A 72,089-nucleotide genomic window follows, 5' to 3' on the forward strand; every position below is an offset into this window, starting at 1 on the left:
TTATTATATTACATATATAATATAGAATACATTGTTTATTATATTATAATATATAGTAATATATAAATGACTAGCATTTATATAGTATTTACTCTATGCCAGGAAATACAAAATGCTTTACAATTATGATTTCATTTGATCCTCATAGCAATCCTGCAATGTAGGTGCTACTATTTCCCCCATTTTATAGATGAGAAGTCTGAGATTAAATGACTGCCCAGGGTCACACAGCTACTAAATATCTGAGGTCAAATTTGAACTTGGGTCCTCTTTACTCCAGCGTACTATCTGTGTCTGTCTCTTGCTGAACCTCCTTCTGTAGGGCCGCTGCTTCTTCCATTTGCTCACACTGCCTCCCTACTCAGAAGTAATGGGAGTTTGGGGCAGGCAAACAAGGCATTGATGCATCCCTGGGGATCAAGGTGGTATGGGGAGAGCATTCCTCTAGGATTTGGAGGAGACATTTTTGTGTTTTGAATCTTGCTCTGTCTGATTAGTAAATATCCCTTTGTAAAAGATTGATGTGGATTTGGTAAATGGCACTGAGGCATTCATCTCTGGTGATCGATATTGGGGGCAATGAAGGCTTGAGCTAATGGCACTAGAGAAGACCCCCTCCTCAGGGGTACCCCTAGAATCCTGTGAAGATGTGGTCTTGCTCTTATCTCCTTCCTCCTCAGTGAGATCTCAAGGGTCCTCAGAACTTTAACGTGGACATTTATTTTCTGAGAATCATCAGATTTGAGCCTCACCAGGAGGCAGATGAAGAAATCTGCAGCTGCTACAAATCAGGGTTACATTTGCCATTTTGTTGATTGTCTAAACCTGTGAATATTAAAACTACTCCACCCTACTCAGACCGTACTTTAGAAGATCTGATTTAGTTATTTCCTGATTAGTAACAATGGAGATACTTGGTCTAACAGAATCAGGTCTTGGGAACTCTACATTTCTCCACCCTACTTAGTTTAACAAGGTCAGGAATGTCTGCACCATACTCAAGGATTAAGTATCTGAGAAGATGGCCTTCGACAGACATGTGCAGAAACAGTGGACAGATCCCTGGGCTGTCCTAAGCCAAGCTAAGCTAACATTGGTACAGATGAGACACAGGAAAGTGATGTAAAACCGTCCTCTCTTTGGCCTTTCTCCCCGGAGAGGTGTCTCTGGCTGGCAGCATGCTAAGTGTTCTGACATCTTGGCGTGGTGGCAGCTATGTGTCTGGGTTTTGGCGGTGAGTTTGCCCTTGAGCTAATTCAGGTTCAGGCATCTTGGCTGAGCCCTCTTGGAGTTCAGGCTGATTCCTTTCTCTTTTACTCTCCCAAACCTTACCTTCTAGAGCCTCTAATCTTCCCACCCAGCACAAGCCAGGTTGGAGAAATCCTACACCCTTTCCTTCTCCATATCCATGGCAACCAACAATTAATATAGTTTAGGTCACAACGCTAAAATTATCCTTTACAAACCTAAAGTGATGTGGAAAATGTTAATACTGCAGATTAGTCTTAAAAGTGTGACATTTGTTTTTGGAGAGCCGGTTGTTAAACATTTACTAGCATATCCCCGGTAGGTATAAAACTCATATCTCTTCAGGATCCTATTGATACCACTTTTATACTCATACCTAAAAGTGATTAAAGAAAGAGGACAATGTCCTATAGGTATGAAAATATTTATAGCAGTGACAAAGAATTGGAAATTAAGGAAGTGTTTATCATTTGGGGAATGATTAAAACAAATTATGGTGTATGAATATAATGGGATATTTTATACTTTAAGAATAATGAAAGGGATTGTTTCAAAGAAAACAGGAAATGTGTATGGTCTGATGCAGAGTAAAATGAGCAGAACTAGAACACTTTACAAAGGACCAAAAATGTACAATTTTGAAAGATTTAAGAACTTTGATCCAGAAGACTCATGATGGAAAAGACTCTCTAGGGAGCATCTGGGTAGCTCAGTGGATTGAGAGCCAGGCCTAGAAAAGGGAGGTCCTAGGTTCCAATCTGGCCTCAGACACTTCCCAGCTGTGTGACCCTGGGCAAGTCACTTAACCCCCATTGTCTAGTCCTTACCACTTTTCTGCCTTGGAACCAATACACAGTATTGATTCCAAGACAGAAGGTAAGGGTTAAAAAAAAAAAAGACTCTCTAGGGGCAGCTAAGTAGCACAGTGGATAGAGTGCCAGGCCTGGAGACAAGAGGGCCTGAGTCCATATCTGGACTCAGACAATTCCTAGATGTGTGACCCTGGGCAAGTCACTTAACCCTCATTTCTTAGCTCTTATTGCTCTTCTGTTTTAGAATCGATACTTAGTATCACAGAAGGTAAGGGGTTAAAAAAAGGAGGTGGGGGGAGGCTCTTCACCTCCTCATAGAGGTAAGGGACCCAAAGACGTACATTTTTGGATATGGTCAGGATGCCAATTTGTTTTGCTTGATTATGCATATTTCTTTTTTTAAAAACCATTACCTTCTGTCTTGGAGTCAATACTGTGTATTGGTTCCAAGGCAGAAGAGTGGTCAGGGCTAGGCAATGGGGGTTAAGTGACTTTCCCAGGGTCACACAGCTGGAAGTATCTGAGGCTAGATTTGAACCCAGGACCTCCCAACTCTAGGCCTGGCTCTCAATTCACTGAGCTACCCAGCTGCCCCCATTTATGCATATTTCTTACTAAAGTTTTGGGTTTTTTTCCAGCAGGAATTGGGGAAGGTTGGGGGGGGGGAGAGAAAATGATGTCTGTTGATTGAACAAAATTAATTAAAACAAAAGAAACAAGTGAGGAGAAGCTAACTGGCAAGAATCTGAGCCTGGTTAGTTTGTTGGCAGCCCTTGATGGTTGGCTACACCATGGATTTATTTCAGAAATTTCTCATTGGCTGCATTGCGGGTGTCGATTTCCCAAGAGTCTGTCTGCTCAATCCACTCAATCGCCTCTCCATAAAAGCTAAGGATAACAATACTGTCCTCCACCCAAATAGGGTCGGTACTTCTCTACCAACAAGACCGATTGGTTCTTTTATCAGGTTTCCAAGTCAACAAACGTTGATTCTTTCTTGCTCTTCTTGGGTTTTTCTGGTCTGATGCTCTGGTTTCATTGGTATAAGATGCTCTGCAGCAAGGGAAATGCCTTCCATCATGCAAATCTGCCCTTAAGTGCTTCTTGAAAGTTGCTTGGGGAAGTAAAAGTTAATCCAGGATCTCTGCGAAGAAAACCCCAATAGGAGCTCACGTGGAGTTGGACGTGGCCGAAATGACTGAACAACCGAATTTTGGTTTGGGGGAGGCAGTTGGGCATCACGATACACGTCAGAAGCAGAACTTAAGCTCAGTGTTCTTGACTCCAAGGCCAAGTGTCTGTCCATTATTCTACGTTGCTTCTTCCTAGAGCCGGAGAAACAAAGCCAAAACAAATGGCACAGTCAGTGGCCTCCAGGAACTTGCTGTTATTCTTTTATCCATAGTCTAGTTCCAGAGGAAGCATATCCTAATGGGAATTATGCTGACTTCGAAGTCAGAAGGTCTGAGTTCAAATCCTGCATCTGAGCCTTCATTGTCCACAGTTTGAGCCGATTGTCCACAGTTTGAAACGTGTTGCCTCTTGAATCTCAGGTTCTTTGTCTGTAAGATGTGTCTGAAAGAACCACTAGAATCTATTTCTTAGAGAGTTTGGGATGCTCAAATGACATGATATACTCAAGGGACTTTGAAAACCCTAAAATAATTGCATCATTTGTTCAGTCATTTTGATCATGAAGAACTCTCCATGACCCTATTTGGGTTTTTTTGGTAAATATATTAGAGTGGTTTGCCATTTCCTTCTCTAGCTCATTTTACAGATAAGGAAACTGAGGCAACTGGGGTTAAGTGACTTGTCCAGGATCACACAGCTAATATATGAGGTCAGATTTTAACTCAGGACCTCCCAACTCCAGGTCCAGCATTCTATTCATGGTGCCACCTAGCTATCTAGAATTTTATTACTATTTATTATGGTCATCAGTTTTGAAAACACCATCTTGGTACTGTCTCACATTGGACCCCAGATTTAGATTTGGAAGTGACTTTGGAGGCTATTGAGTCCAATCCTCTTATTCTGTTGATGAGGAAACTCAAATCCACAGAGATTAAGTGACTTATTCAGGGTGATAAAGACAGTAAATGTCTGGTGCTAAATTTGAACTCAGGTCTTCTGGATTTCAAACCCAGTATTCTACCCACTGTGCAACCAGTTGCTTTAACTGTAATCACTTAACTCTCTGTGGGTTGGGGGCCCCCAAGGTGCCTCTCAGCTCCAAATTTATGACTCTAAATGGCTTCACCTCCCAGAATTCCCGTTTCTTCCTTTATAAAGTGAGAAGGTCGTTCCCTTCTAGTTTGATGGCGCATGGGAGGCATCTCCTGCAGGGGCTGCCAGAAGGCACATAAAGCCCAAGTGTGCTTCTGTCTCAGACCCTCCCCCTGCTTCACACACTCACGCACACTCACAGTAGTATGACTTTTTTCAGAAGGGCCCTAGAAGATGTTCGACAGCCGCCTCTATTCCCAGATTCTCAGACAACAGTCCCTTCAGTGTTGCCTGCAGAATAAACATGGTGGTTAACTGGGTTTACTTAGCCTCAGCAAGGCTGGAGAGGGGTTTCTGTTTGTTTCTCTTAAAGCCGGCTGGCAAACTGTAAAATAAACATAAAGGGTCCAATGTTCTGTCCCCATAAATCAAACGTGCTCCTAGATTTTCCCCCAGAATCACTTTATCAACAAGCTACAGACACAGCTCCCACTTTATTTTCTCAGCTGTAACATAAAACCAGTTGGCTCCAGAGGAGAAGGAAGCCAGCAGACTGGCCTTCATGGAAGAAACCAGCCTTCGTACCTAGGTCTTGGCAGAGAGGGTCAGTTTTTTTTAGTACTGAAATACTTAAGCGAAACGAGTTTCCTTGGCCTTGGCGTCGTCGTATCTCTGACCTCCATGTCTTTGCAGGGAACGTCCCTCATCCTTAGATTACCTTCCCTTCTCCGTTCTGCCTTTTTACAATTCAGAGATATTTTATTTTCTCAATTACATACAATAACAATTTTCAACATACGTTTTCCAGAATTAGAAGATCCAAATTGTCTTCCTTCCTTCCTTCTTTCCCTCCACTTTTCTCAGAGATGGCAAACATTTTGATCTGTGTTATACATCTATTATTGTATAAAAGATACTGCCATATGGGTCGTTGCAAGAGAATACTTGGGTAACACCAAAATGTCAAATCAATAAAAAGTGAAAAATCACATGCTTTGATCTGCATCTATCTCCAACAGTTCTTTCTCTGGAGGTAGATAGCATTCTTTGTCTTAAGTCCTTCAGGATTGTTCTTGATTATTGTATTGCTAAGCGTAGCTAAGTCTTTCATAGTTGGTCATTCCACTATACTGCTGTTACTGTGTACAATGTTCTCCTGGTTCTGCTTATTTCACTCTGCATTTGTTCATGCAGGTCTTTCCAGATGTTTCTGAAATCATCCTGCTCATAGTTTCTTATAGCACAATAGTATTCCATCACCATCATAAATCACAACTTCTTCAACCATTCCCCAATTGATGGACTTCCCCTCAACTTCCAATCTTTTGCCATCACAAAAAGAGCTTATAAATATTTTTGCACTAGTAGATTCTTTCCCCTTTTTTATGATCCCTTTGGGATATAGACCTAATAGTGGTATTATAAGAGCAAAGGATGTGCATAGTTTCATAGTCCTTTGGGAACCATTCCAAATTACCCTCCAGAATGATTGAATTAATTCACAACTCCACCAACAATGCATCAGTGTCCCAGTTTTGTCATATCCTCTCCAACATTTCGTCACTTTACTGCCATATTGGCTAATCTGATAGGTGTGAGGTGGTACCTCAGAGTTGTTTTAATTTGCATTTCCCTAATCAAGAGGGATTTAGAATATGTTTTCAGATGATTATTGAGAGCTTTGATTTCTTCATATGAAAATTGCTTATTCACAGCTGGTGACCATTTGTCATTTAGGGAATGACTTCATTTTCTTTAAATTTGAGAAATTAACCCTTTATCAGAGAAATTTCCTATAAAATGTTTTCCTTGTTTGTTCTTTCCCTTCTAATCTTGTTTACATTGCTTTTGTTGTTATAAACCCTTTTTAATTTAATATGATCAAAATTATTCATCTATAATGTTCTCTTTCTTGTTTGGTCAAAAATTCTTCCCTTTTCCATAGATCTACCAGGTAAAACTATTCTATGTTTCCCTAATTTACTTATGGTATCACTCTCTATATCTAATTTATATATCCATTTGGACCTTATCTTGGTAGAGGATCAGCTCTGTCTTTTTTAAATATCCAAGAATCAGAATCGCAGAATCATCAGATCACCAAATTTGACGATCGTGATGAACCTTGATGGCCAGTGTGTCCATCTCATACCCAAACTGAATCTCCAAAGTAACATACCCAACAAGGTGATGAAGTGACTTGCCCAGGGTCACACAGCTAGGAAGTATCTGAGGCCAGCTCCTCCCAACCCCAGTTCTGGTGTTCTACCCACTGAGCCATCTAGTAGCTCCATGGGCAAGATATCTTGACTGTACATGTTGCCTGACTGGGTTCGCTGGATCTGCTCTTGATGGGGAGTATTTTTTCCCCTTCATTGGTTGCATTCTTCACTGTCTTCAGCATCTGGCTCAGTGAAATCCTTGGCTAGGGCCCAGCTTGGCTCCTTCTGAAAGAACCAAAGTCCTTACCCCAAGATCAATGGGAATTCTCATCATTTCCATCCTCTTCCATCTCAGCGTCCTATCTCCGGGATCCAAATTCTCTCTTCCCGGCTAGAATTCATCCAGGAAGCTATGTCCTTGGCTTCCTTCTTTGGGTGGCATGCAAGCACATGCCGCCCATAGCCATGCAATTCTACCACAGGGCACCATTACTGTTTCCATTAATTTTTATTTATTATTAAACCCTCACCCTCTGTCTTGGACTCAATACTGTGTATTGGTTCCAAGGCAGAAGAGTGGTCAGGGCTAGGCAGTGGGGTTAAGTGACTTGCCCAGGATCACACAGCTAGGAAGTGTCTGAGGCCAGATTTGAACCCAGGACTGAGCCATCCAACTGCTCCATCATTACTGTTTCTAGATTGTACATGTGGATTAGAGGGGCAAAGAGTCCTTCCTGCACACTTGAGAAGACATAAAGAGAAAGGCAAAGAGAGTCCTAAAGAACTGAGAATGTCTTCAAGGTCTTGGACCCAAGAGGAATGGCTAATTAATACAAGTTCCCGGCACCCACTATTGCCTTCATCCAACGGGCAAGGTTTTCTAATCCCATTAAGCTTATTAAAGATATTCTTTCCTTTGAGCTGCAACTAGCAATGATTAATGATCATCTTTTAGGTTATCAGAGCATTTAGGAAATCCTCATTTCCTCCACATTCCCAAACTATGCTTCCTCTACTCCAGCCATCCTTTTTATGCTCTTTGCAAGGGAATTTGAACTCAGCTCCTGGAGCCCCAGGCTCAGATGAGTCAGTCTTTGTGTATTCTTAGAACTGTGACCATTTCAAAACTAGGGTGGTAGAGCAGCTAAGTGGCTGTGTGGATAGAGCACCAGGCCTGGAGTCAAGAGAATCTAGGTAAACATTTGGCCTCTGACACTTCCTAGCTGTGTGACCCTGGGCAAGTCACTTAATTCCATTTGCTAGCCCTTATTGCTCTTCTCACCTTGAAACCAACACAGTATTGATCTAAGATAAGGTTTAAAACAAACAGCCTCCTCCACAAAAATAAGAGGGCGCCATGTTGTTGGCCAGTTTATTTTAGTCTCTCTATGACTCCATTTGGGGTGTGCTTGGCAGAGATACTGGAGTGGTTTGCCATTTGCTTTTCCAGCTCATTTTACAAATGAGGAAACCATAGCAGACAGGGTTAAGAGACTTGCCCAGGGTCTCACGTCTACTAAGTGTCTGAGGCTGGATTTGAACTCATGAAGGTGAACCTTCCTTCCTCTAGACCCTAGCTGTCTAGTTGCCACATTCCTCCCCATTTCTTACGCTCTGTGTATTCTCTCCCCTGATCAGAGTGTACGTTGCTTGCTTATATTTGTACCTAGTGCTTAGCACAGTGCCTGGTCCTTAGGGCACGCTTAAGAAACGCTTTTGCATTCGTTTGTGGATGCCGGGATGTCCTCTGCTCCACATGCTGTCTAATTGGCAGCAAATTTGTTCAGCCATCCCTTCCCCCAAGGGGGCACTCATGGAAAAGTATGTGGACACACGTATGTCTTCTCTCTTTGAACTCCTTGGAGGGGGGATGGTTTGAGCTCTTCCCTTAGATCATCTCATGGTACAATGGGAAGAGCATGGGTTCTCGAGTCAGGGGATGTAACTTCAAGTTCTACCATTGATTGCAAATGGAAGAGACTGGGCTAGATGGCACGTGCCCACCTCTAGACCTACAGTTCTTTGTCCTCATTCAATCTTGGCAATAATCTTTGGAGGTAGGAGCTGTCGATACTGTCATCCCCATTTTACAGATGGGGGAAACCAAGGTGCCAAGAGGAGTGGGTCACACAAACTGCCAGAGGCAGGACTGGAACCCAGGTCCCTCCTGACTCCAGGACTCACACATCACCTTTTCCTCCTTTGATTGGCTCTGGTTTATTCTTCTAGATCTTTTTTGTACATAGTTGTTTTTTCCTCCTTTAGATGGTGGGCTCCTTGAGGGCAGGCCCCTTTTTTAAAATTGTAAGCCTTCCTTTGAACCCTGTTTTTAGCATAGTACCAGGTACATGGTTGGTGCTTAATAAATGCCTATTGCCTGAGTGATCGACTATTCACTTCACCCGCTGCCTCCTCCTGGAGAGAAGGTGTTCACTTGTATTTATCGAAGCCACAGAGGGATGGATAAATGAACGATTCAGACAGAGGCAGGGGGCTGGACGAGATGACCTCCGGGCTCTTGCACTTGTATGACTCCTTTGGATCAAGTGGATTCTAAGGCCGAGGCTGTGACCGGTACACTCCCTCCATCCCAGCCCTCCCCATTCCATGCTGCCTACAATGGCACCTTTCATGGACTTCTGGTCACTGGATGCCAACCATAAAAATAACAGCTTTAAGAGAAGCTGGGCTGGGGCTGGTTGGGGAGGTAGCCACAGAGCAGCCTTGTTTTCCTTTAATCCCCAGCGTGAACCTGTTGGCTTGTTAAAGCCCTCCCTGTGGCAGGGCCCCAGTTCCACTGGGGAGCCTTCTAGCCTTGGGCCGCCATGTTCTGACTGCATCTGCTGTGCAGGGGGCCCTTCCCTAATGGGCCAGGGCTTGGAAGGGGCAGAGGTGTGCCCTTGGGTGTCAGGGAAGGCTGGGGGAGATGAGTGGAGCAGGGGCCAGTCCCTGCCAGCTCTCCTTCTCACCTCTCCGGGTACCTGCTTCAAGAGCGCTCCATCCATGCCTCAGTTTCCAAGTTGATGGAACTGGGCCCTGACCCCTACTTTATTTGTGCCTCTGAAGTTTCTGGCTGTCTGCAAATCAGAAGAGGGACTGGGATGGATGCAGAGCATACCTCAGAGCGAGAGACGCCCACTGAGCTGGGGGAGTCCAGAGAGAGGGCTAAAAGAATGATTTCTCTTTTCAATCCAGAGCTTGTTCTGGCCTCTGCTGACATGCCCAAATAAATGACCTGCGGGCTGTGGTTCCCTCCCCTTCCTCTCAGGGAGGCTTTCTGCAGTCTGCAGCCCAGCCCTCCCGTCCTGGCTTCTGAACTGAGGAGCCCAAGAAAGACATTCTTGTGTCCTTGCTTTCTTACCTACCCAAACTGTCTGGAAAGATAAGGAGCCAGTGAGAGAGAGGGCAGAACCACAGATAGAGCTAGAAGTCGTCCCAAGGTCCACCGGGCCTTTCCAGAAATCCCACCCACCCCCGGTTTTATGGAAGACAATTGAATGAGATTGTGTGTGTGTGAGAGAGACAGAGGCAGGGACAGAGAGAGACAGAGGCAGAGACAGACAGAGACAGAGACAGAGACACAGAAAGAGAGAGACACAGAGAGAGACAGACAGACAGACAGAGAGAGGAAGGGTGAGGGGGAGAGAGAGAGACAGAGAGACAGAGAGAGAGACAGAGACACAGAAAGAGAGAGACACAGAGAGAGACAGACAGGCAGACAGAGAGAGGAAGGGTGAGGGAGAGAGAGAGACAGAGAGACAGAGAGAGACAGAGACAGAGAGAGATAGAGAGGGAGAGGAAGGGGGAGGGAGAGAGAGGGAGAGAGAGACAGAGAGAGAGACAGAGACACAGAAAGAGAGAGACACAGAGAGAGACAGACAGGCAGATAGAGAGAGGAAGGGTGAGGGAGAGAGAGAGACAGAGAGACAGAGAGAGACAGAGACAGAGAGAGATAGAGAGGGAGAGGAAAGGGGAGGGAGAGAGAGGGAGAGAGAGACAGAGAGACAGAGACACAGAAAGAGAGAGACACAGAGAGAGACAGACAGGCAGACAGAGAGAGGAAGGGGGAGGGAGAGAGAGAGACAGAGAGACAGAGAGAGACAGAGACAGAGAGAGATAGAGAGGGAGAGGAAGGGGGAGGGAGAGAGAGGGAGAGAGAGACAGAGAGAGAGACAGAGACACAGAAAGAGAGAGACACAGAGAGAGACAGACAGGCAGATAGAGAGAGGAAGGGTGAGGGAGAGAGAGAGACAGAGAGACAGAGAGAGACAGAGACAGAGAGAGATAGAGAGGGAGAGGAAAGGGGAGGGAGAGAGAGGGAGAGAGAGACAGAGAGACAGAGACACAGAAAGAGAGAGACACAGAGAGAGACAGACAGGCAGACAGAGAGAGGAAGGGGGAGGGAGAGAGAGAGACAGAGAGACAGAGAGAGACAGAGACAGAGAGAGATAGAGAGGGAGAGGAAGGGGGAGGGAGAGAGAGGGAGAGAGAGACAGAGAGAGAGACAGAGACACAGAAAGAGAGAGACACAGAGAGAGACAGACAGGCAGACAGAGAGAGGAAGGGGGAGGGAGAGAGAGAGAGACAGAGAGACAGAGAGAGAGACAGAGACACAGAAAGAGAGAGACACAGAGAGAGACAGACAGGCAGATAGAGAGAGGAAGGGTGAGGGAGAGAGAGAGACAGAGAGACAGAGAGAGACAGAGACAGAGAGAGATAGAGAGGGAGAGGAAAGGGGAGGGAGAGAGAGGGAGAGAGAGACAGAGAGACAGAGACACAGAAAGAGAGAGACACAGAGAGAGACAGACAGGCAGACAGAGAGAGGAAGGGGGAGGGAGAGAGAGAGACAGAGAGACAGAGAGAGACAGAGACAGAGAGAGATAGAGAGGGAGAGGAAGGGGGAGGGAGAGAGAGGGAGAGAGAGACAGAGAGAGAGACAGAGACACAGAAAGAGAGAGACACAGAGAGAGACAGACAGGCAGACAGAGAGAGGAAGGGGGAGGGAGAGAGAGAGAGACAGAGAGACAGAGAGAGAGACAGAGACACAGAAAGAGAGAGACACAGAGAGAGACAGACAGGCAGATAGAGAGAGGAAGGGTGAGGGAGAGAGAGAGACAGAGAGACAGAGAGAGACAGAGACAGAGAGAGATAGAGAGGGAGAGGAAAGGGGAGGGAGAGAGAGGGAGAGAGAGACAGAGAGACAGAGACACAGAAAGAGAGAGACACAGAGAGAGACAGACAGGCAGACAGAGAGAGGAAGGGGGAGGGAGAGAGAGGGACAGAGAGACAGAGAGACAGAGAGAGACAGAGACAGAGAGAGAGAGACAGAGATAGAGAGGGAGAGGAAGGGGGAGGGAGAGAGGGAGAGAGAGACAGAGACACAGAGAGAGGCAGAGACAGAGAGATAGAGATAGAGATAGAGAGAGAGACAAAGACAGAGACAGAGAGGGGGTGGGAGAGAGAGAGAGGCAGAGAGAGACCTTGAAGGCTCATGGTGATCATTTGGGGGATAACTATTTATCTCATGATCTGAGCCCCCATTGAATATAGTATTTTTTTTTTTGTGAGACCGTACCTGGAACAGATAAATCCAAGGACAAAGCCATTTCTCTACAGAAATAACAAGGAAGAGAATTAGAGGGTAAAATATTCTTTGCCCTGTACACAAAGTAATTCCTTTTCCTACACTATGAAAGAAGTTATACTCTAATTCCTTTTCAGCACTTGTGAATCTTTAATACAGTGTAAAAGCAGATTATTCCAGAATTCAAGACTTCTTAGAGTTTTTCTGTCACTTAGAACGTGGCACCATTTGATTCTTAGAGTATCTTTCTTCATTGCTGGTGGAGTTGTGAACTGATCCAGCCATTCTGGAGGGCAATTTGGAACCATGCACAAAGGGCGATAAAAGACTGTCTGCCCTTTGATCCAGCCATAGCACTGCTGGGTCTGTACCCCAAAGAGATAATGGACACAAAGACTTGTACAAAAATATTCATAGCTGCGCTCTTTGTGGTGGCCCAAAACTGGAAAACGAGGGGATGCCCATCAATTGGGGAATGGCTGAACAAACTGTGGTATATGTTGGTGATGGAATACTATTGTGCTCAAAGGAATAATAAAGTGGAGGAATTCCATGGAGACTGGAATGACCTCCAGGAAGTGATGCAGAGAGAGAGGAGCAGAACCAGGAGAACATTGTACACAGAGACTGATACACTGTGGTATAATCGAACGTAATGGACTTCTCCATTAGTGGCGGTGTAATGTCCCTGCACAATCTGCAGGGATCAAGGAGAAAAAAAACACTATCCAAAAGCAGAGGACAAACTGAGGGAATAGAAACACCGAGGAAAAGCAACTGCCTGACTACAATGGCTGAGGGGACATGACAGAGGAAAGACTCGGAGCGAACACTCTGATGCAAATACTAACAACATGGCAATGGGTTCAAGTCAAGAACACATATGATACCAGTGGAATCACATGTCGGCCACGGGGGGTGGGAGGGAGGAAAAGAAAATGATCTTTGTCTTTAATGAAAAATGCATGGAAATGATCAAATAAAATACTATAAAATTAACCAAAAAAAAAAAAAAAAGAGTATCTTTCCTAGGACTCCTTTGCCATACCCTTAGAAATCACAATCTCTACTCCCAGTGGCCCAGAAATGATACCAAGGTTGGAGGGCACCATCCCCACTCTTGCCTCTCATTTCTTTTTTTTAAACCCTTACTTTCTGTCTTAGAATCAATACTGGGTATTGGCCCTAAGGCAGAAGAACAGTAAGGGTTAGGTAGTAGGGGATAAGTGACTTGCCCAGGGTCATACAGCTGGGAAGTGTCTGAGGTCAGATTTGAATCCAGAACCTCCCATCTCTGGGTCTGACTCTCTATCCACTGAGCCACCCAGCTGCCCCCTGCCTCTCATTTCTGCTTGGTCTCTCCTCCACAGCATGGCAATTTTAAGACTTCGCACATTTGATGTCTCCTCACCCATCAGAATCCTTCTCTGGTGATGTCATCACACTTCAATCTTACACATGGTTCTCTGAGAGATACTGCCTTATAGGAAATTGAATCCTGAGAAGCTGCCGCTTACCAAGATGAAACATTTTGTAAGCCTTAAGATGCTGTATAAATGTGAATTTATCATAGGATCATAGACTGAGACCTTCGAGGACATCTAGCCCAAGTCTCTTGTTTTACAGATGAGGAACTCAGCAAGGGAGGGTTAGTAAAGGCCGTAAGCCCATGAGTGGGTTCTGGGGTGCTCAGGGAGGAGTAATATCTTTGGTATGGAGGGCTTGTTGTGCCCTCCTAGGGCAGCTCTCCAGCCTCTGACCCTCACCTGACACCCAGCTCTCACTGGTGGCTCCTAGTAGCTGCTAGCATGCAGCGGTGGCCACACCCCGGGCAACGGCTTCGACAGGCCGGCCAAACCTTGTGAGGGTAGCCATCAGGTCATTGACCCCTGGTGAACTAAGGCTTTGCTCACCTAGCATGTGAAGACTGCTTCGGCGGAACAGGAGGAAGAAACCAATAAGAGGGTTCAACGGCTGAGATGGCGATGCAGCAAGGCACTGTGGAGTGCTTAGGGCGTGTTGGAGCACAAAGGACAACACGGCCATCCAATGCAGCTGAGGAAGTCTCCAGGTGTAACGACTTTTTCGTGCCAATGGACCCAGGCTTCCAACGCCGAGAGAGTGGGACTGTCTCTGTGCATCGACTTTTCCACTTAAATCTTCATGCACAGGTGTCTTTGTGCACAAAAACGCACAAAGACAATAGTCATCCTCAGTTACCGAGACTACTACTATGACTATGACTATGGGTTCTGAAAGCAGATCTTCCTGGCACTCCCATCCTTGAGGATGGTGGAAGCAGTGAATACTACAGATGTGGAAAGCAATCCAAAGAGCAGAGCTTGGTGCCTCGCAGGCCTGTCTCCACAATGCCCTGTTGATGGCCAATAGCCTCTAGTTTAGATTCACCAGCTCATTTTAATCCCACCAAATTACAGATACACAAAAGATCATCACAAAAAGGAAGTAAATGCATTTATCCAAGTAAACAGGAAACCAATCAGGGAAGTTAGATCAGAACAAACCAGAAAGTCCAGAAGAGCAAGTGAGCTCTTTCCTGGGAATGAGATGACATCTCACCCATGGGGAAAGTCTCCAGAGAAGCACCCTGGTAATCAGAGACGTGCCAAGTCATCAGCTTTCCTTACAATGCCTCTGGCTTTCAGAGTCACTCTCTTCTTTTCCCCTCTAGTCTGTCTCGAACCACATTTGTCTTTCTCTCACTATCTTCTTCCAACTCAGCCCATCAGGTAGGTCATCAGTGTCATCATTATTCTCTCCATCAATTAGCAATCAGCCAGGTATCTTCTACAAAAACAGTAGCAAGAAAAACAGCTTGACCTTCATTGGAAGTTGAGGTATGGAATTTCCATTGTTCAGTGGATAGAGGACCAAGTCTAGAGTCTAGAGGTCTTGGGTTCAAATGTGACCTCAGACATTTCCTAATTGTGTGACCCTGGGAAAGTCGCTTAACTAGCTAGCCCTTACTGCTCTTTTGCCTTGGAACATATCCTCAGTATTGATGCTAAGACAGAAGGCAATGTTTTTAAAAAAAAGAATACCACTGGGAGGCCTAGGAGGAGGTGGGGAGAAGGGAGAAGGGAAAGGAGGGAGTGAAACAAGAGGCAGAAGAAGGGAAGGCAAGACAGAGCAGACTGGGAAAGAGTTAGCCAATGAGCAATTATTAAGTGTTTACTTTGCCAGGTACTATCCACTAAGGATCCAAAGAAAGTAAGAGTGATGCCTTGATTTCCCTCTGTTAATCTGTTAATATCTCCAATTTATGTTACAGGATCCTGCTTGTATATAGTTGTTGACATGTTGTCTCATCTGTTAGACTATGAGCTCTTCTGAGAGGACTTGTGAAGAAGATGCTCTATTATCCCCATTTTACAGATGAGGAAACTGGAGCACATAGGTTAAGTGACTTGTCCAAGGTCACTAGCTAGCAAGTATCCTAGGTAAGATTTGATCACAGGCACCTTATGCCAAAGAGAACATTTTATTTTTGATCTTTAGTAATAGTGAGTCACTGAAGTTTTTCAAGTGGGAGGGAGATGGCAATAAGGTAGGAAGACTTTGGCATCTGAATGGAGGATAGATTGGAGTGGGGTGAGAATCGGGGCAGAAAGACCCATCAGCAGATATTGCTAAAGTCCAGGTGTGAAGTGATGAGGACTTGGTCTAGGGAGAGGGCAATGTCAGAGGAGGGGAAGGTGCATATTTGAGAGATGGTATAGAGGTGGAACTGATGAGAGATGCTGTAGAAGTGAAATGGAGGGAGATGTTACAAAGGTGAAACTGATGAGAGATACTGCAGAAGTGAAATGGAGGGAGATGTTACAAAGGTGAAACTGATGAGAGATACTGCAGAAGTGAAATGGAGGGAGATGTTACAAAGGTGAAACTGATGAGAGATACTGCAGAAGTGAAATGGAGGGAGATGCTACAAAGGTGAAACTGATGAGAGATGCTGCAGAATTACAGGTCTTGTCAATATTTGGAAATGGGGAGTGAGAGATAGTGAGGAATCCACGAGGACTCTAGATTGGGAGCCTGAGGGACTTAGGAGAATGCTGTTACTCTCTAAAGTTAAAGGGATGCTAGCAGGGGAAACAAGGTAGCTCAGTGGATAGAGAGCCAGACCTAGAGTCAGGAAGCTCATAGTTCAAATACAGCCTCAGACAATTACTAGCTGTGTGACCATGGGCAAGTCACTTCACCCTGTTTACCTCAGTTTCCTCATTTGTAAAATGAGCTGGAGAAGGAAATGGCAAACCACTCCAATATCTTTGTCCCCAATTGGAGTCAGAGAGAATTGGACACAACTGAAATGACTGAACAAACAAAGTCACCTCTACCATGGTGACCAGAGCCATGGGTACACATTGAAGATGGATGCAGGCCAACCTCCCCTTCCAATGACATGCTTACAAATACTGAACACTAATGGTAACAGGGGATGGGATACAGCATGAGAAATAGCCATATCTCTTTTCTCTCAATAAGCACAAACTTCCTAAGCAGGAAGGAGCCTGGCTGGGGAGGAGGCCAGATTCATTGAAAACAGAAGACTATGTCTTGCTTGGATAACCAAATGAGAACTCATTTCAATCTTTCAAAGACACTGGAGCCAAATTTGAAGAGGACATTTTTATACCACTGCAGCAACCTTGAAAGAGGAGGAATTTCTCTTCCTTCTCCTGACTACCATAGAGGAACAATTTCTGAATCTGTTATCAGAGACACTGGGGTACAGTTGAAAAAGTGCAGTCATATATTGAAGGACTTAAGTTGGAGTCCTGACTCTACCACTCTCTGGGCAAGTCACCTAACCTGTACGGGCTTTAACTGACTCATATGGAAAATGATGAGGTTGAATTAGAGAGCCTCCGGCATCCAGTGACTTTTTGCTATTCTTGTTTCTTTTTCCAGGTGCTTTTATAGCTAGAGCTCTCTCATTTATGTTTTCTAGGTCTTATACTAGTATATGGTGTCTTTTATATATGTCTCAAGGTCTAGGTCTGTGGAGGATGGGTATAACAAGGGATTCTGGCCTTACAAGGCCTTTGAGAGGCAGATGCTGATATTTTGCAGGATCTTTTTTTTTTTTGTAGGGAGGTCAGACTCTCTCTCTGGCTCTGCCCCTTTGAGTAATCTCTAAAATATAATTTAAGTATGGCTCATGCCTATTATGCCCTCAAATGTGGGTTAAAGGGTCCCTAAGCACAAAAGTATGCAATGAATGTCAAATATAGGATTGCCTTTAGTTTCCTCCATTAGAGAAAATGCATAAGCTATAAAAGGCACAACAACATGTGTGAACAAATATTGGAAACAGAATCCATCTAACATTTCCCATTGCACTCATTATCCTCCCCCAGGAAAGTAAAGACCATTTGTGGTGATGATGAATGGATTTTTTTTTTTTGCATTCATTTGGGACCTTCACTGTCTGAGAAGCTCCCAGCAATTATCATACTAGGGGCAAAAAAGATCTGCATCTCCTGGACAGCCAGAGCAAAATATTCTTTAGTCTCCCAGCTTTAGAATAATCATGGTAATCCTATTTTCCTCCAAGACACAGGCTAATATTAAAATCTCCTTCCTCTAACTGACAAAAGAATTCAAGAACTCAGTGGCTGGAGGGCAGCTGGCTGGCTCAATGGACTGAGAGCCAGGCCTAGAGACAGAAGGTCCTAGCTTCAAATCTGGCCTCAGACCCTTCCTAGCTGTGTGACCCTAGACAAGTCACTTAACTCCCATTGCCTAGCCCTTACTGTTCTGCCTTGGAACCAATATACAATATTGATTCTAAGAAGGAAGGAAAGGGTTAAAAACAGTGCAGGAAGTAACTGTCAGAAGTGGAAAGATCCATTTCTCAAAGCCACTGACTCATGGGAGCTAGTAAGGTCATTAAGAGAGAACAGGGAGGAAGAGGGAAGAAAGAAAAGAAGAAGAGAGGAGAGGGAGAGAGAGAAAAAGAAGGGAGAAAGAGAAAAAGAGAAAGAGATGGGGGAGGAGAGAAGAGAGGGGAGGGAGAGAAAGAAAAAGAAGGGAGAAAGAGAAAGAGTTGGGAGAGGGGAGAATAGAAGGAAGGGAGGGAGAGAAAGAAGAGAGAAAGAGAAAAGGAGAAAGCCAGCCAGAGCAAGAGAGGATGCGAGGAGAGAGGAGAGGAGAGAAGAAGAAAGGGGAGGGGAAGGGGGGGGTGAGAAGAGGGGAAAGAATAACCCAATAGATTCATGGGATACTTTACTGATGGTTTCTTTCTGAGCTCAAATTCAATAACTAATGATTACTCCTTGAGTCTGTTCATTGAACCAGTTCTGACTCCAATGAATTAACCATCCTGCCAGTTGGCTCACGTGTTTCTCCATTTTCTTTGATACTTGGAGAGATTAGGAAGGGCTTTGCTAAAATCTCAGCAAATGCTTTCTAAAGCATTCTCCGGTTCTACCAGTTTATTAAAAAAAAGAAGAAGAAAAAATAAGACGTTAAGCTCTAGACAAAGAATTCCTGAAATCAATTGTCTTTCTTCTTAAGGAGCACCTGGTTGCAGGCAAAAATACCTTCTGCCTAGAGATATTTGCTCCTGTCATTCCAGAAGCTTTTACTAATACCAAGTTCATTACAGAGGGGCTGCTATGGGAAATATTATGGCACACAAGACTTGGAGTCGGAAGACCTGAGTATGGATTGGTCTAGACAACCTCTGAGGACCCTTCCAGTTCAAGGATTCCACCAGTCTATGACTCCATCGTTGACCTTTGCTTCTTCTGTCTTTCCAAGTTAGTCCTTGGGGATGATTTTCCCTCCCAATGGGTTGGTTCGTCTCTTTGTTTGTTTCTAGTCATATCTCTGATGTCTTTATTACATTTCTCCTGCATAATTCTTCCTTCAGAGAGTACGGCAACCTCTTTGGGCCAGCTTCGTGTCTCTCCACTGCCCTTTGGGTGACCTTCCATCTTAATTGCTTAGAAATGTTATGAGTAAAAGTGAGGTAATATTTGTAAAAGCCCTTTCAGTTCTCCAGGTGGAAAGAAAAGAGTTATAGAAATGCAGAGTAGTTAAATGCCCTTCTCTCAGCATGGAAAAAGGACAATTTGACCAGCTCTGACTCTCTCTGTCTCTTTCTGGCTCTGTCTCTCTTTGTCTCTGTCTCTTTCTGTCTCTGTCTCTGTCTCTCTGTTTCTGTCTCTGTCTCTCTCCCTCTGTCTCTCTGTCTCTCTGTCTCTGTCTCTCTCTGTTTCTGTCTCTTTGTCTTTGTCTCTGACTCTCTCTGTCTCTGTCTGTCTGTCTCTGTCTCTCTGTTTCTGTCTGTCTATCTCTGTATCTGTCTCTCTGTGTCTCTGTCTCTGTCTCTCTGTGTCTCTCTTTGTCTCTGCCTCTGTCTCTGTCTCACTTTGTCTCGGTCTCTCTGTCTCTGTCTCTCTGTCTCTCTCTGTATCTGTCTCTGTCTCTCTGTCTCTCTTTGTCTCTGTCTCTCTCTGATTCTGTCTCTCTGTCTCTCTTTGTTTTTGTCTCTGTCTCTGTCTGTGTCTCTCTTTCTGTAACTGTCTCTCTGTATCTCTTTCTCTTTCTCTTTGTCTCTCTTTGTTTTTGTCTCTGTCTCTCTGTTTCTGTAACTGTCTCTGTATCTATCTCTCTGTCTCTCTTTGTCTCTGTTTCTCTCTGTCTCTGTCTCTCTTTGTCTTTGTCTCTGTCTCTCTCTGTCTATGTCTCTCTGTCTGACTCTGTCTCTCTTTGTCTCTGTCTCTCTGTTTCTGTCTCTGTCTGTCTCTCTCTCTGTATCTGTCTCTCTGGTCTCTGTCTCTCTGTCTATCTCTCGGTATTTGTCTCTCTGGTCTGTCTCTGTCTGTCTGTCTCTCTGTGTCTGTCTCTCTATCTCTGTGTCTGTCTCTCTCTGTCTATGTCTCTCTGTCTGACTCTGTCTCTTTGTCTCTGTCTCTCTGTTTCTGTCTCTGTCTGTCTCTCTCTCTGTATCTGTCTCTCTGGTCTCTGTCTCTCTGTCTATCTCTCGGTATTTGTCTCTCTGGTCTGTCTCTGTCTCTCTGTCTGTCTCTCTGTGTCTGTCTCTCTATCTCTGTGTCTGTCTCTCTCTGTCTATGTCTCTCTGTCTGACTCTGTCTCTCTTTGTCTCTGTCTTTCTGTTTCTGTCTCTGTCTGTCTCTCTGTATCTGTCTCTCTGGTCTCTGTCTCTCTGTCTGTCTCTGTCTGTCTCTCTGTGTCTGTCTCTCTATCTCTGTCTCTCTCTCCTTCCATCTCTCTCTCTCTCTTCCTCCCCACATGTATGTATGTGCATATACATGCCACATAATGAATGAATGAAAAAGGATTTAAGTGCTTATTATGTGCCACAGACTTTGCTAAGTACTATAAATACAAATAGTAATGTCATGAAAATCTAGATAAAGTTTTGTCCCTCCTAGGAGACAGTAAGCTACTTGAGAACAGAGCAGATGCCTTTCTTTTTTTTTTTAAACCCTCATCTTCTGTCTTAGAATCAGTAGTGTGTATTGGTTCCAAGGCAGAAGAGAGGTAAGGGCTAGGCAATGGGGGTCAAGTGACTTGCCCAGGGTCACACAGCTGGGAAGTGTCTGAGGCCAGATTTGAACCCGGGACCTCCTGACTGAATAGAGATTCACTGAACCACCTACCTGTCCCAAGCATATGTTAGTTTTTTTTTTTTTAATCTTCATTTCCCAAGGGGCCACATAACTTTGCAACTAGCTGGTATTAAGCTCTATTTAATAAATAATTGTTAAATGAATTTTAAAGGTGTCTATTTCTAAGCCTTGGCCTTTGGCTTTTGGGTTTTTTGTTTTTCATTCTGGGCGTGTGGGGGAGTGACTGTGATATGCATATTTGTCTTAACTAGAGTAGGTAAATTCATTCATTCGACAAATATTTAGTAGACATTTCATTAATGGTGTCGTTGTCTGTCCCAGACCACTGTGGCCACCTGGGCCACACCATTAGCACATAGATCATGCAGGATTCTGCCAGAGTGAGAGGGCCTCTTCTAAGCAAACTGGGCACAGTCCAATGATGCCAGGCCACAGGGCAAGAATTCCAGGGAATTCCACCACAGCTGCTCCTTCTTCTTCCTTGAAAATTCAAGAAAGCTTAAAATGCCTTTACAGGTGATAGAACAAGTACCTTATTGTCTCCTGGTTGAGACCCTCTTATCTGACAGGGGAAAGAAGGGAAGAAGAAAGAAGGAAGAAGAAGATGATGATGATGAAGAAGGAAAAGAAGAATGAGAAGGAAGAAGGAGGAAAAGAAGGAGGGAGGGAGGAAGAAAGAAAGAAAGAAAGAAAGAAAGAAAGAAAGAAAGAAAGAAAGAAAGAAAAGAAAGAAAGAAAGAAAGAAAGAAAGAAAGAAAGAAAGAAAGAAAGAAAGAAAGAAAGAAAGAAAGAAAGAAAGAAAGAAAGAAAGGAAGGAAGGAAGGAAGGAAGGAAGGAAGGAAGGAAGGAAGGAAGGAAGGAAGGAAGGAAGGGAGAAGGAGAGAAAGAAAGAAAGAAGAAAGATAAAGAAAGGAAGGAAGGAAGAAAAGAAAGAAAGGAAGGAAGGAAGAAAAAGGAAGGAAGAAGAAGAAGAAGGAGAGGGGGGGGCTCTTATCCTGAGAAGTAAATTATTAGTACATGTTTGCACAAGCCACCTTTTTCCAAACTGCTTTCATTTGCTAAATTTCTCTCTCTCTCTTTTTCTTTCTCTCTCTCTCTCTCTCTCTCTCTCTCTCTCTCTCTCTCTCTCTCTCTCTCTCTCTTTCTTTCTTTCTTTCTTTCTTTTAGAAACTCTTAGCTTCCATCTTAGAATCAATCCTATGTATTGGTTACAAGGCAAAAGATTGGTAAGGACTAGGCAATGGGGGTTAATTGACTTGCCCAAGGTCACAGAACTCGAACTTGTCTGAGATTTGAACCCAGGACTTCTTGTCTGTAGACCTGATTATCCACTGGGTCACCTAGCTATCCCCTTAATACAGCAAGGGCTAGGCAATGGTGGTGAAGTGACTTGCCCAGGGTCACACAGCTAAGAAGTGTCTGAGGCTAGATTTGAACCCAGGACTGCCCATCTCTAGGTCTGGCTCTCAATCCACTGAGCCACCTCGTTGCCCCCATTTTCAATGGCAAACTTTTCCTCAAGAGTGATATTTGGATAGGAATCTGTAGCCAGCTCTGTCAATGGACTCCAGAAAGCCTGTGGTCTAGTACCTCAAGCACTGACTGATCTATATCTTTGGAGTGACCTTCTCCCACCCTTTGAATCACTGTGTCCCAAAGCAGAGTTGCCTCTGGGCAATTTCATAATACAGTTCAATTCATCAAATGCTTATTAAATATTTACTGGGCACCAAACCCATTCCCGTTACTGGAATTACAAATATGAGAATCGAGTTAAATAGGGCTCCAGTCAATTTCAGGGTTAGGTCTCTACAGATGTCAGTAAAAGGTCATGTACAAATACTCATGGTAGCAATGTACGGATCTGCTATAGGGCAGTTTTTATTCTATCCCAGAGAAAAAAATTAAAATATAAAAAGAACACATAGTGGCAGGGGCAGCTGGGTTGCTCAGTGGATTGAGAGCCAGGCCTAGAGGTGGGAGGTCCTGGGTTCAAATCTGCCCTCAGATACTTCCCAGCTATGTGACCCTGGGCAAGTCACTTAACCCCCATTGCAAGCCCTTACCACTCTTCTGCCTTAGAACCAATACACAGTATTGATTCTAAGATGGAAGGTGAGGGCTTAAAAAATAAATAGTTCAAATCTGGCCTCAGACACTTCCTCGCTGGGTGCCCCTGGGCAAGTCACTTGACCTCCATTGCCTATCCCTTACTGCTCTTCTGCCTTAGAACCAATACAGAGTATTGATTCCAAGATGGAAGGTGAGGGTTTTAAAAAATAAATAAACAAATAGTTCAAATCTGGCTCAGACACTTCCTAGCTGTGTGACCCTGGGCAAGTCCCTTAACCCACCTTGCCTAGCCCTTACCACTCTACTTATTCTTTTTTTTTAAATATATTTTATTTGATCATTTCCAAGCATTATTCATTAAAGACTTAGATCATTTTCTTTTCCTCCCCCCCACCCCCCATAGCCGACGCGTAAGTCCACTGGGCATTAGATGTTTTCTTGATTTGAACCCATTGCTATGTTGATAATATTTGCATTAGAGTGTTCATGTAGAGTCTCTCCTCGGTCATGTCCCTTCAACCTCTGTATTCAGGCAGTTGCTTTTTCTCGGTGTTTCCACTCCCATAGTTTATCCTTTGCTTATGAATGGTGTTTTTTTCTCCTAGATCCCTGCAAGTTGTTCAGGGACATTACACCGCCACTAATGGAGAAGTCCATTACGTTCGATTATACCACAGTGTATTAGTCTCTGTGTACAATGTTCTCCTGGTTCTGCTCCTCTCGCTCTGCATCACTTCCTGGAGGTTGTTCCAGTCTCCATGGAACTTCTCCACTTTATTATTCCTTTTAGCACAATAGTATTCCATCACCAACATATACCACAGTTTGTTCAGCCATTCCCCAATTGATGGGCATCCCCTCGTTTTCCAGTTTTGGGCCACCACAAAGAGCGCAGCTATGAATATTCTTGTACAAGTCTTTTTGTCCATTATCTCTTTGGGGTACAGACCCAGCAGTGCTCACTCTACTTATTCTAAGACAAAAAGTGAGGGCTTGAAAACAACAACAAAAAAAGAATCCAGAAGACTTGGAGAAGGGAGAGTAAAGGGTTGAGGATGACACTGACCTTGTTAACCTAGGTAACTGGAGGGATGGATGGTGGTTCTCTTGTCAGAAAAAGGGAAGTAAGGAAGAGGGGTTTGCTGTTGTTCACTTATGTCCAATGCTTTATGACTCCACTTGGAGTTTTCTTGTCAAAATTACTGCAATGGCTTGTCTCTCCAGCCCATTCGCCAGATGATAAAACTGAGGCAAACAGAGTGAAGTGACTTGCCCAGGGTGACACAGCTCATAAGTATCTGAGACCATATTCGAACTCATGAAGATGAATCTTCATCACTCCAGGCCTGGAACTGAATCCACTCTGCTATCTCCCTGCCCTGAGGCTGATTTAGGAGGAAAGATAACTGGTTTTTTAGTTTGCCATTGCCCTTACATAGGCTGGTGGAACTATCCAGCTGGTACTCGGTGTAGGATTGGATCTCAGGAGAGTGAAGAAGGCAAATGTGCAGCTTTGGGAGCCATAGTCATGATTTTAATATTTGAACCCAAGAGAGCCGGATCACTAAGAAAGAGTGGAAGGAAATTACAAGAAGAATAGCATTTCTCTAGAGCTTTAAGGCTTACAAAGTTCTTTTGTAAATCGCACTTGATTCCCATAATAATCCTAGAAGATAGGAGTTATGATTCCCATTTAATAGATGAGGAAAGTTAAGCTTAGTTCAATGATTTGCCCAGTCACCCAGCTGGGAAGTGTCTGAGACAGGATTTGAATTCATTTCTTCCCGGCTCCTTCCTAGTCCAGCTTCCTGGGCAAGAAGAGAAGAGTACCACAGAGTCATGAGCTGTGCTCCTGCATAAGCGGGTAGGGGATTAAGGGTCTTCTAGACAAGAAATCACATCACTTCCATCACTTGCCTTTGTAAAACCAGAGGGTTGGACTAAATGTCCTATGAGTTATCCTCCAACTCTAAACCCAGGACTCTATGAAAAAGTCTCCTCGTCTCCCAACTAAACGTCCCCTATTCCTACCGCCAATCCATTTCGTGTTGGAGATGCTGAGATGAGCCAAAGCCCCCAGGTGTGGGGAACGATCTCTGGTGCTGGACGATGGCTCCTGGGATGCTCTCCCATGAGTACGGCACATATTTCTCTCCATCCTCCTTTACAGCCTCTTCTATCTTGCTTTTGGAAAACAGGACATTCGGTAGGAAAATACCCAAATTTCTAAGTCTGGGGAAGCATTTTTAGCCTCATAAGACCATCGATCGGGATCTAGAGAGGCCAGATTAGAAAACAAGCCCGTAGAGACGTAGCAACATGCCCTGCGGTCACCCAGTGAGTGAAGAGCAGAGCTGGGATTTGAACCTAGATTTCCTAACTGATTCCAGCTCTAGGCTCTTTCTATAAGCAGAACGGGGCAAAGTAATGTACTCTACCCAGGCTCGGGTCAATATTCTTTTGGGGGATCTTCTACCGAGTCCAACACTATTTCTCTCCAAGAACGTTCAGAAGCATTCTGAGTGGCGCCAGTGGGATGGAGATTGCTGAAGAAGCATCAACACCTAGAGGCAGTGTGAGGCATCATGTTGACTCTGTGGCCCCCAAGCCAGGTCTGAGGGTTGAAGGATGTGGATTTTTTTTCCGTCCTTCCTGACAAGCATCAATCTGTTTGGAGAGGCTGGCCGTCAGAAGACAATAGGCGTTAAGATGTGCGAGCTCACCGTCCCTCCGTGCCAAACCCAAGCCATCCTGTTGGTCAGGTCCATGTGTTTACAGAATCTTGAAACCAAATGGCCACAAGGTGAGGTGTCAGGCCAGGGAATCCCATTGAGGTATTTTCTTTTTATTTTCTTTCCCATCTCCATACCTGGGGGCTTTGGCTCATCTCAGCATCTCCAACACGAAATGGATTGGTGGTAGGAACCGGGGACTTGAGGAGACTTTTTCGTAGGCTTTATCATGGCTTTAGGGTTGGAGGATAACTCGTAGGACATTTAGTCCAACCCTCTGGGGCTCAGAGACTTATTTAAATGACTTATTTAAGGTCACACAAGTATTAAGTGGAAGATACATGATTCAAACTGAAGTCCTCTGTTTCCTAATCCAGGACATATCCTACAGAAGATGCAGAAACGATGTCAATGGGCTCTTCCACCTCCTGTATGGTATGCTGAAATTAGCACGAGAATTGTTTGGATGTTTGAAGGATCGTCATGGGGAAGAGGAGATGAGATTTGTCCTCTTTCTGGTCCCACAGGGTAGAAATGGGAATCATGAGTCTTGAGTTTGTCTCCATCTACCTTGTATCAAAGGAGTTCCTCGATCAGCTCAATGAGCTCTCTAATGTTACCATATGTTACTTCTTTTCCCTTGCTTTAGGATTCAGCCAAAGAAGCCTAGAGCTATTCCTCACACACAATATTCTCTAGCCCATCTCCTCCCCTTTGCATTGGCTGTTCCCCATCCTGGTTATGCACTCCAACCTTACCTCCACCTTGTGGAAGCCTTTGTCTCCTTCAAAATTCTGTTCCAGTGACATTTCCTATGTCAAGCCTTTGCTGATTCCACCCACTGCTAATAACTTGAATTCATTTTGTATCTATTTTGAAGATCCTTATTTATATATTTATATTATATATATATAATATATATATTATATATAGGTGTTGCCACTTCAAATAGAATGTAAGCTCCTTGAGGACAGGGGATTGTCTCATCTTTGTTTCTGTGTCTCTAACTGCAGGGCAGCTAGGTGGCTCAGTGCATAGAGTCAGAAAGTCCTGAGTCCATCGGACACTAGCTGTGTGACCCTGGGCAAGTCACTTAACCTTTTTTTTTGTCCTCAGTTTGCTCATCTGCAACATGAGCTGAAGTAGCCCGGTTACCTAGTCCTTACCATTCTTCAGCTTTGGACTCAATACACAGTATTGATTCTGAGATGGAAGGTGAGGGTTTTAAATATATAATAATATGTAATATAATATATAATTTTATATATTAATTTATAAACATATAAAATAAATATAATCTATTATATATAAAATATATAATATAATATATAATAAAAATATATTTTATATATATAATCTCCTTTAATCCTGATTATTATTTTCATTGACAGTTGAGAAGACTGAGGCAGACAGAGGCTTGAATCTGGCAGACTCCTATTTGAAGTCTGGCTTTGAATCTAGTCTTCTTCCAGCCTCACCAAGTAGAGGAAAACCGTCCCAAAGACTCATCCCTGATGGCAGTCCCAGTTTCTGAAATTAAGAGTATTCCAAACTACTTCTGGCCCAAAGGCATTAGCCGATGGGATGGTAGGAGCATGGTTTATCCTGAAGGAAGGGACCACGAAGGGAGAGCAGCCATGGCCCACCGGGCTTGAGGCGCTGCAGCTGTGCCCATCACTTAGCACTCGGCTCCCCCCGGCGCGAAGCCTCAAGCCGCAATCTGCAGCCGAGGCTCCCTGGTAACCCAGCCCTTGTTAGAACTGGAAAGGAGCCAGTGGCAGAACCCTTTCAAGCTCACTTGGCAGGGGTAGAGAAGCAGCCTCAAAGCTCGGCGGCTGCCTAACCATCTCATAAATCAGTCTACGGGAATACTGGGACGCAGGCTTGCGTGGAGCCAGAAGCCATTAACTCCAGCCTTTCAATCTCCCTTCCTCACCCACCCAATTCCTCAGAGAGAGGAAGATGGAAGATGGACCCAGGGGCAAGCTATCTCACCAATGAGGCCACCACATTAGGCCCAGCGCCCAGGAAATGATAGCTATTATTTTATTTCTGTGACAATCAATCACCCTTATCGGGTGCCCAAGCGGTCCCTCCTGCCGGCAATTCTCTCCCTTCTCACCTCTGCTTCGTAGAATCCCCCCCTTCCTTGTAAGCCCAGCTCAGATGCTTCCCTGAATCTCCCCAGGGAGGACAGCCTTCTTCTTCTTGAACTGACTTGGCACACAGTGGGATGTTTGTACACTCTTCACTTATTTCCTTGCGTTTATTCTCTAGCCTCACCCCACTGTACCCCACAATGCAAGATTCTTCAGAGCTGGCGATGTTTTATTTTTGTCTCTCTTCCCTCTCTAACCCCTGCAGCACAGTGTCTTGCCAATAGTAGGCCCTCAATCAATCGATCAGTCAATAATCATTTATTAAGTGCCTACTATGTGCTAAGCTCCTTGAATTAAATCAATAGACTCGTGCTTTCAGGCCCATTAATCATTCTCCCCCAGCAGCCTTGACAAGTAGAGTCAAACGTGAGCCCACAGAAACTCCCAAATGTGGCGGAACCAGTTGAAAATTGTAACAAGAGAAAAAAGTAAAGCAACATAGAAAATGGTCATTTGTGGTTTTCTAGGTCAGTATGTAGCCCCACAGGGATCTTTTATTTTATTTTTATTTGTTTATTTATCAAAACCCTGACCTTCTGTCTTGGAGTCAATACTGTGTATTGGTTCCAAGGCAGAAGAGGGGTAAGGGCTAGGCAATGGGGGTCAAGTGACTTGTGCAGGGTCACACAGCTAGGAAGTGTCTGAGGTCATATTTGAAAAAGTAATATTTTTTGTTTTATTTTGTTTTTAATTTTTACCTTCCATCTTAGAATCAATTCTGTGTATTGGTTCCAAGGCAGAAGAGTGGTAAGGGCTAGGCAATGGGGGTCAAGTGACTTGCCCAGGGTCACACAGTGGGGACGTGTCTGAGGTTAGATTTGAACCCAGGACCTCTCGTCTTTGTAACTGACTCTCAACCCATTGAGCTCCCCAGCTGCCCCTCCTCCTGTGTAGTTAGAATTTTGTACCCCAGGACTACGTTTCCCAGCATCCCACTTTCGTCCTCACATTAAGTCCTTATGTTAGGGAGATCACTTTTGGGTGGCTTCACCCTCCTCTCTGTCTTCTCCCGCTAATCACAGTATGGTAAACTTGTTTTTACTCAGGCTTTATCTATTTCCTCTGCTTTAAGTGGTGATGAATAAATCTTATAAAATAGAATACTTGGAGTTATTGGATATCACTTTTAATCTTACACTCCCCCAAGATAATATTGAAGACAAACACTGCCAGGCATAGAGGAGGTACAAATAGCTACCTCTTCCCTTCTCGTCCTGGCTGCCCTCTCTCTCTGCCACCCTGGGCACATAACTTAGCCCGCGTGGTCCTCAGTCTTCTCCATGAAATCAGAGGATCGGCGTCCGTGACCTCACTGGTCTTTCCCAGCTCTGCCCCTCTTCTCGGTCGCTCGGTCAAAGAGGGCCCAGTTGTTCTGTCCACAGTTGTCCCTACTAGATGAACTATTTGAGTGGAGATGGACTTGGAGCCCTTTGCCCCTCCCCAGCCTTTAAGCTTTTCTCTCAGAACCTTCAGCTTCTTCCAATGCCCAGCTTGGGCGCCACGTGGCTTCTCCTGATCCCACCAGTCCTTTTCCCTCCTGAAGTGACTTTGCATTTATTTTGTATCCGCTTCAGCCCTGTCTGGGCTCCTATTGGACGTTCCCAGTAAAATGGAAGCTTCTCGAGGGCAGGGAGGGATTCATTTGGTCTTCACATCCCCAGAAGCTGGCACAGACCCGGCATGTAGTGGTTGCTGGTTACATTGAAAATAAAGACCAGAATCTCTTCGTTTGGGAAAATTCACTGGCTAGCATTTCCTCTTGGCTTTCATCCTTCATGGCAGACTCTAGCCTCCTCTGCCTTCTTTCCTAAAGATCGTGGGCTGGGGAGTGACTCAGAGGAGTCCTCTCTCCAGATCCCTGCTCATGAGGAGGAATCCTATAATGCACCCAGATGAAAGGGGGGGGGGGGCAGTCTTTCTTTTTTCCTTATTTCAAAGCATCAGGAATAAAGTTCCCAAAGCATCTTCTGGAAACTAGTTCCAAGAGTCTTTCCATCGGCCAACTCCATCCCTCTGGTACCCAACAGGGACTGCCCCAGGGATGTTCCATCTTCCTTCCTTTTTTTGTGGAATGGAAAGGATTCTTTGGCATCGGCCTTGTGTCTGGTCTTCCCGGGACTTTTCTGAGGAAATCCTGACTTCTCTCGGAGCCCCTGTGGCAAAGGAGGGTGAGCGAGGCCAGCTCCATGGAAATCACGCCCTTCCCTTTGCTCCTGGGTCCAGGGCTTTGAGCTGAAGTCACCCACCCGCTCCTGACACAGACGACTTCCTCTCATCAAAGAGAAACCACTATTCTGCCCCCCCCAATCTGGCCCCCACCCAAAGGAAAGAAAAAGGGCTCCAGAGTCTTGGGCGACGTGTGGGGGACATAAGTGAGGCATGATCAGAAGCTGACAGAAAACATTTCTCTGAAAATAAACACAGCTTTCCGCATCTTTAAGTGGGAAGATGCATAGTGACACGTACCCATTTGGGCTCAGACTTGAGATAGCCAGGGACCTGGGGATCCCGAGATGTGTGTGTATACACACACACACACACACACACACACACACACACACACACACACACACACACACACATGTATATGCACACATGTGCACATACATGTGTACATACACATATGCATGTGCACACATACATGTGAACCTACAAATGAACACACACATACACACGGATGTCTATAGACACGGGCCTGTCTCTGTATGTACATAGCATGTGTATATAATATACACACAAAACACATATACATGTAATATACATGTATGTGAAACAGTTCCTAAATACCTATTCATATAGACATGTTGAGACATAGTAAAATAGGCACATACAAATATACACACATGTATGTAAACCTTATTATAGACATGGTTGTGCATGGACATGTGTATGCATGTGCACATATGTAATGCAACATAAGTTCCCATGCATGTAACACTGTGGGTATCCCATATAAACACAGTCTCTCATGCACAGACATACATGTGTGTACATACACATGCATGCTAGTATAGAATACTCATTCCTATATGTACACATACACACAAACATAGACACATGCATATAATACAATGTATTCATATGCATACATAGTAATATACATATGCATGTATGGGAATGTGTGTATAAATGTATAATATATGCCAGGGATACAGACATCAATGTGCATATATACATATATGTACACACATTCACATATATAGGCACACACATATATATCCTGTGCAGGTTCACCAATGCAAAACCACATGCATGTATATGCACAACACACAATGACATGCATGCGCATGTGCATATATATGCCAGCATGGGGTACAAATAACACACAGACACATGCACATCATATAATGCACACACATACATAGTCAAACACGTGTGCATATGTACATATATAGACATGAATATACATATGTACACACAACATAGCATGATCCACATATAAATGTGTATATGCCAAACAGATATGCACACAGGCATACATGTACAACATATACAATACATAAACTGTCAATGTATATCCCCATATATGCACACATGTAAATGTAATACATGCATGCACATAAACACATGCATAACACAATACATACATATACATATCTATACACAATCTATGACTATATAAATCATAGACATTCACATACAGACGGACACAAACATACAATGCACATGTATACAACACATGTATACACACGGTGGTGCAGTGCTCAGGTGTGTGCATGTATGCATGTGTGTGCATAGACATAGGAATAGCAAACATGTGCATGCACATATACATAGATACCTAATAATGTTGCATGTATATTAGACACACATGGACATGCGCATAGATACATTATGTAGAAACACATGCACATGGATGGATCCCTAAACCTTTTGTTTTCATTGACCTCTCTGTGTCCTAGAGAATGGGCACTACTGCAGAGTGTCCACTTGATCCAGGGCCAGGCTGTTCCTTGAGGACAGAGACACTCTTGGTGGCCCAATGGGGAGTGAGGTGGTCTGGGCAGGGCTCTGAGAGCCTGATGTCAAGGGCGAGTGCTGGGGTGGGCAGGGGTCACCCCTCTGGGGATGTGGTAGCAGTCTGGTGGACATCTGGAAGCAGCAGAGTCCTCCCCAAATGTCCACCCCAATGGCAGAATGCCAGTGAGCCTGCCTCCCTCCCTCCCTCCCTTCCTTCCTTCCTTCCTTCCTTCCTTCCTTCCTTCCTTCCTTCCTTCCTTCCTTCCTTCCTTCCTTCCTTTCTCCCTCCCTCCCTTCCTTCCTTCCTTCCTCCCTCCCTCCCTGCCTCCCTCCCTCCCTTCCTTCCTTCCTCCCTCCCTCCCTCCCTTCCTTCCTCCCGCCCTCCCTCCCTCCCTCCTTTCCTTCCTTCCTTCCTTCCTTCCTTCCTTCCTTCCTTCCTTCCTTCCTTCCTTCCTTCCTTCCTTCCTTCCTTCCTTCCTTCCTTCCTTCCTTCCTTCCCCTAAAGCAGGTCCTGACAGAATCACCACAGGCAGGCATCAAGTTCCCATTTTATATATGAAACTCAGAGAAAGAAGTGATCATAACTGATGTGTGTGTGTGTGTGTGTGTGTGAGAGAGAGAGAGAGAGAGACATAGAGAGAAGGAGAGAGAGAGAGAGGCAGACAGACAGACAGACAGAGAAAGAGAGACAGAGACAGACAGACAGACATAGACAGAGAGAGACAGACAGACAGACAGACAGACATAGGCAGAGAGAAAGAGAGGCTGGTGAAGGTTGGAGAAGCATTTTAAGCCCTTGAATTGGAGTCTCCCAACAGCCTTTTGAGGTTCTCCTGGGAGTCTTCATGGGAAGCCAAGTGATGATGAGGATGAATGTAGATAACAAACACCCAGTTTTCCATTCCAGCTGGGACAATTTAAGATCCATGTGACCCAGAGCAAGTCCCTTAACCCATCTGGATTTCGATGACTTCAACTGTAAAATGAAGGAGCTGGATTTGATGACTTTGGAGAAGATCTAAATCAACGATCTTCTTGTCCTCATTTTACAGAACCTCCAAGAGGGAAGGGGCTGGTGCGGTGTCACACAACAGTGCATGATTTTCACAAGCAAGATTGGAATCTGGATCATAGAGGTCATCTCATCCAACCACCTCATTTTACAGAAGAAGAAACAAAAAGTTAAATAACTTGCTCAATGTAACACAGCTGATAAGGATTTGAAGTAGGATTTGAACTCAAGTCTGCCTGTCTCTGAGTTCAATATTCCAACCGTTACAATTCATTTCAATCCAATATAATCCAATTCAATTTGATAAACATTTGTATCAAGTACCTATTGTACGTCAGGGGCTGGGCTAGGCCCTGGGGATACTAAGGCAAAAATGAAAATAAAGTTCCATTCTGTTGGATACAAATAGGATGAAGTATGAAATACATACACAAGAATTTTGAGAAAAGGGAATTAACAACCAATGGGAGAATTAATCAAGGCCTCTGATAGATGGTGGTATTTGAACTGAGCCTTATGGGGGAAACTGAGGGTTCCAAAAGGGAGAGGCAAAGAGGGAGAACCTTCTGGGCATGGGTGGATAGGAACAGAGACACCAGCCTGGCTTATCTAAAATGATTCCTATAGTTATTAAAAGCAGGGCTTGGACTGGCACTTGGGGCCTCAAACTCCAAATCTTGCTGTCCCCTCATACCACATGGCCTCCCAGCCAATACCTCCCTGTATTCATACACAATTCTGTATGCTTTTTTTTTAAGCCACTCAGCAAAATAAAATTCTGATTTATTGTTGGACAACAGGTTTCACACATACATCAAATGGGTTAAAAAAAAAAAAAACCTGTTTAAACAAAACAAAACAAAAACACACCAAAAAAACCAAAACCAAAACAAAACTCCACAAAGAGCAACTTCATAGACAAAGAAAAAAAGGGAAAAAAGAAATATCTTTTGTCTTTGGCCTTTTAACTATCTCGTATGTACCAACTATTTATTGTACTGTTAAGCACAGACCCCAAAAAAGTTAATGCTGGGAATCAGATTGTATTTTTGTCATCATTTTTGCTTTTTTTCCAAGGCCTTTTTTTTTCTCCTTTAAGATCATGAGGAACATGATCACATGACAAGCGAATACCAGTCATGTGTCAGCAGGTACTTTTTGACTCCAACGTTCAGAGCTTTTTTGTCATGTTTCAGGAAGAGAATTGAATGGAAACTCCAGCCCACTGTAAATGTGGCTGGTTGTGGGACTCCGGGCAGGAGCTCTCCTCCACCGGCAGCCAGGTGTCCATTTCATGGCGCCCAATGAAGGGCTCACCAATCTTCCAGATACTGAAGATGACAAATGAGGGCAGGTGATTGGGATTCATCCCTAATCTGCTAGAGAGACTAGACCACTGGCTCTAATCTCTCCCCCGTCCCCCTATGTCTGTTGAAATTCAGTGATACCTATAAGAAATGGTGAGTTGCACAGTGGATAGAACACCAAGCCTAGAGTCTGGAGAACCTGGGTTCAAATCTTACTTCATATGTTTCCTAACTGTGTGACCCTGGACAAGTCACTTAACCTTTTTCTGCTCTTTTGCCTTGGAACTCATACTTCCTATCGATTCTAAGACAGAAGGTAAGGGTTTGTTTTTGCTTTTTTAAGGTTATAAATTGTATTTTATTTGTTAAGTTCAGGAATGGGCTAGTAAGTGAGGGTATGGAAAACACTAGTAACAAGAGTCAAAGGTGAATCCCTCAGGCAAGGAGAGGAGGGAAGAAAGGAACCTTGACAGGGAGACCAGCTCTCTCTTCTGGGTCCACACTAGGGAGGATTGATCCTGATTTCTGAGTCTTGTCCAGGAGCCAGAGGATGCACGGGATAGGAGGACAGCAGGGAACATGGATGGAGTTCCAGGGGGGACGGTTGCCTAGCCCCTTGCCCTTCTCTCTTAGAGTTGTTACTAGAACAGAAATTAAGGGTTAAATAAACAACAACACAAGAAATGGCGAGGCCAATGGTTTCAGGAAAACATGGCAAGCCCCATGTGAACTGATGCAAAGAGAAGTGCGAAGACCCAGGAGTAGCCATTGTATACAGAAATGGCAATATTGTTTGGATGGTCAACGTGAAAGATGGCTACTCTGATTGAGGACGATTCCAAAGGACCCTTGATGAAAAATGCTATCCACCTCCAGAAAGAGAACCGAGGAACACTCAGAGCAGATCGAAGGAGAATGTTCTCCCTTTCTTTCTTTTCCTTTTTTTTATTGAGTCATGGTTAATAGATAAACACAGTATACATGATTTCACATGTATACGTGATATAATATTGCTGCCTTCTTGGTGGTTTGGGAGGGGGTAGCAGAAAGGGAAAGGAGAGAATTTGGAACTGGAAATTGAAAAGGAATGCTAAACTAAATAAAAAAGAAAATGCTCATAAAAAAAGAAATTCAGTGGCACCAGCTCCCAGCTTTTCACTCCCACCTTGGGTTATAAAAGGAGCCCTGGTACTCCCTCTCCATGTTATATTTAGGCTACAGGACGAGTGTGCAGCATCAATGAGGTGTCTGACAGTTTTTGCTTTTCTCTGCCAACTTGTTAAAGAAAAGAGAGAGCTCTGCTGCACTGAAACCAGATCAGTAGGTACATGTGCACTGGCTTCAGAGGCAAAACGCCTGAGTTCTCCTTGGCCACGTGTTACCTGTGTGACCTTGGACAAGTCACCACACTTCTGATACTTGTATTTCATTCAGTGAAGAGAACCTTGAGGAACTGGGGAGGTTTAGCTCTGTTTTTATCCATGTCTTCATTTTTCCCCCTCCCCAATGAGCCGAAGTCTGGAAACAAAGGATGCAAGATTTGTAATGCCCCCCCATCTGACAAGAAAGGTGGGGGACTCTTGGTATGAGTACCGCGTCTAGGGTCAGACACATTTGTGTTGGCTGTTTAAGAAGGGCACTGATACACTGGAAAGTGTCCAAGAGGGAGTCACCTATCTGGACAGGACGAGCCCTATCACATACCCATAATGCTCCACCTCTGCCAAGAAAAGATGGAGGTGGATTATTCTCAATTCTTCTCGCAAGCCAAGGTTCATCCTTATAATTAGCTAGGAGCCGTCTTTTACCCAGTGCCCAGTTTATAGCAGGCATTTAGAAAATGCTTACTGACTTGGATTGGACAGTGCAAACATCATTATCCCATTTTATTACTGAGGCAACCAAGAGTCCGCCTGGGGAAGGGGCCTGAATACAGCTCTCGAGGCTGCATTTCTCAGTGCATGTAGCCAAATGACTGCATGCCCGAGTGATGCTGCCAGATGACATTATGTGGAGGCCAGCAAGCCCCTGGTAATGAGTCCACAAACCTGAGACAGGGCATATCCACACAGGCAGAGATGGTTTATAGCAGCTGGGCTGGGACAATAGAGCATCATGGATCCACTGGAGCTGTGAAGGACTAACACCATAATCAGCCCATTAAAGGGCCCCAAAGCACTCACTGACACGGCTGGAATCCGACAAATGGGAAGATACCACAGAACAGCTGCAGGCTACCCTGGGAGCAGGACAATCCTGCTATTGGGGCATCTCCCAAGGCCAGACAAATATGATAAACTCTAATAGACTCCAGGATAATAAAGAGCTGATTTACAAAATTATTGAATTAAAAAAATTACAAACAACTTAAAAAATAACAACCTCTTACCTTTTGTCTTAGAATCAGTAGGTATTGGCTCTCGGGCAGAAGAGCAGTACGGGATAGGCAATGGGAGTTAAGTGACTTGCCCAGGGTTCCACAGCTAGGAAGTGCCTGAGGCCAGATTTGAACCCAGGACCTTCTGTCTCTAGGCCTGGTTCTAAATCCACTGAGCCACCCAGCTGTCCTCCAAATCAGTGATTTTTAAAAATCCCGTGTTATTGTTCAATCAGAGGAATCTGGTCACTGTCTGCAAGCACAACTAGATGAAATTATCTGAAATATGGCCATTGGTTCCAGCCCTATGGGGATATGCGGTTTGAATGTGAACAATGGGGCCTCTTGAAGGGATTCATAGCTCAATGAATCAGAACTGGCTGCAGTATTTGAAAGGCTCCCAAGGAAAACCTTGTTCTGCTTGGCTCCAATGGGAGATCAGGAACAACAGGAGACCAATGTACTTGTGATGGCAGGAAAGGTATCCTAGTGATGAGAACTGGCCAAAAGAAGAATGAAATGCCTTTGAGGTGTGCTGGATTCTCCCTCCTTGGGGAACTTCAAGCAGAAACTGATTGACCTTATCAGATATATTGTAGTGGGGATTTCTTTTATATGTGGGTTGGACTAGCTGGCCAAAGAGTCTCCTCTCCCCTCTCCTCTCCTCATCTCCTGTCTTCTCCTGCTCTCCCCTCTTCTCCTTTCTCCTTCTCTCCTCCCCTCCATTTCCCTCTTCTCCTCTCCTCTCCCCTCCTCTCCACTCTTCCCCTCTCTTCCCCTCTCCTCCCCTCTTCTCTCCTCTCTTCCCCACTCCACCATTCCCACTGACTCCAAGTCCAGCAATCCTACCCATTATACCTCCCAGTTGCTTCAAGCCACTGGGTGAGCTAGAGCCAACACTGAATTCTGTGAAGGACATTGAACAGCCGGAGGACCCCCAGAGGACAGTGGTCAAGAGGAAAAGAGTCTTGAGCCCATGCCATCTGAAGACCAATCAACAGAAAGAATGGGAGATGTTTTGCCTAGAGAAGAGAAGAGAAGAGAAGAGAAGAGAAGAGAAGAGAAGAGGAAGGGGTTGCTCTCCTCCCCTTCTTCACATGTGTCTGAGGACATTTCTCACTTCACCTGCCTCTCTGCACAGAACCCAATGGGAGCACTTTCTTCCTCCACTGTCTGGAGTAAGGGTGGGCAGGTGGGGGCTCACATGCAGTGTGATGGTGCTATTTGGGCACTCAGTCTCTAAAAGGTTTGCCAGCACTGTTATATATGGTAGACAATCACTCAATGAATTCTTGTTGGTTGTTTGATTAACGGGCAGAATTATAAACCACTGGTAAAAAGAGGCAAATCTAAACTTGGTGGATGGGAGAAACTTTCCACCAATCGGAACTGTCCAAAGTGGACAGTGCTGCTTTGGGGAGATGAGAGTTTGCCCATCACAGGTCTTTGGGTTGGGGCTCATTCTTGGGAATGTTGTTGAGCAGATTCTTGTCACAGGATTGGACTGGACTAGCTGCCCTCTTGAAGTCCCTCCAAGAGTACCTCTAATTCTGTGAAGGGCATTAATGAGTTAGAGAATGCCCCAAAGAGGGCAAGCAGAATGATGAAGGGCTCCAGAAAGAGCTGGAGGGGAGGACAGGAAAACCTTCTTCAGACTTTGGAGGGTTATTATGTGGAGAAGGGTTGACACTCAGAACTAGGAGCCAAGGAAAAGTTTCCCGATGATGAGAGCAGACCCAAAGGGGAATGAGCTACTTTGGGACAGAATAGAGACCTCTCACTGGAGACCTCAGATAGGGGTGGCATGATCACACATTGGAGATGTCATAGAAGGGATATCTGGGATGAATGAAATGATCTCTGAGGTCAGGCAGGCAGGCAAGAAGCATTGATTGAGTTCCTACTATGTGCCAGGAACTGTGCTAAATGCCAGTCCCTTCTAGCTCTTTGATTATGAAATTCTCTCTCTCCCAGGAGAGTTAAGTGACTTGTCCAGGGTCACACAGTTAGGAAGTATCTGAGGTCACATTTGAACTCATGAAGATGAGTCTTCCTGACTCTAGGATAGTGCTCTATCCACTTTGCCACCTAGCTGCGAAGGCTTACTGCTTACTTTCTTAAATAAGACTTTGTCTCTTAGCACATAGTAGGTGCTAAAATTTTTTGAAAAAAATGAAACTCCCATACTCACCTCCCCTTTTCCCCCTTGATGAATTTTTAAGCTAATGGGGAAATGCCCCAAATCTATGGGATCATTTATATTCATTTTGGGTAGGAGTGAACCTAAAGATGATATGAATGACTCACCAAGAAACCGAATGTGCCTGTCACAGGATATGCCCCCCTCTTGCCCATGGAAACACCAGCGAGCAGCTGCCCCTTGGTGGTGAGTGATGACCCCCAGACATCAGAGAAGAAACAGCTTAACTTTTCTTTTCAACATGTACCAGCTAAAAAGTGGCAGTGACAGGTACGGCCCGGGTCCAGGCCCTGGCAAACAGCACAGAGAAATCTAAACAAATTCGGGGACCTTTAATCAGCACGGTTAATTACTCCGACATCTGAGTGAGCATCATTGTGCTGGCAGAGAGGCAACGATGGAGAAAGAATGAAATAATGGGCTACCTACCAAGATGACAGAGGTGGTTATTGGGGGAGGGCAGTGGAGCTGAGGCGGATTGAATCCTTGTGGGGAGTGAGTTTTTAATTTTAAAAGGGGGTTTTGTTCTCCTCTAATTCCCGCTCTGTTCCCAGGGGTAGGGTTGCATCACTTTACTAAGACCCACAGAGGCAGCTTTGGAAATAGAAAGGACTTGTCCCAGCTAACAGCCACCTGGCTAATGTCCATAGCAGGGAGAAATAATTAGCAATTTAAGGAAATGTATATCTCTCTCTGTTTCCATTCCAAAAACTAATTAGAGGAATTTCTCCCATGATTAGGGGTCTTTGAACAAAGGCTGTGTGACCAGTTTGGGGGCTAGGTGGTAGACTGGGAGGCCTGGGAATAGATGGTCATTGGCAGGTCCCTTTCAAGTCTTGGGTTCAGAAAAATACGGTAGAATTTCCAGAGAGATATTTAAATTTCACCAATCTTTGACATTAGAGAGCCAATACTTTTCTTTATAAAACCACTCATTAGTCAGTCAATTAGAATTTTTTAGCACCTACTATGTGCCAAGAAACAAAGTCTTATTTAAATAAGTAAGTAGTGAGCCTTGGCAGCTAGGTGGCAAAGTGGATGGAGCACTGGACCTCGAGTCAGGAAGACTCATCTTCATGAGTTCAAATGTGATCTCAGGCACTTCCTAGCTGTGTGACCCTGGACAAGTTGCTTGCCTCCATTTCCTCATCTGTAAAATGAGTGGGAGAAGGAAATGGCAAACCATTCCAGTATGGGGTCATGAACAGGAGTAGATGATGATAAAGTCTTGAGGACAGAACTCTGAATAGAAGTAGCATTGGGGGGCAATAGGGAGCAATGTCAGAGTGGATCCCCTGGAAAAAGGTAACCTAGGGACAAGATACTCTGTGGTTCTGCATTCACTCAAACCATATTGCATAAAGCTTCCCCCATAGATGGGAAGAAAATGTACAAACAACTATACACAAACAAGCATCTTGACGAAATCATATATGCCCTAAGAGGACAAGGGAGTGAGCAGTCAATCAAAAAGCAGCTCTTATGTGCCAGGTACTAGCTAAGCATTAAGGAGATATTGTTCAGTTGTGGTAATTTGGCTTTTCATAATCCCATTTGACCATTTCCTTCTCAGGCTCATTTGACTGATGAGGAAACTGAGGTCAATAGGGTTAAATGACTTGCCCAGGGTGACACAGCTAGGAAATGTCTGAGACCAGACTTGAACTCAAGTTCTCCCAATCCAGGCCTGGAGCTCAAGATGCTGTGCTACCTAGCACTCCTAGTCTCTTTTATTTTCAAATTTCATTTCATTTTTAAAATTATCAAGGCGGCAGCTAGATGGCTAAGTGGATTGAAATCTAAGCCTAAAAATGGGAGGTCCTGGGTTCAAATTTGGTCTCAGATACTTCGTAGCTGTGTGACCCTGGACAAGTCACTTAACCCTGTAAACCTCAAAATTTCTTAGACTTATAAATGTTGGAAATTTCACCATTGGGAAATTTCATACTTGAAAAATTCCCTATTGATAGTGGGTCTTGGCTATTGGAATGTGAACCCCATTGGCATTAGAGTTTCCCCCTCCTACCTTCTTAAGATTACTTTAGGACAGAAACCTTTTGCTGAACAATGGAAAGGACTTTGACCTATGCTTAAGCATAGAACAGGAATTTCTTTGAGTCATGACTGATTTTAGAATTGATACAATGGAGATACTTGGAATCAATCTCCACCCTATTCAGTCCTAACAGGATTGAGTAAGGGCTGCAGCCTAGATCAAAATTTAATTATTCCAATCTCTACCCTACTCAGGTTAACAGGATTTAGAAAGGGCTGTAGCAAAGGATCAAAGATTTAATTATTTGAAAATATGACCTTCAACAGACATGTGCAAAGCCAGAGACCTCTGGGCGGTCCTGGGTTAAGCTAGAGCCTCCATTGGCACAGGGAAATTGATGGACCGTGATTGGTAGATATGAGAACTGAGGGGAGGCAACTTGGATGGTTTCCTTAAAGAGAGAGGGGTCTGAAGACTCAGGGGGGTTTGGTAGTGTTTTTAGGAGTTTGTCGGAGTGGTTGGTGTGTGCTCTGAGAAGCTTGCTCTGGAGGAAGCTGAAGGTGGGGGCCTCTGAGACTGTTTCTCCATTTTGGTCACGTGAGTAATAGGGACTGATCTCTTTTCATTGCCCCAGCTATCTAAGGGCTTGGGCCTTTTGGCCCAGCCTAAACAGAAGGGGTATTTAAGCCCTATTCCCTTCTCTCCCCTTTCTCTCTCCCTCTATCTCTCTATCTCTAATTCCTTTCTTCCTCCTATTGTAATTAAACTCCATAAAAGATTGACTGCTGACTTGAGTTTTCATTTAGGAATTACATAGCTGAATTCCTTGGCGACCTTAAATTAATATATATCAGTCTTTTAAAGTGATTTCCTTGTCATAAGCCCCATTGAATAGCCCTTACTGCTCTTCTGCCCTGGAATCAATATATACTATTCATTCTAAGATAGAAGGTGAAGGTTAAAAAAAAAAAAATATATATATATATATATACATATAACATTTTTTCCTCCTTTCACCCCTTTCTCTCACTGGAAATAAAAGGAAACAAAATCTTCTTTTTTATTAATTAAATATAGTCAAGCAAAACAAATTCCTGCATTGACTCTATCCAGAAATGTTTGTCTCATTGGGCATATCAGCCTATCCCCTCTCTGTCTGGGAAAATGTTGCATTTTTCATTATCAGTCTTTTGGAATCAATGGCGATTTCTTAGTATCTTTCTTAATGTGTTTCTTAAGTCTTTCAAAATTGTTTGTTTTTACAACGTGTGAATTTTTCTTCTGGTTCTGCTCACTTTACTCTGCATCACGCCATACAAGTCTTCTCAGGTTTCCCTGAAATTCTCTCTTCATTTCTTACATCACTATTAACAGTATTTCACTAAGTTCACGTTCTGTAATTTTCGCAGCCATTCTTCATTTCATGCGCTAGCCCTTAGCTTCTAGATCTCTGCCACCACAAAAAGAGCTGCTATAAAGATTTTTGTACAGATGGATCCTTTTCCTTTTCCTTTGATCTCTTTGAGATAAAGACCTAGTAGTGGTTTTACTAGATCAAAGGGTAGACACAGTTTAATAGCTTTTTTGGTCTAGTTCAAATTGTTTTCCAGAATGGCTGGACCAATTCACAGATGGGCTGAAATGCATCCATTTGACAGTTTCCCACAGAGCCCCTCCAACATTTGTCATTTTCCCTTTTCTGTCAACCTTGCTTATCAGCTGGCGTCATCCTTGGCTCCTCCTTCTCACTCTCGCCCCAATCCATCCAGTTGTCACAGCTTTCTTTCTCCTCTCACAACATCTCTCCTATTCAGCCCTTTTCTCAATTCCTATCGCCATTGCCCCAGTTCAGGCCCTCATCATTTCTCACCTGAATTATTATTATTTTCAAATTTTTTAAATTTAATTCTTTTATTCCACATTTTATAAAACAAGCATTTGCACATACAAAGAAAAAGATCGCATGTAAACAAAATACAAATCTCTTATATGTTTCACTTGCTTTTCTTCAGATCTACATAATAAATCCCTTCCGCAGGTATCCCTGTCCCTCCACACTCACCCTGCACCACAGAAGATGCCATCTTGCTTATATTATTGTAGCAGACTCCTTTTTTTTTAAGCCTTTGCCTTATTTCTTAGTATCAATTCTAAAAGGGAAGAGCATTAAAGGACTAAGTGATTGGGGTCAAGTGACTTGCCCAGGGTCACACAGCTAGGAAATATCTGAGGTCACATTTGAACCCAGGTCCTCCCAACTCCAGGCCTGGTGATCTATTCACTGTGCTACCAAGCTGCCCCTGTAGTAGACTCCTAAGGCAACTCTGCTTCATGTCTATCCTTACTCAACTTGCCAAAGTGACTTACCTGAAGTATCTGTCTGTTCATGTCACTGCCCTATTCAATAAGCCCATGTGATTATTGATCACCTTCTAGGATCAAACATAAAATCCACTGTTGGTTTTTAAAGCCATTTGTAGCTTTGTTCCTTCCTACCTTTCCAGTCTTTTTTTTTTTTAAACCCGTACCTTAGAATCAGGCAAAAGAGGGTAAGGGCTAGGCACTTAGGGTTAAGTGACTTGCCCAGGGTCATACAGCTAAGAAATGTCTGAGTTCAGATTTGAACCCAGATCCTTCCAACTCCAGGCCTGGCACTCTATCCACTGAGCCTCCTAGATGCCCCCCTTTCCAATCTTCTTATACTTTAATCCTCTGTATTTTCTCTGTGATCCACTGGCCTTGCTGGCCTACTTGTTGCTCCTCCAATAGGACCCTTCTCTCCCCCCAGTTGTTGTCCTTTCTTCCTGTTGCCCATTAGGCAGGAGAAAAGAGGGGAGAAAGAGAGAGGAAGTGGGGGAGGGCAGGAGCCATGGATTTATCACTCGATTCCTCACCCAATCTCCAAGGTGGACTTTCAGCCTTTAACAATAGCACAAGACACAGAGGTGGCCTCCACTCTGGGAGGCTGAGGCTCAGGTGAGCAGAGCGTGAGGGCTCCCAGAACTCAAAGCCGGCTTTCCTGGCATCATCATCCCCAGGTTCATGGGCTGTCGTGTCTAGTACAGACTATGAGATCATAGCTCTTTCATTTTCGCCACTCACCCCCAAATGAAGCTTTAAAGAAATGGAATAAAGTCATGGCAAGTGGCACAGGCCATAAATAAACCAGCAAAATAGGGAACTTTGTAAGTAGCAGAGAAGTCCTCCTTTGAAAGATCAAAGGTTGCCTGTAAATGCCAAGGGAGAAAGTTTACGAGCTGAGAATGATCCTGTCCTCTCTCTGGCCTCCATCCCCACCCATCTCACGGAGAATGTGGCAAAAGCACTTTGCCAGACCCGCTACCAGGGTGGGTCTGACTAACACCAGAGCTTGTGTGCCTGGGAGTCCAAGAGGAAATTGTCCTGTCGGCTCAAGAGAGAGAAGAGAGCAACAGGCATGAAAATGTACCTCACCTACTATAAGTGAGAGACAATTACCTGGGAACACAACTCTACCATCTATTTTTTTAAGTAACTTGTATCATGAGGCTCCCTTGGAATCATGGGGAATCTGGTCCTTACGCTTGTTGGCAAAGGAACCCATCATAGGCAGGCTTGATGGAAAACTCCCCAACCATTCCAGCTAGCCCAGGGTGGAAAGGGCCATCTCTGGAGTTGGGCTGTTTCCCCACTGGAGGTTTCCAAGCAGAGATGAGATAACTAATCACTAACTGGATATTCTAGAAGGAATTCTTGTTCAGGGTAAGTTGGGCTCTAAGGTCCCTTCTAATCCTGAGATCCTGTAATTCTCTGATTCTCTGAAGCCAAAAATCTATCCCCTCTGAGACAAATGTCTCACTTTCCAGTCTGGAAATCAGAGAAGGGAGACTGAACACCATGGTTGGCCCACCAAGGAGGACCAGCTTAGAATTTGTTTATTCTATCAAGTCATCTCTTAGCATTAGAGCTCTTGAGGTAACCATGCTTGTGTATGTATGTGTGTGTGTGTACACACACGTGTGTGTGTTTGTATATGTGCAAAGTATGTGGGAAGAGAACAACCAGACCTGACTTTAAAAAGGGCAGTTAGATTTAGTCTGCTTGATCCAAAGTGCTTTAACAATAGCACAAGACACAAACACAAGCACAAGCAATGAAAGGAAGTTATGGAGGCAGCCAAAGGAGATAACACATGGAAAGCACTTTTTTGAACTTTAAAGCACTATGCAAATATTAGTTATCATCATAATCATCATTATTGTTATTACTACTACTTTATTTTTCTTGTCTTTATATTTTGCTACTGGAATTATCCTAGAGATGATTTAATCAGAATAGGAATGGTTCTGGAGCAAGTCACTAGTTGTTTTTTTTTTTAATACTTTCTATCAGGTTCAGTGCCTAGCCCATAATAAGTTATTAATAAATGCCTGTTAACTTGCTGCTGACTTTGGCAAGTTATCATGTAGGCTGGATAAGATAATTTTTATTTTGAAATTAAAGTGTTGAGATGCAAACTCATCTTTTGTAGACTGATCGAAATCATCTCTGGGACAATTCCAGTAGCAAATTGGATGATGGGGATGGTATATGTTTCATTATATTCCTACCCAGTTTCTATTTCTTCCTCTAGATCTCTATGTCTTGAAAGCTTTTCATTCCATCCAGCTCTAGTTCATGAGACTTCCATATGGCAACATCTATTAAAGCCTTCTTAAATTTTTATGGATCAATGTTATATTCAGGCAAGTGCAGGCAATGGTCTTATTTGTTGGAATCTCACTCCAGACCTGTTTAACATTGAAGTCAAAAAGATATTTCAGTATCTTGATTTTAGTGAGGGGATGTGTTGCCTATTTGAATATGAAAGATAGAGATCTTCTGATGTATAATTCTATCCACCAGGTCATTTTTTTCTACATATGCAGAAGGTATTAACGTTTTCGACAGCCTATAATGATGTATGGTATATTTTTATCCTTTCTTTGATCTTTGATCGGTAAATTCAGGCTCTTTCTTGTGGCAATTGCCTAGTTTTAAGTTGTCATAAAAACTACTACTGTTTCCAAAAAAAATTTGAATGATTCAGTCATTCTCTGGACACTTCTTTGATGACTTAAAAAAAAAAGAACATCTTACCTCCTATCTTCATATCAATTCTAAGACAGAAAGGTGGCAAGGCATAGGCAATCAGAATTAAATAATTTTGCCCAAGGTGACACAGCTAGGAAGTGTCTGAGGCCACATTTGAACCCAGGTCCTCCCAACTCCTGGCCTGGTGTTTTAGCCACAATACTACCTAGTTGCCTGCTTTGATGACTTACTATTGTTGGTTGAGTTCATGCAGGTATCAGGGACTTTTCAATTCCACTCCTAGATCTTAGCCATTTAACTCAAAGATTCCATCCAAGGCTAACTCTACTCATTCAACCTATAGGTGCATATCTATTGTTGGGCTTTTTATTGCTCTTGAAAGTGATGCCTGAAAAGTATTTCTCTAAGTTTTTAACCCACGTCATGTGTTTCTCAGACTAGCAATCCGCTTCCTCCTTTTAAAAAGTGTAATATTATATGGTTTTTGTTGGGGTGCTCTATAAACCTGTTACAGTTCATCTTCCAATTCCAAAGGTATACAGTAATAAGGCTGATATTGAGAAGGTGCTAAATACTTTGAAAATGTTCTTCTCTTTGACCATTTACTTCAGGATTCCAGAAAGTCTCCTAACATACAAAGTCATAGCTTTCTCTTCAGTGCAACTTGCCTAGAAGAAGCCATGACATTGGTAAGCATGTAAAGACATTGGTTTCCATTGTTCTTCCATTGGTTCTCTGATTTCTGAATTTAAGTTTGAAGGCTTCTCTCCCTCCCTCTCTGCCTCCCTCCCTCTCTCTCTCTCTCTCTCTCTCTCTCTCTCTCTCTCTCTCTCTCTCTCTCTCTCTCTCTCTCTCTCTCTCTCTTCCCCCTCCCTCCCTCTCTCTCTCTCTCTCTCTCTCTCTCTCTCTCTCTCTCTCTCTCTCTCTCTCTCTCTTCCCCCTCTCTCCCTCTCTCCCTCTCTCTGTCTGTCTCTCTGTTGTCTGTCTATCTCTCTTCCCTCTCTCCCCCCACCTCCTCCCTCTCTTCCTCTTTCTCCTTCTCCTCCCTCTCTCTCCTTCTCTCTCTCTTCCCCCTCTCTACCTCCCTCTTTCTTCTGTCTGTCTGTCTCTCCCTCTCCCTCCCTCTCTCTCTCTCTCTCTCTCTCTCTCTCTCTCTCTCCCTCTCCTTCCTCTCTCCCTTTCTCTCTCTCTCTCTCTCTCTCTCTCTCTCTCTCTCTCTCTCTCTCTCTCTCTCACTAAAGCATTTTATTTACCAAGTCCAATGATTATTTTTATATAAATGGAGAAAGATTCCCCCAAGATGAAGGAACAGTATATTTAATCTGTGTGTGATGGAGCCATATAGTCTGATGTCATCCATATACATCAAATGATTAATTAGATGTTTTGACTCAATTCCCTCTTTAATCTGTAAGCTATTCTTTGTTCTATTTAGGAGAGATGATAATGGATTTCAGGACTGGCAAAGACATAATGGGCTTAAACAGTCTCTAAAAATATTCCATCTTATATTAATTTTTCTTGACATTATTGTGTTGGTGGCATGCTTTAATATAGAACAGTTTTCCATGTGGACATTAAATACTCTAGTGTTCTCACTGTACATGGATCTATTTTACATATTTGTAGAATATGAACACATTGTGAATGTGAAACTGGTTCAAAAGTATTGTAATCAATAAAAGGCCACTTGGAGAATATTTGCTAATAACTTGTTCAATAATTATCAAATCAAGAAATAAGTTGCCTTAGGGGCAGTTAAGTGGTTCAGTGGATAGAGAGCCAGATCTGGAGACAGAAGGCCCTGGATTCAAATTTGACCTCATATTTCCTAGCTGTGTGATCCTGGGTAAGCCACTTAGCTTTTGCTTGCCCATTCTGTCTTAGAGTGGTTACTAAAATAGAAAAGTAAGGGTTTAAAAAAAATGTGTGGAGTCAGATACTTCCTAGCCATTGTAGTCACTTGATTCCAATTGCCTAACCCTTACCACCACTCTGTCTTAGAATTGATATCTAGTAGTGATTTTAAAAGAGAAGATAAGGATATTTTTTTAAAGTTGCTTTTTAATGCTCCTTGCTCCTTTAATGCTCCCATCTGATTTGGTCCTCTAAGTAACCCTACAAAGTATGTTATTAACCCCATTTTACAAATGAAGAGACTGACATAGTCAGAGGTTAAGTGACTTGCCCAGGGTCACACAGCTAGGAAGTGCTGGATTGGAATTCAGGTCTTCTGGACTTCAGGTTCAGCATTCTATGTATTATACCATCTAATTGTTGTCTATAGATGACTAGAAATTTTCCAAATCTTTTTCTCACAGATCCTATCTTCTTTATTCCCTTGTTTCTCAAGCCTCAACAGCAACCAAGTTTTTTGCTTGGTGCTTAATCTTTTATTTCATTCTTTGGACTACATTGACTCCTTATATCACCTTTGTCTTTTACTTTCAGCTGCTGATTGAGACAGTCTAGAACAGAGATGTTCTAGAACATCTAGAACAACCTTTTGGAGATGAAGTATCAAGTCCTGCCTCCCCCCCCCCCATTCTGTGCCCCTCCTCCCACTGAGAGCCCAGTGTATCCTGCTTCCCTCCCCCTTACTCCACCCAGGGGAGAGAGGAAGAACTCCCATTGGACTTCTTGGCAGAGGGACAGGTAATGTAGTCAGGCTTGGAGAGAGGGAAAGGTGAAGGGTGCTCCCCTCTAATTATGTGACCTATGATCTCCTCAAACCTAGAAAAAAAAGCAACCTTCCCCAATTATAGGAAAACCCCTTATTTATAGGAAAAGATAAACCTCAGGTTAAATAACATCATCCTGACACATTCATTCCAGCCTTCCTGAAGGGGGTATCCTCCAAATAAACCTTTTTAGTAAATGGTCAGGGGTTGAAGTCAGGTTTTAATCTGTATGCAGGGCTGATTGGGAGATGTCACTATTCTGTTTTCCAGAGCTTCTATCCCACCTTTCTCCCTCAGGCAGGCACCCCTTTGAACAGGCTGGTAAAAGGTGAGAAGACTAATAATGTTAATAAAGCAGCCCAAGTTTGCTTATGAAAGAAACTGGGGAAGGGAGCTGAAGAGGCTATTAGCCTAGCCTCAGATTCATAGAACTTATTCCTAAATCATTAGACTACAGTTTTGAACATTTTTAAAGTACAAACTCGAAAGACACATCCCCAAATCCCCCAAATACTTGGTATGATAAAGACACTGGTTGCTTCTGATAGTAAAGATATGTTGTATCTGTCCCACTTGGGTCAAAGGTAATTAAGAAGTCATTGTATTCTGAATGGGGTGGGACATTCTCAGGTTCTCCGGCAGAAGGATGCTAAGGGTTAAGGTAATAGGAGTAAGTGACTTGCCCAGGGTCACACATCTAAGAAGAGTATCTGAGGCCAAATTTAAACATAGGACCTCCTGTCTCTAGACCTGGCCCTCAATCCATTTAGCCATGCAGCTGCCCCCAAAGTCAGAATTTTCACTGCATCCCTGGTTCCTCGGTTTTCAGTTCCACCTCTTTCTTCATCTAATCTAGGTATGTTGATGAAGGAATCCCTTAGGATTGCCCTACACTGGCTGGCAAATGATTTTATGACTTGGAGCGGAGGGTACCATTGACAAAAGGCTAAAAAAAGCCCTTGGCCACAGCTGCTAAGATCTCTTACTGATTTTGTTATGGAATATGCTTGATGGTTATGAGTGTGATTCTGTTCATTTCATGGAGTCTGCCCATTTCAGTGGGCAGTGCCAGCAGCCCTCAGCATGATACCCGGCATGAGAAATACGTGTTGCCTTGTTTTGTCACCTTGTTTTGAGGTGAGATCTTTTGGTTCTGGTTGCTTTTTCCTTCTTGTGGTACCAGAACATTAAGGCTGTCTCTCGTTCTGCTCAGCCCCCTGTTAAGCTGGTCATGATGACAGGGTGTTTTGTTGTTGTTTGTTTGTTTTTAGGGTTAATGTGCAGCCCTGTGACATCTCAGCTATTTATTTCATCCTTTTATTTTTCTAAACACCTGTCTTAGAATCAAGAGCAAGAAGGGCTAGGCAATTAGGGTTAAGTGACTTGTCCAAGATCACACAGCTAGTAAGTGTCTGAAGCCAGATTTAAGCTCAGGTCCTCACTGTGCTACCTAGCTGTGCCTATTTATGTCATTCTTAAGAGTGGTTGCATGGAGCTGCCTTTGGGTGCTATCCTGGTCTGTGGCTATCCAGTGAGATTGCTAGAACCCAATGGCCATCATTGTTTCAGGATTCCTGCCAGGCTTTTCTATTTAGTGTAAAAGTTCCAGAGGACATAGCCTCCTTGCTATATTCCTCCAGCTGGCATTCCCTTATTTTGTTGGCATATCCTTTCACCCCCTATAAAAAGTCCCCTCATCCCCCCGCAGGGATCATAGGTCAGATTTTGCGGTGATTATCAGTGATAATACAATTAGGATAGAGCTAGAGACTTGATGTGATTTCATTCATAAAATATAAAATAGTATGTGGTGTCAAGCTTTGGCATAGTAGTTAGCATGTCAGTCTCGCAAGCTGAAGGTCCCGAGTTCGATCCTTGGAAAGAGGGGATGATATACTGGGAAAGGCTTCTGGAGACAAAAGAGCTTCTTGAGTTCGGATGGGATGTCTATTGACTGGTGAAGTGGGCCCTTCCCTCAGGGGGAAACTCTCCTGTGACAAGGTCAAAACCTGGGGTTTCTACCTCCTAACTAAATAAACTGGGGATCTCTAGATTTCCATGTTGACAGGGGAAATACAATATAGTATAGTAATAATTAGTATTAGCAGAATAGAGAAAATAGAGTATAGCAATAATTAATATAGTAATTAACATAGTATATAGGATAGTAATAATATAATACAGAATAATATATAATGAGGGAGCTCCTTTACAAATAGATGGACACCTTCTCTACCCTTTATATAATTTATGATGGTTACTATCATTATTATTATGGTTCAATGTAAGGAACAAATTCTGGACATGAGCCATGAGAATCTCTTGAGATCTTGGGAAGTTTGTGCTTGATGCTATCCATTGAAGGCATTTATGATTGTATTGCAAGGGACGCAATGACAGATATCCTCAATGTAGGAAAATGTTCTAAGCAGTAGAGCTGCCCAGAAGTAGAAGGTAGTGACTTTCCTGTCCCTGGTAGACTTCAGATGCTCTAATATGTCTCTTTATCTCCTAAATGCTATAGAGAAGATTTCTGCTCAGTTGTGATTTGGACTAGATCTTCTCTGAGGTCTCTCTGAACTCTGACCAGTGTGATTCTGTCTTTGATCTAATTCAGTTTGAGAGGCGACCACCAACTGTCATAATGTGTTTGGTTCTTGGGACCAATAGGCCAAAAAAAAAAAAAAGGTGCCCCTAAGGTGCTTATATTTGACTTGAAGAATGTAACAGTTATACAAGTAAATAATTCCCAAGTCTATTTGGGGAATCCATTAGCAGGGACACATAGCAAGGCCCACTTTCTCTGGCTAGCTTGGGCTGAGCAGCAAGAACAGAATATTTTTAGAAGCATGACAGAAAGTACCTTTGAGAGTGACTTCTTGCCAATGGTCTCTTCTCAAGACCTGTTCAGGCATGTGACTTCCATCTGGGTCCAACTGGAAGGTATTTACAGCCCATAAAATTGACAAGTGACATCTTATTACTAGTATTATTCTTGGCCCCCAGTCTTATTCCAGAGCTATATGAAACACTTATGTAGGATTTAGTGCATCATGTGTCTTCTGCTGGTTTGGGAGAAAGATAGTTGATATTAACTTTGTAGGAATATCTATCAGGTTGAAAAAGAAAAAGAGAAAGACAAATGTTGGAGGAGCTGTGGGGACATGGGCGGCTCCATTGATTGGTGAGTCCAGACATTTGGGAAAGTAGTTTGGAATTATGCCTCAAAGTCATTAAACTATATATCGTTGACTTAGAAGTACTATTACTAAGCCCATACAAAGAGATCAAAGGAAGAGGAAATGGTCACACGGTGTAGAGGAATACTTTACCGCAGTAGTAGCAAAGAATTAGAAACCAAAGTATGGTTATTGCTTGGGAAAAGGCCAAACAAATGACCCCATATGAGTGCAATAGACAGCTACTGTGTTGTAAGAAATTACGAAAGGGATTGTTTCAGTGAAACCTGGGAAGACTTGCATGAACAGATACAGAGCGAAGCAAGTAAAAGCAGGAGAACAATATCTACAATGACAACAATATTTCAGAAATAGACAATTTTGAAAAACTGAGGAAAACTCTGATCAGCATAACGACAAGCCATGATAGGAACAATGTTGAAGTATACTATAGATTCAGGGTGTAGAGTGAAACATATTTTTTGGACATGGACAATGTGAGAATTTATTTTGCCTGCCTATTAACATTTGTTATGTGGAGTCTTCTTTTCTTTTCTTTTTTTATTGAAGGGGATGATGAGAGGAGAAAAAATAGATTTTTTTCTTAATTGGAAAAATATTTAATTTTAAAACTTCACATGGATGTCAGAGTGAAACTACCCTAAGAAAGTAGGAAAATATAATCATAGGAAAACTGTTGCACCATAAGAAATGATGAACAGGATGAGTTCAGAAAAAAATCTGGAAAGATTTATATGAACTGATGCAAAGTGAAGTGTGCAGAACCAAAAGAACAGTGTATACAGAATCAAAAATAATTGTACAATGAACAATTGTGAAAGACTAAACTATTATCAGCAAAACAAGGCTCCAAAATAGCACCAAGGGACTCCTGTTTAAGAAAAGATGAAATCCACAGTCCAAGAATCTATTGGAATCTGACTACAGATCAAATCCTGCTATCTTTCACTTTATTTCTTCTTGAGTTTTTTTTTATTGTATATGTGATAAATATCTTTAGTCATAGTATGGAGAATATGGAAATACATATTGCACGACAGCACTGTTATATGATCTATATCTGATTATTTTGGCTTTGGAGAGGGTAGAGGGAGGAAGAGAATCTGAATGACAAAATATCAGAAAACAACTTTTTTTTTTTAATTAAAACCCTTACCTTCCGTCTTGGAGTCAATACTGTGTATTGGCTCCAAGGCAGAAGAGTGGTAAGGGTAGGCAATGGGGGTCAAGTGACTTGCCCAGGGTCACACAGCTGGGAAGTGTCTGAGGCCAGATTTGAACCGAGGACCTCCCGTCTCTAGGCCTGGTTCTCAATCCACTGAGCTACCCAGCTGGCCCCAGAAAACAACTTTAAAAAGTTGTACTTATAATGGAAAAATAAATTTAATTTAAAATTTATAATACTAATAATATTTATTACAATATTTGAGATATAGAGAGAGTTTTAAGTATTACAAGGCCTTTTATATACGTCATCTTGTTGGAGCCTCACAACAACTGTTTGACGTAAATGATATAGGTAAAATGATTCTCATTTCAAAATGAGGAAACTGAGGCAGGGGTTAAGTGGCTTGCCCATGGTCAACAGCTAGTAAGTGCCTGAATAGGATTTTAACTCAAACCTTCTTGACTCCAAATCTAGGGTGAGAAGAATGTGGAGGAGAGACAGCAACAGCTTGTACTATTTGCCGTTTTCTGGGTGAAGAGAAAGCAATGGTAACCCAACTCCTAGATATAATGCTTTACTGCCCAGCATAGTCATAACTAACATTTGTTTAGCAATTTAAGGTTTGGAAAGGACTTTACATATATTATCTCACTCAACAGAATCAACGAATTTGAGGATTAGAGGGTACCTTAGCAACTGTCTCAACTGCCTAGTCCAATCCATACGAATACCAGATCCTCGAGTCATCCATTCTATGCCGGAAATCCTCCAGGAAAGGGCATCCTACCATTTCCTGAGGCAGACAGGTAGTCAATGAACATTTATCAAACTCCTACTATATGCCAGGCACTGGACTCTTAAGGTCTGGGAATACAAATAAAGGCAAAAAGGAAAAAAAAAAGATTGATAGTCCCTATTCTCAAGAAGTTTACATTTTAATATGAGGCAGCAAATAAAAGGAAGCTGAAAGGAGAGAGGAGAAAATGGAAGGAGAAGAAAATACCCAGAATTATGAAGGAATACAAAAATATACAAGAATGAAGCTAGGTGGGAAATGAAGAGAAGACAGGCCTGGGCCACCTCCTTTAATGAAGGTCCATCCTTCAATCTGAGAGAAGGGCTCCAAGGGATAGAAGGAACTTCTAAGGTAGTGATGGTGAACCTTTTAGAGATGGAGTACCAGATCCTGCCCCTTCCCCTCCCCTCCAGATCAAGTGCCAGGTCCACTGTTTCTCTAGTGCCAGCCTCTATCACACCCCCCCCCCCACCAGAGACCTCATGCTATGCTCCTTCCCGCCACTGAGTGCCAGGTGTGATCCCACCCCTTACCCCACACAGGGGAGAAAGGAAGCACTTCCATTAGGCTGTTGGGTGGAGGGATGAGTGAAGTGAGGAATGTCCTTAGTGAATGTAGAGAGGTAGAGGGGAGAAACCCTGAGTGCTCTGCTCCCCTCTAGCTCTGCCACCTGTAAGCCACTAACCTTACCCGCTGTGCACTCCCATTGGGCTGCTGGGCAGAGGGGTGGGGGATGTGAAAAAATGTTTTCAGACAAGGTGGAGAGGGGGCATGGAGTAGCTCTGCCCAAGTTCCTCTGCCTTTCTAATAACAAACTCTGAGGGTAAGAGTGGGTATGAAAGCAGGGCAGTCACGTGTCCACAGGGAGTGCTGAGTGCCATCTTTGGCCCCTGTGCCATAGGTTCACCATCACTGTGTGAGTTCCTGGGCTGAAATGCTCTTCTGGGATAGAAAGTTTTCTGGTGCATGGGAGAAGGCCAGAGGAGGGCAGCCTGGAAGTAGAGGCATCCCATTTCATGCTGGGACAGTTCTCACTCTTAGGGAGTTCTTCCTGAGATCATCTAAATCTGCCTCTTCAACACCTTCATCCACTGGGACAGTTAGATGGCTTAGTAGATAGAGTGCCAGGAGATCAGAGGTCCTGGGTTCAAATCTGACCTCAGAAACTTCCTAGATATGTGACCCTGGGCAAGTCACTTAGCTCCAATTGCCTAGCCCTCTCTGCTCTTTTGCCTTGTAAACAATACACAGTATTGCTTCTAAGCCTGAAGGTAAGGGTTTAATAATATTTTTTAAAAATCCCTCCATCCACTACCCTTAGTTCTGGGACCAAGTAGAATAAGACCAAACCCTCCTCCATGTGACAATCCTTCCAGCACTTGAACAGAGCTATCAGTGCCCGCCACTTTACCCCACAGTCTTCCTGACTCTTACAACAACTCTATGAGGTCAGGGCTACTGGTGCTATCCCAATGAGGAAACCAGGGGACAGAGACTGGGCAATTCATAGGACCTATTCAGAGCTGAAACTGACCTAGCATGGAAATTAAACTCCCTCCTTTTATAGATGGGTCAATCAATCAACAAATATTAATTCAGCACTACTAATTATTATTAATCACCCTCTATTATATGATGTTCTCTACATTTAAGTCTATTATTATGGAATAATGAATTTATCTTCTATATAATAAGAACATTATGCTAAACACTATGTATTTAAAGAAGCAAATTCTCCTTCAGAGTTTATATCCTAATGAGGGAGACTGGAGAAATGGTGCATAGACGATAAGGCCAGTGTAGACAGAAGGAAGGTTTAGGGAGGTTCCACTGGCTTCTGGATGGGGAGCCACCTCCAGACACAATTGTAAAGATATATACATAGACATGTGTGCATGTATGTATATGCATGTATCCACATATATGTATATATGTATGCATGTATATGTATATGTGTGTGTATATATGTGTGTGTATACAGAAGCCAAAGATCATGAGTGTGCTGGGAGAAAGGGGAGCATTTTAGGCATAGGGGGATAACCAATGCAAGGACGTGGAGACAGGGAATGAGACAAGGAGGCCAGTATGAACTACCCCAGTGCATTGAGGGGAATGATGCATAAGACAGCTGGAAAAAATGGGGAGGCATTGAAGGAAGCCCAGGGAGGCTGTTTTGCCCAGAATTACTTATATAGCTAGTGTCTAAAGTGGGTTTTGAACCCAAATTTTCCTTCCACCTACCCCAGTATTATATGCATGGCACCCTGCCATCTTTGATCTTGTGAGTAATTAGATGTAAAGGGCAAGAGTATGGAGAAAATTGAGGTTTTTGAGCATGGATGACAGGAAGAAAGATGGTACTACTGAGAGAAATCATAGAAGCTCAGAGCAGGTTGGGGTCTCAGAAGCCATTTAGTGCCACTGTGACCTGGCTAAGAATCTCCTTTATGATATCCTCTTAAAGCATCGTTCTTCAAAGGACCATAGATAGCATCATCCATCTATAGCTGGAAGGGATCATGGAAGTCATATGTTTCAACTCTCTCATTTTATAGATGAGGAGTGAAGGACCAGGGAGCTAGCCACGGACAGAGGCAGGATGTGAGTCCAGGCTTCCACATGGGGAGTTTCCAGCACTGATGAAATCAAGGATTCTCAATAACCTTGGGAAGCGGGTGCCAGACTCCAAGGCCAGTGCTCTGTTATATTATGCCCTCTTAACCCAGGGAATAAATGTATGATTCACTGTCAAGGTAGAGAATGATACTTCCTGTCCATAGTCCCACACACCCCACCCTCCTCTCAGGAAATGGTGTTGTGTTTTTTCATAATAAGGGTTTATGGTCACAATAAACCACTCTGGGGGCCTTCCAGGCTGGGTGGGATTCTGGACCTGGCGCCCATTGGCCTGTCCCAGACGGGGCTGACCCTCCGCCCACCTGTCTGTTGGCTCGGGCCACCACTGCGATTCTGTACCACATGTGTGAGCTCAGCATCTGGATGGGCTCGTTAAATCAAGTACTTTGACTTATGGTCATTGGGGCTCCTAATTCCTGGGCCAATAGCTCCAGCTATTTGTCTCTCTGCCCTCTGTTTAGCTGGCTGACATGGTTTATGAACTCTGATAGGATAAGCTTAAGTGCTCCGGATCTGGGGACAAACACCCCCTGCTTGAGTTTGGCTGCCTAGCTACTTGGTTTCCTAATAGGACCTCGACCTTTTCCTATGAGAGCAAGAGACTTTTCTTACTTGTTTTTATTTTTAACCTTTGCCTTTCATCTTAGAATCATATTGGTTCCAAGGCACAAGAGGGGTAAGGGATAGGCAATGGGGGTTAAGTGACTTCCCCAGGGTCATACAACTAGGAAGTGTTTAAGGCCACATTTGAACCCAGGACCTCCAGTCTCCAGATCTGCCACTCCATCCACTGAGCCCCTCTTACTGTTATTAATGATATCATACATACAATACTGTCCCTCATGTATGAGTGAAGAGAATCCTAGAATTAGATTGTAGGTTGTACAGTCCACTCTCCTTGTTTTTCAAGTAAGGAAACTGAGGCCAGTGAGATGAACAATTTGTTACCCAGAAAGTAAGTGGCAGGGCCGGGTTATGAACCCAGATTATCTGATTCTAAACTAGAGCTATTGTCTTTCTTATTAAGAATGTAACAATGAACAAGAATCAGGTTGCATATGAAACTATATACTTGTTATTAATGATTGTTTCAAATATATATATATATATATATACAATGTATAAAACAAGGTAGTAACAAAATCATCTTTTGTGTCCCCTTCTGAATTGCTTTTCCCCCCTTCCTTGTATTTTTGTTGTTGACGAGGTCATTTTCCTTCTTTTAATATTTGCAGTCTTTTCACAGTTCACCCACTCACCTTTTTGCCAAGTAAGGAGCCTCCTGTTGTAACAAATCAGTATGGACAAGTGAAATGAACCAACACATGAATTATGGCGGAAAATGTGCATCTCATTCTTCATGTACTTCTAGACCATGCATCACTTCTTGGATTAGTGGTGGGAATCCTGATTCCTCATCAGCCTTCTGAAGTCATGATCATTGGTCCCTGCATTGATCAGGGACATGTTTTCCCTGATATTACGGGGGTCACTATGTAAACTAATTCTGCTGGTTCTGCTTACTTTGTTGTGCATCAGTTCATACAAGTTTTCCCAACTTTCTCAAACCATCTTGGTCGCCATTTCTTCTGGCATGATAATACTGCAATACACTGATAGGCCACAGTTTGCTCATCCATTCCTTGATTGATGAGCACTCACTGTTTCCAGTTCTTTGTTCCAATAGAAAGAACTGCTCAGGCGAGCACTACTTCTGTCTTTGACTTTTGGTGGAAGGTACCTATCTTGTAATGGTATCATTGAGTCGAAAGATATATTTAGGGACTTTAAGGTCATAGTTCCAGAATGCTTGAACCCATTCACAGCTCCGCCCAATAATGTGTCTGCTCTCCCGCCCAACAATGGCTTTTTCCCTCTTTTTTTTTTTTGTCATCTTGGCCAATCAGATTGACATAAGCTGGAACATTACTATTAGTGATTTGGAGCAATCTTTCCCGTGAATGTTGATAGCTTGAATTTCTTCTTTTGAAAAATGCCTGCTCATTTGCTTGGACTGCTTATCTTTTGGGGGGTGGGTATGACAACAACAACAATAATAACGAACATTTCAATGGTGCTTACTATGTGCCAGGTGAGGTAGCTAGGTGGCCCAGTGGGACTGGGGTCAGGAAGACTTGAGTTCAGATTTGGCCTCAGATTGTCACTAGAAAGTTACTTAATCTCTACTTGCCATGTGAGAAGGAAATAGCAAACCACTCTAGGATCTTTGCCAAGAATCCTCCCCCCCCAAAAGACAGTTTGGCCCATGGAGTCAGACATGACTGAACAACAACAACAAATGTGTCAGGCTCTGTGCTAAGCATTTACAAACAGGATCTCATTTGATCCTCACAATAACACTGGAGGGTAGGTGCTATTATTATCCTCATTTTACAGATAAGGAATCTGAGGCACACAATGGCTAAGTGTCTCACCCAGGATCACACAGCTAGTAAGTATCTGAGGCCGGATTTGAACTCAGGGCTTTCTGATTCCAGGTCTAGAGCTCTTTCTACTCCTCTTTATCAGATATAGAATCATAAGGTCATACATAGATTTAGAACTAGAAGCAACCTCATACATCATTATCCAAACATTTTATATATAAAAAAACTGGGGCTCACAAGACACAAGGGGCTTACCTAATAAGGTCATATAGGTAGGAGCAGCTGGATGGCTCAATGGATTGAGAGCCAGATCTAGAGGGAGGAGGTCCTGAGTTCAAATTTGGCCCCAGACACTTACCAGCTGTGTGATCCTGGGCAAGTCACTTGACCCCCATTGCCTAGCCTTTATCACTCTCTGCCTTGGAACCAAAACACAATATTGGTTCTAAGATGGAAGGGAAGGGTTCTAAAATAAAAATGTCATATAGGTAATGTGATCTTTGCTACAGAGGTAGAGCCCTGGTACTACGCTGTAGCACAGTGACTAAATGCTGGGAGGATCTAGAGCGAGGATCAGCTCAGAATTGCCCTTTGAACTTTTTCAGTAAGAGGATCTCTATTTAGGATCTAAATTTTTTTTTCCAGATCTTTTCATGATGGTAGCTAGTCAGTATTTGTTTGTTGACAGAGAAAATACGCCACGTATATATATATATATATATATATATATACATATATATATATATATATATGTATATATATATATATATATATAATCAGGAATTCAGGGATCACAAAGCCTTGGTGTTTGGTGAGTGTGGGCACTCCCCTCTGGGTGCAGCAGCGGTGATTTAGATCCAAAGAGATGTCTCTAAGGTTCAATGAAATGCCCAGGATATCATAATAGCCAAGTGGCAGAAGCAGGTTTTGAACTCGGATTTTCCTGGATCCTGTCTTTCTGTCTGCCTCAGTTTCCTCAACTATAAAATGAGCTGGGGGTCTCACTAGCTGTGTGACACTGGACAAGCCACTTCACCCTGTCTGCCTCAGTTTCCTCAACTTTAAAATGAGTTGGGGGTCTCACTAGTTATGTGACCCTGCATAAGCCACTTCACCCTGTCTGCCTCAGTTTCCTCAACTATAAAATGAGCAGGGGGTCTCACTAGTTGTGTGACCCTGGACAAGTCACTTCACCCTCTCTGCCTCAGTTTCCTCATAGGTAAATTGAGCTGGAGAAGGTAATGGCAACCCACTCCAGTAGCTCTGACAAGAAAACCCTAAATGAGGTCACAAAGAGTTGGACATGATTGAAAAATAACTGACTGAAAATACACATTCGATGAAGATAGGGTAAATTCTGGATCGCCTTCTAGATCCGACTCACTCCAAAATAGCCAAACCTGATCCTCAAAGAAGCCTGGGTGGAAATCTTTCCTAGGTGAGAGAGCGCAGTAGTGCCCTGTGCCTTAGGAGCCACGTCAATCAATCAGAAAACATTTCTTACAGACTTACTATGGGCCAGGTACCATGCCAAGACCCTGTGTCCAGTAGCCGGGCCTCCTGCTGATGGGACTATCCTGCCTTTAGCACATGAACTGTATTCTGTGAGGTGGAATTCATTGAGAAAATGGCTTGTTTTCTGCTTCCACAGAGTTTACTATTTAAGACAGACTACTAGGACAGGACAAAGACCACCCAAGAGGAACGCCCTCTGTGAACTACAGAAGACAAAAGTTGTGTGCCTTGATGGCCTACCTGTCTCTCATTGGACTGTTGATGATGCTGGTTGGAGATGGGCTTGGAGATAGCATGTACAGAGGAAAGAGAAATGTTCTCAAAGTCTTGGGATCTGAGTTCAAATCCCAGGCCTACAAGTTATTCCTTGAACCATCTTAGTCTAATTACATAACTTCTCTGGATCTTAGCTATCTTATCTCCCTGTAACAAGAGGGCCGGAGTAGCCACTGTCCTGTACATAACTGGGGTAATCCCTACACAGAACAGGCTGGGGAGCCATTGCCTGAAAGGAACGTAGTTCATTGGAAGGACTCTGCTCCCTAATTTGAAGCACACGCAGATATTCTAGAAATGGTTCTGATTTACATCCTCTTTCCCATAAGGAATTGAGTGAATGGTGCCTGCTCATCAGTCTTCCATTACACACACAATGTAAGGGTTGGATCAGATGTCTTCTAAGTTCTCTCTATCCTCAAACCTCTAAGCTTAGATATTATTATTATTATTACTTCCTTTTCTCTACCCTTACCCCTGCTTCTCCTTGTACTTTTCGTTCTTGTTTTCCTCCTCTTACTTTCTCTTATTTCTCTACTTCCTTCTTCTTCTTCATCTCCTTTTTCTTTCATTCTTCTTTACTTTCTCCTCCTCCCTAGCTAACTTCTCACCATCAGTCACTATCAAACTGGAGGCCATGCCCTAAAGCAAACTCAAATAGATACCCTCTTGGGCTGAATATTAACTCAGAAAACCACAAATGAACACTATCTCTGTTGCATAGTATGTATTTTTTTAACTCTTACTTTCTGTCTTAGTAACAACCCTAAGATAGAAGGGAAAGGGCATAAGGTTAAGTGACTTGCCCAGAGTCACACACTAGGAAGTGTCTGAAGCTAGCTTTGAACCCCAATCCTCCCAATTCCAGTCCTGGTGCTCTATCCACTGAGCTACCTCGCTGTTCCTGTTATATAGAATTTTCAAAAACTTTTGTTAAACATTTCCCAATTACATAAAAAAACCCAAAACCTTTATCTCCTGTCTTAGACTCAATATTGTGTATTGGTTCCAAGGCAGAAGAGCAGTGAGACCTAGGCAATATGGATCAGGTGACTTGCCCAGGGTCACACACCCAGGAAGTATCTGAGGCCAGATTTAAACCCAGAAGCTCTGAACTCCTGGCACTCTATCTACTGAGCCACCTACCTGCCACCTCTCAATTATGTTTTAATCTGGTTTGGACACACTGGGGAGTATTGCAGGCATCTTGGACCATGAGCAGCCATTTGGACATCTCTGTCCTAAAGGAATTAGCCTCTTCAGTTCTGAGATTTCTCCTCAGTCCCGATTGATGAGTGACTCTTATTGCCCACAATATCTAGGGGAAGGTCCAGCTATACTTCAGTTTATTCCCTCACCTTCTTACCATATGCCTCACTGTCATATAAGTAGCCTTCGCCTAACCCCTCACCCCTTATTTTCTAGTTCTGGAGCTGTACCCAAGTCATAACTGCCTTTGCTACTTGAAAGGACTTGTTGATCTACTCCTTTTTGGCTTCACTCATCATTCCTGTCTAGACCATTCTCTAGGCTCCTAAACCAACTGCCACTCACCCTGGCATCCTCCCTCCAACCTCAGATTACCGATCGATCGGAAATCGTTTTAGTCAACCAGCCTTGAGGAACTTTTAGAAAGGGGTATTTCCTGGGGCGGTATGGTCAAAATAATTGGTCTAAAACATTTCCCCCAAAGTCTATATTTTTCTCCCACAAGTACATAGAAAGTCCAAACGGAATCGTCCTTGGGCTTAAAAAACACCTATTTCCTAGAGGGAACTCACAGCTGCTGAATGCTAGAAATCCTTTTCTACCCTGGGCGAGGTCCTCCAGAAGTTCCTTTTAGACACAGGGTAGTTTCTTTACTGGCCTCCTTATGGAGCCATCTTGCCTCCCAGTGTAGACACCGTCATCTGGGCATGTCCCTAAGACACCAACAGGATGCTAGAAAGTCCAACATAGTCTAGACTCTTGGAAGCCCACAAACTTCTCCGGCCAAAGAAGATTGAAGTCTTCTCTTGCTTCATCCCATCCCCACATGAATCCTCTTCATTGTTTTTGGGATGTCAGGCCAAATTACTTTGATTCTAAACAAGCTTCATGATTGAAAGGATACGACCAGATTTTGTTGGATGAGTGGAATGGGATGCCTATGCAATATCATCCTAGCTTCAAGAACTCTTTGTGCTTAGTTTAAGCAGAGGACCGATTGAATGAAAGCAAAGCCTAGGATTGAAATTGATTGTTGGAGGATGTGTCACTTAAAGTCAGGAGTTGTGATTTGATTCAGTGGTTCAATTAACCCCACCCTTAAACCCTCACATTTCTAAGCCAAGGAGGCAGCTAGGTGGCTCAGTGGATTGAGAGCCAGGCCCAGAGACACAGAAGAGCAGTAAAGGCTGGGCAATGGGGACTAAGTGACTTGCCCAGGGTCACCCAGCTAGGAAGTGTATGAGGCCAGATTTGAACCTCCAGTCCTAAGGCCTGGCTCTCAACTCATACCCCTTTATGGGCATCATTTATTAAGTGCCTTAGTGCATGTGGTGCCATGCTCTGTGCTGCTGGGAGATTGAGGAAAGACGCATGGGATATTCCCAGAATATTAGAGAAGCCTTGTCCTCCCTTCTGCCTATATGGCCAACCTCCTCATTAGATGGAATGGCTGTCTCAGGGAAACTAGGTGGCTCAGTGGAAAGAACACCAGATCTGGAGGTGGGAGAACCTGGATTCAAATCTGGCCTCAGACACTTCCTAGCTAGGTGATCATAGGCAAATCACTTAACTCCACCTGGAGAGCCTATACCTTTCTTTTTCCTTAGAACCAATTCTAAGACAGGTAAGGGCTTTAAAAAATGACCATGTTGGGGGCAGCTGGGTAGCTCAGTGGATTGAGAACCAGGCCTAGAGACGGGAGGTCCTAGGTTCAAATCTGGCCTCAGACACTTCCCAGCTGTGTGACCCTGGGCAAGTCACTTGACCCCCATTGCCTAGCCCTTACCACTCTTCTGCCTTGGAGCCAATACACAGTATTGACTTCAAGATGGAAGGTAAGTGTTTAAAAAAAAAAAAGACCATGTCTTGGTTGTGCCTAATTGAGACAAATTAGTCCATTGCTTGCTCAAAGACTAGAGTAAGGATTTGCAGTTGGAGAATCAGTAGATTAAGTCTTGTGTTTCATAAATATGGTTCTAAAAGCTTTTTTTTAATTATTTTTTTCCTTAGCCTATTTTAATTACTTAAAGAAGCAACAAAGTTCCTTGAGTTATAGCCCCAGGAGCCACCAGTTGCTCCAAGGAGGAAAGTTTTGTTGGGGAAGAAGTTTTTTGTGCTGAGAGAATGCCAAGAAACACATAATAGGATACAGACATCACCAGGAGACAGAACTTATGGCTCTGTACAACCCCATTGAAAGACAGCAATGCAGAAAAGGATCTCTTGGGGCAACCAGTTAGCATGCCCAAGATGAGAGATCTTGGGTTCAAATCTGGTCTCAGTTTCTTCCTACCCGGGGGACTCTAGACAAATCACTTAACCTCAATCTACTAGTCCTTATCGCTCTTCTGACTTAGAATTGATAAGACAGAACTAAAGGGTTGAAAAAGAAAAGATTATCTCCGAGCAATTTCTAGGGTGAAGAGAAAAGACATTGATATTGTCAAATGCATTTCCTGAGCTGCAGCAGCCCCAAATTTCTCAGGCATCCTTTGGGCATTTGCACCAGTCATCTGGATGAAGGAGATATTTAGGAATGTACCTTGGTCTCCAGATATGGCACACTGAATGCAAACCCATCAAGGAGAAAGCTGTGGTTATATATTTTAAGAGACCTGCTGGCAGCCTGAAGTCAAAACTCAATGTGGGAAGGAGGTTTAAAGGAATTAACACCTATGTAATAGCAAATCAAATAATCAATAAACAAACATATATTAAGCATTTACTGTGTGCCAGGCATTGTGTTAAACTAATTTTAAGGTTCACCTTTGAAATAGGTAAATAGATAAGGGCAGATTTAGAAACCAACCAAGCAAAATTTAGAATATTAATGAAATACAAGGTCCATCACCCCAAGACAGCTATAGGAAGAATAGCATACTTCCTTGCCAAAAAGGAGGGAAGAGGAAGATAAATGTCTCAGCCTACATGATAAACAGGTTAAAAGCTTGGAGAAATCGTTTTGGAAAACAAATAGACACTATTCCATAGAGCAACAATAAAGGTGGATGACTGGTAGATACACCCCTGAATCAATCGAACGTCATCGAAAGAGTAGTTTCTCTTCAAATGGAGCCTATGACATAGTTAAGATCCAAGAATAGCATCAGAAAGCCCTCATGCCCAACATGTTGACAAAAAAAAATGTTGAACAAACAACTGAGTCATGTAGATATGTTTACAGAAAAGGAGGGATCTATGAGGGTGATTCAGTTCCAAGTCATTGCCACCAGAAATTATAGAGAGGTCATCCTTAAGGAGTCTGCATTTATTGACTGAAGCAGACTTCATAAGGAATTGGTAGAAACTGTGCAACGTGTAAGTATAGGTTGTAAGAATTTAGCGTCCAACAAATACTTAAAAATCAAGTAGCCAGAATGATTTACCAGAAGTTCACTATTGCCTCACAAACTAAAAAATGGTAAATTCCTGTACCATGAATTCAAACCTCAAAATATCCCTGAGAACTCCACAGATGAGCTTCTGGAACACGAGCACTGTCACTGACAAAACGCTTGTCCCCAATCACCTAAACAGAACATCGACCCATAACAATTTGACAATATTCTTTTTTTTCTTTTAAACTCTCACCTCTCATCTTAGAATCAATACTGCGTGTTGGTTCCAAGGCAGGAAAGTGATAAGGGCTTGCAATGGGGGTTAAGTGACTTGCCCAGGGTCATACAACTGGGAAGTCTGAGGCCATATTTGAACCCAGGGCCTCCCATCTCTAGGCTCAGCTTTCAATCCACTGAGCAACCTACCTGCCCTCTTGACAACAGGCTTAAAATAAGGGACCGTCCCAAACACACATTCTCCAAACCATGAGGAACACAAAATGTTCAAAATATAGATACCTTGCAGAAGAAATCACACAGAAATAGAATAGTAATAATAATACCTAACATTAATATTGTACTTTAGCCATCTCCAAACACTTCATATGTTAGCTTCTTTGATCTTCACAATAACCGTGAGAGCTAGGTTCTATTCTTATTCCCATTTTATGGATGAGAAGTTGAGGCATACAGAGGTGAAGTGACTTGCCCAGAGCCCCACAGCCTAAAAATCTGAGGTAGGATTGGAACTCAGGTCTTCATATTATCTATCCTATAAAAGTCCTATTATCTATCCACTGAATCGCCTAAACACCTAGAAGTAAACCAATACACACAGAAAATGAGTTTACATGCCAAGACTGTCATTCAGTAACAAAAAGCAGTCCCATGACTAGCCCAACAGTCATGGTAACACAGCTTTGGAGCTGGAAAGGTCTTGCTTTTTGTAGCTGTATACCTAGAATTTAGCACCCAGCTTGGCCCATAAGAAGTTTTAATAAATGTTTTTTTCATCCATTCATTTATTCGTGCGTGCAAGCATTTGGCAACCATGATGAAGGGGCTCCACGTTATCCTATAGAAGGATTATTTGAAGAATTTGGAATAGAGAAAACCCCCGGGGTCATGAAAACAATCTTCAAGTCACCTGGAAGAAGGATTAGCCTTTTTTTTCTTGGTCCAAGAGGCTAGATCTGGGAGTGATAGAATGAAGTTTTAATTTAGGCTAAAAGTCAAGGAAAACTACCTAATAATCAGAGTTATCCAAAAGTAGAAAGACCTGCTCTGAGAAGGAGCAGGCTTTTCATAGATATTTGCAGTCAGGGCTGTAGGACCACTTTATTTTTTTTATTTTGGGCACAAGTCTGCCAGAAATAATTTCATTTAACTAAAATTATTCTAAATATCAAAGCATTTTTAATTTTTTTAATTGAAATTTTTATTTAATTAATTTAGAATTTTTTCCATGGTTCTATGATTCATGTTCTTTCCCCCCACTGTAGACACTGAGCAACTCCACTGGGTTTTATTTGTGTCATTGATTAAGACCTATTTCTATATTATTGATATTTGCACTAGGGTGATTGTTTTAGAGTCTACATCCCTAGACATATCCTCATAGACCCATGTGATCAAGGAGTTGTTTTTCTTCTGGGTTTTTATTCCCACAGTTCTTCTGGAGGACCATTTTTTTTTTAAACCCTCACCTTCTGTCTTGGAATCAATACTGTGTATTGGCTCCAAGGCAGAAGAGTGGTAAGGGCTAGGCAATGGGGGTCAAGTGACTTGCCCAGGGTCACACAGCTGGGAAGTGTCTGAGGCCAGATTTGAACCTAGGACCTCCCGTCTCTAGGCCTGGCTCTCAATCCACTGAGCTACCCAGCTGCCCCCTGGAGGACCATTTTTTGAGGGTGTTCAAGAGGGGAATCTTGTTCAGAGATGGATTGGACTCAATGGCCACCAATGTCTCTTTCTACACTGATATTCTATGCTTTTAAGATTCTCACATTATCTTTGGCAAAACTATAATGACAGGGAATACACATGAGATAGTTACTACAGATATTATTCCCATTTTACAGATGGAAAAGTAAGGCTCAAAGAGATGACATGACTTATATGGCTAATAAGTGGCAGAGATAAGATTTGAACCCAGGACTCTTCTGCATAATAAGATGCTTTGCAAATGGGTGGCAGATCAAAGATCAAAGGCAGGAGGGGTGCCAGAGTGCAGATTGGTTTTTCACATCTACAGAACAAATGGAGAATTTCCTCCCTTGGCCACTGCAGAAAAGGAAGACAAAAGGTCACAATGGTATTTTGTTGGCTATGGTACAAGGTGCTCACCTGGGTGGAGCAGAGGTGTGGTCGAACTGAAGATAGGAATGGGAGAAACATGTCAGGAATGTGGGGACACAACTAATACACAGGCTGAAATGCCCTTTGGATCTTTCCCTTAGGCCCAATCATACTCAGAGTGGAGTCTGGCAATCATGGTGAATGTAGACCAGCGATGGAGAAAGCCCATCGCTTTGGGGGATGGGGGATGGATGGGGGAGGATCCCAAGTCAGAAAACTCCATGATGTCCTTAATTTTAAAAAATGTATATTGTATTAATCTGGCTCACATATGTTCATCAATAGCTATGACTTGGTGACTTGGAGGCTAGATTTATTTATACCATCTGCTTTGCTGTTTTGCTTTTTTATTCCATCTTAGCATCAATACTATCTATTGGTTCCAAGGCAGAAGAATGGTAAGGGCTAGGCAATAGGGGTTAAGTGACTTGCCCAGGGTCACAAAGCTAGAAAATGTCTGCATCCAGGTTTGAACCCAGAACTTCCTACCTCTAGGTCTGGCTCTCAATCTACTGAGTCACCGAGATGTCGCTGGCATTTTGCTTTTAATTCCTTTTTTTTTAAAAAGAGAATTGCCTTTTCTCCCTCCTAGCAAAATAAATGTGTATAGGCAAGCTGAACAAATTCTTGTACTGGTCATGTCCAGAAATAAATTAAAAGTCTCAGTTTACACTCTGATAATCTGTTTAATCATTAGTCTTCTGGAATTGTGGCTGGTCATTGTGTTGATGACAGTTCCTAAAACTTTCAAAGTTGATTGTGTTATTGTTTATTATATTTTATCATATAAGCATTTTCCCTGGTTCTACCCATATCACTCTGCATCAGTTCATACAAGTCTTCCTGGGTTTCTCTGGAACCACCCCCTTCATTGTTTCTTAAAGGTACATTGATATTCATTACATCCACCAATTGATGAATGTCTAGCTTTTTCAGTGACCTCTGTATGACCACCACTACTAGTGGTGTCAAACTCAAATGAAAAAAAAATGGAAATAGAAGAAATAGAAGATAGAAAAAGTCACACATAGGGCTCTTTGCAGGTCACATATTGACTTAGAGAACCATGTGTTAACATTATCTACATTCTATTGCATTTTTATTTATCTTTAAAAATATCCCAATTATGTTTTATTGTGGTTTGGGAATGCTGGGGGTGGTATTGCCCACCCCCCTAACCCTACTTCCACTCTCCACCCTTCCACCCCCGCCAACATGGCCACTTGTTTGACTTCTCTAATTTGTATCATTTCAAGTCCTTAAATATTTCTTCTCTTGCCTTTTAAGACCTAGTCAAACTGGTCTTCTCTCTGTTCTTTGCACAAAATACTCCCCCACCTATCTCTGAACCTTTGTGTATTTTGACCCAGATTATCTGGAAAATGGGATCACCAAAAACACAATTATAGCACGGATCACAAGAATTGATTGATTTGAAAGTTGCCCCAAATACCATTTCTATCTCTATGCCTTGTGTAGCCTGTCACCAGATGGTGTAGGAAAAGGGTGCTGGATTTGGACTCAAAAGACCTGGGTTTGAATCTCAGCTTTGCCATTTAATGTGTGACCCTGGGCATGTCCCAAGTTCTCTGGGCTTCAGGATCTTATTTAAAAAATAAAGTCTACCTCGATGACATGTAATGTCCCTTTCATCTCTAAATCTATGGCCTATGATTCTAAAATCTCCCCAAGATGGAAAAGACTAGGGGACATGGATAAAGGACAGAGGAACAGGGATGGAAGATAAGACCAAGGACATGGAGATGGATAAGACTGGCGGCAGAGGATGTTGATAAGGATGAAGAATAGGACAAGGAGCAGAGATAGAGCTGTGGAAGGGGAGAGGTTGGAGATAAATTCAGGGGAGAGGTTGGAGATAAATTCAGGGGAGAGGCATAGGAGTCAGAAGTATTTCTCTCTTCTCAAAGGCTAACCCCTCTACCTATTCTCTGGACTCAATCTACTTTCATTTCTGTTTTTTTTTTAAACCCTTACCTTCCATCTTGGAGTCAATACTGTGTATTGGCTCCAAGGCAGAAGAGTGGTCAGGGCTAGGCAATGGGGGTCAAGTGACTTGCCCAGGGTCACCCCGCTGGGAAGTGTCTGAGGCCAGATTTGAACCTAGCTCCTCCCATCTCTAGGCCTGGCTCTCAATCCACTGAGCTACCCAGATGCCCCCTCTACTTTCATTTCTACCAAGATTTGGCTTTCAAAATTACCCCCGTCCTCTCTCACATCTTTCATTTCTGTTCTTCCAGAGGTTTTCAGTGCATTCAGATCCCCTCTGTCATTAAAAACAGAAACCACCAAAAAACAAAACTCTTAGTTTGAATCTGCTCCCCTTTCTACTTATTGCCTGCTTTTCTCCTTCCTTTTGCTGCCAGACTACTCAACTATGTGCTCCACACCCACTTCCCCTATTTCCTATTCATCCATTCCTGCCTTAATCCCTTGCAATCTAGTTATTACTCCTGCCCACTTGACTGGAACTGACTCTCCTGAAGGTCAGCGGTATCTTTCTTCTCACCACATCCAATGGCTTTGTCATAGTTCTCATCCTCCCCACTCTTCTATCCCCATAGAACCACGGAATTCCCTGAAACACTCACTAAAACTGGCTTCTGTGGCCACTGCTATTTCCTGGTCCCTCTCCTGTCTCCTGACCACTTTCTCTTTCTTTAGTAAAAGTATTATTGTCACCTTTGGTTTTTTACATCACCTTTATGTCCTAATACAGACCTTCCCCTATTTAGAGCCAGAGAAGCATCCCTTTAACTAAGAATGAAAAAAAAAAGAGGAGAAAAGGGCAGTTCTACAAAACTAACCAATCAAGTCCCACATTATATATCGTGTTCCTTCTCCACAGTCTCCTGCCCCTGCAAAGAACAGAGGGTGGTGCATTTCTATATGTTCTCAGTCCTCTCTATACTATACTACCCATAAATCCAGCCACCATCCTTAGCTTTCCTCACCCCTAATCTCCTCCGACCTCTCCTAGGACCTGGAACTCCATACCAGAGACTCCAAGCTCTGTTGAATAAACTTTCACTTTATTTAGTATTGGACCCTTTCCAGCTCCTCCTTAGGTATTATTGCCTTTCCCCAGTAGAATGTGAATTCTTTTTTTTTTTTAATCCTTACCTTCCATCTTGGAATCAATACTGTGTATTGGTTCCAAGGCAGAAGATGGTAAGGGCAAGGCAATGGGGGTCAAGTGACTTGCCCAAGGTCACACAGCTAGGAAGTACCTAAGTCCAGATTTGAACCTAGGACCTCCCATCTCTAGGCCTGGCTCTCAATCCACGGAGCTACTCAGCTGCCCCCTAGAATGTGAATTCTTGAAAGCAGGGATTTTCTTTGGTATCTATAGAACGTGGCATATATGGGACCTTTCTTTCAAAGTTTGACTTCCTTGGGGGTATATGCCTAGCAGTAGGAGCCCTAAGTCAATGGGCATGGGCATTTTAGTTACTTTCTTAGTATAATTTCAGATTGCTTTCAAAAATGGTTGGACCAATTCATAGTTTCATTGAGTGGGTATTAGTGTGTCTGTATTTGCACAATCCCTCCAACATCGACTATCCCCATCTTTATCATCTTTGCCAACTGATTGGGTGGAAGGTAAAATTTCAGAGTTGTTTTGATTTGCATTTCTCTTACCAAGTTTTCATAGCAAAATACTTAAAAATTTTTTAAAAGTATAAATGAGTGGTGTACTTTGTCCAAGACTTTCCCCATATTTATTGATATAATCATGTGGTTTAGGGTGTTTTTGTTTTGAATGTAATTTACTATCCTAAATGGTTTCCTAATGTTTAACTATCCTTGAATTCCTCAGCTAAATCCAATTTGATGCATTAATATGGATGTGCCAAGATTTCATTTAATATTTTTGAATTGATAGTAATCAACAATACTGTTCTATACTTCTCTTTTTTTGCTTTATCTTTCCCTGGTTTGCATATGAGGGTTATCTTTCTCTCACTAATGGAGTTTGGTAGCACATGTTCATTCTCAATTTTTGAGAATAATTTGTGTGGTATAGGTACTAATGTTTTTCTTTAAAAGTTTGATAGAATTCAACTGAGAATGTATGTATACAACCATGTGGAGAAGAGGATTTTTTGCTTTGTTGGTTTTTTTGCTGTTGTTCAGTTGTTTTAGTTGGACTTGACTCTTTGTGATACCCCTTGAGGCAAACTGAGGCAAACAGGATTAAGTGACTTGCCCAGAGTCACTCAGCTTTGAGGCCAAATTTGAAGTCAGGAAGATGAGTCTTCCTGATTCCAGGCCTGGCACTCTATCTAGCTGCTGGATTCTTCTATGGCTAGCTTAATTTGTTTTTCCAAAAATTGGATTGTTTAAGATATCTGTTGATTTGGGGTTGTTTTTATTTTTCTCTATATACTCCACTTCTTTTAAAGAATCAATTTTGTTAAAATAATTGTCGATAGTAGGATCTGATACTTATTTTTCTATTCTCTATCTGTTGTGATTTAACTTTGTTCAATTTTTATCTTGATAATTTGACTCTCTTCCTTTTAATCAAATTTGATAAGAGTTTATTGATTTTGTTAGTCTTTAAAAGCACCAAATTTTACATTTGTTTGTCAGTTCTATAGTGTATTTTGCCTTTCAATTTATCTGTTTCTCCTCTAGGTTTCAAATATTCCTCTTTTGTACTTTGGATTGGTTTTCTAATTTTTAATCACATACTCAGAACATTAATGAATTTGATATTCAAAACTTAAATATCACAAATAAAAATCAAGTAAAGAAATAAAAAAATAAATTTACCTTTCTTTTTTTATGACCTTCTTTTCCTTTTCATGCCCACCAGTCCCTCCCACCCTGAACATTTGATCTTCCACAAATTTATGTCCTTGATCATTTATTTTTCTTTTGCTAAGATCTTATACAAAACTAAGCCCTCTGGCTTTGACTATCATCTTTATATGGATCACTCCTGAATT

Source organism: Monodelphis domestica, chromosome 3 (genome assembly GCF_027887165.1).
Source record: "Monodelphis domestica isolate mMonDom1 chromosome 3, mMonDom1.pri, whole genome shotgun sequence".
Classification (NCBI taxonomy): domain Eukaryota; kingdom Metazoa; phylum Chordata; class Mammalia; order Didelphimorphia; family Didelphidae; genus Monodelphis; species Monodelphis domestica.